Source organism: Antrostomus carolinensis, unplaced genomic scaffold, assembly GCF_000700745.2.
Source record: "Antrostomus carolinensis isolate BGI_N321 unplaced genomic scaffold, ASM70074v2 scaffold29933, whole genome shotgun sequence".
NCBI lineage: Eukaryota > Metazoa > Chordata > Aves > Caprimulgiformes > Caprimulgidae > Antrostomus > Antrostomus carolinensis.
In genome coordinates, this window is record NW_010304942.1 from 1 (window position 1) to 57,195 (window position 57,195).

General features: G+C 38.4%; 1 protein-coding gene across 1 annotated transcript; it reads left to right on the top strand.

Annotated features, from left to right (window-relative positions):
- The first annotated feature begins 2,501 nt into the window (after positions 1–2,501).
- Positions 2,502–44,583, top strand: UGGT1 (UDP-glucose glycoprotein glucosyltransferase 1). Its single transcript, XM_010164647.1, has 40 exons — positions 2,502–2,630; positions 4,454–4,536; positions 5,095–5,225; positions 6,066–6,178; positions 7,369–7,543; positions 8,855–8,951; positions 10,607–10,685; positions 10,894–10,994; positions 11,861–11,960; positions 13,061–13,121; positions 16,157–16,248; positions 16,913–17,063; positions 17,336–17,455; positions 18,573–18,658; positions 19,104–19,239; positions 20,143–20,274; positions 21,963–22,127; positions 22,334–22,454; positions 23,228–23,326; positions 24,722–24,745; positions 25,244–25,338; positions 26,001–26,207; positions 26,822–26,953; positions 27,912–28,042; positions 30,446–30,541; positions 30,981–31,083; positions 31,550–31,629; positions 32,125–32,314; positions 34,167–34,325; positions 36,082–36,167; positions 36,508–36,592; positions 37,578–37,666; positions 38,109–38,213; positions 38,841–38,925; positions 40,267–40,449; positions 41,648–41,808; positions 42,291–42,405; positions 43,026–43,142; positions 43,478–43,637; positions 44,092–44,583. The coding sequence occupies exons 1-40, from the start codon at positions 2,506–2,508 to the stop codon at positions 44,115–44,117; spliced, it is 4,596 nt and encodes a 1,531-aa protein (XP_010162949.1). The 5' UTR covers positions 2,502–2,505; the 3' UTR covers positions 44,118–44,583.
- The last annotated feature ends 12,612 nt before the right edge of the window (positions 44,584–57,195 follow it).

The following is a 57,195-nucleotide window of genomic DNA, read 5'->3' on the forward strand; positions in this document are numbered from 1 at the left end:
TGCGGCCCGCTGGGGTCGGTCAGTCAGCGGCCGTGTGAGCGGAGACGGACAGGAGCGCTGCAGAGACCGCGCTCAAGCTTCCTCCGGCGTTGGCGGGCAGACAGCCCAGTGCATTTCGATTTATTTCTCTGAGCCATCGGCGTGGTCGGCGTTACCGCCGTTCAGTTACAGGCACCGGCAGCGTGGCGCGGCGGGAGAGGCTTTTAGGAAAGCAGCTAAAACTAATTCCAGGCAAGGCTCTTCAGACGTGTGATTTAGAACTAACTAGTTAAACGCCATGTTTCAGTTTCAGTATCTCTAGTGCTTTAAAAGCCACGCTTACAGAAGCTCTCCAGGCATTGGCAGGGATCTTTGCCGTTCCCAGTCCTCGGTTCAGACAGAGCAGTTACCTTAGCGGTGTGGCCTTGGCGTGGCAGTTGTTGTCTCTGCCCACGCAGTAGGTCTTTTTTTTCTTTTGCCCTTTCCTGAAGTGGAGCATTTTACCCACTTGCTACCAGGCAGACTTCACAGTACATGGCAGAGGTCTGTGCTCCCGGTTTGTCAGGACCTATGGCTACAGGATGATTTATTCCTTCCTCTCTCTAAGGCAGGATGTGCAAGCTTCTAGAAGTCAACTGTATTTTAAACTAAGTAACTGGAGGAAAAATATTTACAAAACAAATAAGGCTTGAAAAATCCACTTTACAGTGCTGTAATTCAGATTGATTTTTGCTTTGTTACCTTGTGCAGGACACAGCTGGATCTCCTCATATCATTTATCTTCATTCCTGTGCCTCTTATCTCTTCTGTTCTCCACGGTGTATTTGTATTTTTATTTAAGATACTGCTCTTTCCTTTGTTTTATGGCTGTTATTATTCAGGGAGTGTAGATATTTCTAATCTGCAGGCTTTCAGTTGGCTACTGGTGTCAGGTGAGAGATGCATCATTTAACCCCCTCCCATTTTATACAGAAAAAGGCTTTTATTGCAGTCTTTCACAGAATGGGAAAACAGGCATGAGAGAGCAGCATGGGAGTTTTAATCGTTGGAATGCAGTACAGTATATTCATTTACATGTTCCAAACTACTGTGTACAATTTGCAGTGAATAAGAAGGACCCGATTCTGGGAGGAACTGCAAACCTCGTTTTTTTGTTGCACTTTGTGGGAGCCAGGGTTTCACTCTACAAATATCGACCGAGCTTCCTCCTCTGCTCCGTGTCATGCGATGCCATCTGTCTGCTTCCCAGGTGCAGCATAAAACAGCTGTGTGCAGCTGAGCAGGTTGCTCTTCATATGTTATTGCAGGGCAATTCTGGTTTTATTCTGGAAAAAAAGCACATTGAGATAGAGAAGGAGCAATGGGTGAGTGAGTGCTGGTGAATGTTTAGCTGGAGTAGTGTAAATTTTTAACGGGAGTAGGATGAGGTTGTTTTGTCTCTCTCTCTCTATACAGGTAGAGCTATAGGTACAGATATATAACACATATACAAAGACTATTTTTTTACATCAAGATCATAATGAAAAAGAGACACGAGTTAGATCCTGACAGGTTGTTGGGTGTGATATACCTGGAATTTGTGTGGGCTGCTTTTCCAATTGGGAGGTGAATGGAAAATGAGTTATCCAGAAAGATAAGGATTAAGAAGTGAGAGAGTGCCTGGGTGTATTGTACACTCTAGTCAGAGATGGGGGGAAAAGCTTGAATTTTTGGAGACTAATGGAAAGCTAACAGGAGAGTTCAGGTCTTCTGTAAGCTTAAGAGTTGTGACCGAGGAAATTCCACTCAGCTGTGTTATGGTGAATAGGTCAGAGAATGTATAGGCATGAAAGTACACATGGAAGACAATAAAGCAATGCCTTTTTTTTACTTCCCCAGCTCATTTCTTGCAGTAAGTTGTATCATTTGAGTCTGTCTTCATTATTTTATTCATTTTTTCAGCTTCTAAAGTTGGTGGTACTTAGTGCATCCAGGAAATGCTTGTTTCTTCATTCCCCAGAGAAGAAGTCCGCTGTACTCAGCAGAACCTAAAGGGCTGACTAGGAAACCTTAACCTTGCCTGGCTCTTCTGACGTTGGTTAGTACACGAGCTGATGTATCTGCAAATACAAAATATGATTTTACCTCCCATAAAATGAACAGTGGATTGCTTTTCCACCTAATTTGAAACATGTGCTCTTTGTAATACCTCTTCTTAAGCCAAGTAGTATATGATATGGGTGTTTCAGAACAGAAGCAAGTTTATTTGAAAGCATAAACATAGAGGAAGCTGGAATTGATTTAGGTTTAATTGCAGCTCAGGAGTCCAGTCTTAAAATCCTTGTCTCTTTTCATGTCTTCATAGTATTTTTGATTTTGTAAGCCGAGGTGAGACTATGATTATCTCAGTGATGCACTGTGTTAAATGGGCCACTGAATCTTAAAATACACCTGGATATATTTACTTATGTGAGATTCTGTATTTATAAAAAGAGACGATGCAAAACTAACTTCTTTTTTTCTTAATCTTCTTTAGGCTTCTATAAAATGGGAATACTTATTGCAGTTCTTGGAATCTGGTTCAGCTCTTCACTTGTAAAAGGAGATTCTAAGGCTGTGACAACATCTCTAACTACAAAGTGGTCTTCGACTCCTTTATTACTTGAAACAAGGTAAGTGCATTGTGATTTTTTTGTTGACAAATCAGAATATGCTTAGAGGATGGAGTAATGTGTTCTCTTTTTCATTTGTTTTGTGGTGCATTGGATTCCAGTCATTATTAACTCGCTGGCAGTAATAATACTTAGTTCAACATGATCATTAGTGTGTTTGGGGAGATGGGATGAATATTTTAAAGGAGATAGTAGTATTTTTTTGCATGGTAAATTCCTTCTTTATGCATTAGAACAAACATTAACTGACTAATTCCCTACTAAGTATTTTTTGCCTTAAAATATTTTACTCAAAGCACTCGATAGAGAGGTTTAGCATGGTCTTGTAAGATTACATAGTAATGACTTCATTGATGACTGTAGGTTTTGGTACATATCTATTGTTTGCATATGTTCAGCTCAGTTGAGCTCAAGTGTAACTTTGTTCAGGTGAGTTGTGAATTGATTCAAAAGTCAACTGCTTTGTTAAGTGTTGTGCAAGTCTGCCTGTGGAGACTTTGATGGTATTAAAGACTTTTTTTTTTTTTTTTAAGACACTACTTAAAAAGAAAAAAGCAAGCAAAATGCCGTCTTTTCACTGCCAGTCTGCTTAGCTCTTTAGAAGTTCCCATCATGTAATTTTGCAGTATTCTAATTTGGAGATGTCTGTGCAAAATAGGACACTTAGATTTTTATGTAAGAGTGTGTGTGTGTGTTTAATTTTATATCATTTAAGGGTGTTGCAGTATCTGGAATTCTGCCTGTGTTATTGCAGATTGGTTCACATGAAAATAGTTGAGTGTTGATGGATTTCATTCAGATGGGCATGGCTTTGGGTGACAGGACAGGTGTGTCCTACGTTAAACTTTTCTGTAACCTTCTCTATAGAAGCTGAAGTTTGAAGACTGAAATATCCTTGAGCAGTAAAATGCAAAGCTCAGGTGTTAATGCCAAGATTTAAATACCCTGACAAAGCCAGACATTTGCTAGGGAAAAGCTCAGCCTAAGAAACTGAAATAGTAAGCAAGTAATAAAAATAATGCCAAAGGCTTGATATGTAACCTAACCGTTATGTTCAAAGAGTTTGGGTAGGTAGGATTGTTCATCTGGGATGAATTGCAGCATGATACAGCACTGCAGCATAAAATCCTTCCTGCTGTTCAATTTCCTCAGCCCAGCGCTGCAATTCATTACCCAGTTGTTCAAGAAGTACTGACCACCTCAGGTCAGAACAACTGACACAAACACACAAGCTACTGTGGCAGCTGGTGGCTCCCAGGCTTCTGCTGCAGCATCCTTTAGCATATGGAGCATATTACAAGTTTAGACATGATACAGTATTTGTTGTTAGCAATGTTTAGAGAATGATTTTACTATCTAACGTTGTGTACCTACGTAATCATACGCTTAATATATGGCAAGTTACAAGATTATGATTTGAAGCTGTGACTTCTCCTTTTGCTCATTTAAAACCAAACAAAAACCCCCACCAAAGGTAGTAGTTCCAACAAAGTAGAGTTTGTTACAGCAAAGTACACAAGAATGGATGTTTCTCATAAAAGACAGCTAACAAAGGAATGTGTTAAGGAGGAATTTTTGAGAAATTAATAGGTGCTTTACAAGCTGCTTTCATGTATTATGTGTTTGTCCTGGCCTGCAACTATTATTTGTTTGGGTTGGTTTGTTTTCTAGCTTTCCTGGTCTTCATTTTCTGGTAACATATGGCTTTCTGATATAAGTAAACATATGGTAGGAGCCAACTTTCTGTAAAGCTTTACCAAGTATTAGAATTGTAACTCGAGGCAAAAATGTCAGATCTAGCTAACTCTTCTCTTCTGACTTAGTGAATTTTTATCAGAAGAAGGCCAAGAAAAATTCTGGAATTTTGTTGAAGCTAGTCAAAATATTAAGACAACTGAACATGATGGTAAGTTTTCATAATATTTTTCTTGATGACAACTGATAATTGACATGGTTGAAAAATACACCACAATGTTTTGTCTTCCGTTGTGTTAGTATTGTAAAAGTCAAATGAGGACTGACTTCAGTAATGTTTTTACTGCAAAGTGCTCAAGGCTTTTGGATATCCGTTGGACAAAAGCTGTAGTGGATGAGTCTGAAGCATGTTTTTTTTGCCAGTTTCTGTTTCAACATGAAGTATAAAATGGTATAAATGCTTTTTCTTTGTGTTTCTTCTATCTCTCAACTGAAATTAAATGGGAGGTCTTAACTGCTTCCCTCCTCCCCAAGCTTATGTTTGCATCCTCAGGAATGTATTTAAGTGTTCTGTTACAGATCTCTTTTGAAGTTCACTCTCATCCGTCTGTACAACTGGCTGTATTGAAAATTGAGGAGGAATGGTCACGTGCATATTTACAGTTAATGTCATGGGCTTCTGTTCGTATAAATCGCAATGAAGATGAAAAGCCTCTCTTCAATGAGAATATAGTACAGTAAGATAACTGCTTGTACTTTGTCTTTACAGGTAGCGATTATTCTTCTTACCATGAAATGCTGAAAGTAGCCTGCCAGAGTCTGTCACCTTTGCAGCAGAATTTATTGAAATTTTCCTTGTCTTTACGCTCTTATTCTGCAACAGTTCAAGCTTTTCAACAGGTTAGTACAGGAAATCCTCAAATGATTTGCAGAGCATTACCTAAGGCCCAGGAAGGAGCAAGCTGTGTAAGGAGACATTTGAGAGTATAAAAAATCCTGAACGGATTAAGTGCTCCATACATCTAAGATGAAGAACATATGGATATACTGATTTCACTGAGTGCCAAATTTGAGTTCATCTGTCTAGAGTAGATTAAAGAACTGTGATTTTGACATGTCTGCATATCTTTGATACCTACGGCACTGGTAATTTTGGAAAGATTTTAATGAGGAAAATCCCTATGGCTCTGTTGGTACATGTGATGCTGCTGCTGTTCCTGTTATTCAGTTGTACTTTCTTGAAGCTAGTAATCCATGAATATATAGCTCTAATGATTACAGCTTAATTCCATAAATGGAATTTTATTGTACTCTCTGTTCTTTTTCAAACTCGGGGTATCATATAGTTAATTGCAAATTGTCTCACACTATAATATGCTTTATTTAAGTAATACTAGAAAACATCTTCCTTTTTCATCTGGAATCATTTTATCATTTGATGTTTGACAAATACAGAGGTTTCAGATGTGTAATGCAAAAAAGACTCAACCCAAAACACTACAGTTCCAAGCCTCACTTTTTGTACCTGGAACTATTACAGTTAATAGACTGTAAAAAAATATTTGAGACTTAACTGTCAAGTTTGCATTTTTTACTTTGCACTTAAATTATGTAATAAACACAGAAAAAGTACTAGTTTAGGAAACTGAAGACGACCAATTGCTACAGAGCTATGCTCTTATTTTCACTTGTTCTAAGGGAAAACATTCAACCTACTTCATTACAAATCCTTTAATACAGATAGCAGTAGATGAACCTCCACCAAAGGGCTGTACCCTGTTTTTTGCTGTGCATGGGGAGAAGACGTGTGAATTTGACTCTCTCGGAAACCTTTTACAGGCAGCTTCAGAAAGGTATTTGCTTAATTTCCTGTCATTGGATTAGCTCTTAAAATTTGACCTAGTTAGATTTACTGCTGTAATAAACCAGTAGTTTCTTGATTTATACTATCCATTGCTTGCACAGAAGTGCCAGTCTCTTATTTCTTCTTAAACCAGATTGGAATGTTTCTTTTCTTATTCCTTGCTCTTTGATATTCTGCTAGGAGGAGGAATGTGCACAAGAAAAGTTGGAAACAATTTGTTGAAGGACAGTAGGAATTCCCACGAGTTATGTAAAGACTTTCATATGTAGAGAGAATAGAAAGAGCTGGTCCGCATATTAAAATGATAGGTAATATAACAGAGATTGTTTCATGAATGGCTTGAAGCATGCAGAGTATTTTTTCCCTATATAATTTTCTTAGCTTTAACAAAACAAACTTATTACCACATAGTATATTTAAAATTCAAAGTTCTTTAGAAGAACAGAAGTTGTTTGTAACTTTCAGTAAGAAAAAGAAACTAGGAAATATAATACCTCTTTAGAGGAAAAAAACCAAAAAAACCCCCAAACAAACCCACAAAACCCCAAAACTTTAAATTTCAGTTTGTCTTTGTGCTGGTTTTGGCTGGGATAGCAATCTTAGTAGTTTTGGTTTTTGTAAAAGCATAAAGGGTTTTTTGTCAGTGTGCAGACATATGGCATCTGTAGCTCACATGCTATTCTTCTGACTCACTGGGAATTTTTTAAATAATTAATTGTATTTTAGACAAAATTTTAAAACAGAAGTTGAAAGTAGTCTTGTCATTCACTTTCTTGTTTGTATACTAAGCCAAGGACAGGGTTCCCTTGAATTTGAGTTCGTGGAACATTTGTTCTTTTACCCTTTTGTTTTTTTTAATACAGAATTTATGAATCACTATCAGAAGGAAAAAAGTTAATTGAAAATTTAAGGGAAGTGATTAATGTTTAAAATAAGGAACATATTAAAATTCAAAATAACACCCAGCTACTTGTTTCCTTTTCATATGTCCATTTTTAACAAAGCTTTATAAACATGCACCAAGTGCTGCTGACCTTAATAATATGTGAGAACAGCTTGAGATATGTATTCGGTGAAGACGGGAAGAGTGATTAAACATGAGCAAAAGAAATTCTGTGTCGCATTGAGTGAGGAAATTGTATGAATCACAGTGTGATATTCTTCAACGTTTACTCTTAGGCCGAAGCCGTTTTTGTTCAAAGGGGACCACAAGTACCCAGTGTCAAACCCTGACAGTCCTGTTGTCATACTTTATGCTGAGATTGGCTCAGAGGAGTTCTACAGATACCATAAGAGGCTTGTTTTAAAAGCCGAGGCAGGAGAAATCACTTATATCCTCAGACACTATATTGCTGTAAGTAAATTTGTGCATTGTAACAAAGGTATTTGACGTGGAAAGAGTAACTGGCCTGGGTTTTAAAAAAGAAAAATGGCCTAAGTTTTGGTCCCTTTACATTGATATTTGCCTAACATGTTGCTGCTTGATATTTATTTGGGATACTCAAAGTTTGTATTTTATTGTGTGTAGCTAAGGAATTAAGAATATTTAAAATCTCACAATTGTTTAAATAAGAGGATCACTTGATGTTACGAATACAGAGTTAAACTCCAGATAAATTACAGAGTTTAATGTAAAAAAAAGTTGTCCTACCTCTATTAGATTATAGGAAATATAGCCAGATCTTTCCATGAACAAGCCACTTAGTTACTTCATATAAAAAGCAAGGATTAGCCTTAAGGTTCTATTTTCCAGTGAAAGACATTGTTCCTGTAGCAATTTAATTACAGAACCACTTACTAGTCCTAGTGCAGTTTATCCTGGTTTCCATCTCCCTCCCCTAAATTGCCCATAACCACTGGGTTAGTGTTTAACTCTACATTTCAAAAGCTGTGAGAAATTTGAGTTGACTTTTTTCCTGAATGTTGCCTAATGTTGCTAAAACCTGCAGTGTAGCAGGTAGTAGCCAGACTTGAATGCAATAAAAGCATCAGCTGGTTCAATTCTAGTGATATTTGCACTTTTTTATAAAATTAAGTCATACGTTTCACACACTGCATATGCCACTTCCCTCTTAAAAAGTAATTTATCAGTGTTGGGAAGAGTATTTACATTCAGAATATATCTTGATACAGTTGCTTGAGTCCTGTATGCTTCAGAGTACTTTAAACAAGTGATCGTGTTTCTTTCCCATTAAAGTCAACTAATTATACATCTATCGAGTCACTGATTTATCATTTTTTTTGTATTTCTCTGTTGTAACTCTTCAGTGAATGTTTCATTTTTGAACATCACCGTTGAAGTTCCTTTCCCTCTTTTCTGTGATTTGATGACATGAGTCTATCCTGCTCTACTTGGCTTACATACTGAATCCTGAGAACACTGTTTAGTGTTCCTCTTTACTTCGTGCTTTTCAGTGTTTTTTTGGTTCAGAGAGTATCTCTGCTTGCAGAACTTCAAAAAGTTTTCTAGAAATACAATAGGAAGTACAATTATTACAGCATGTGACTGCAGAATCGCTCATGGTTTTTTTTCTCACTTGGACATTACCAGTTATGTCTGAAATGTATACCAGCTTGAGATTTCTTAGCTTTGGGAAATGTCAGCTTTTACTTTGTACATCAAAACAAAGACTTGCAATATCGTACTGTTTGCTTTTCCTTACAGAATCCCAGTAAAGAGAAAGTCTACCTCTCTGGCTATGGTGTGGAACTGGCTATTAAAAGTACAGAATATAAAGCCAAGGATGATACTCAGGTGAAAGGTGAAATATTATTTTAACTATTTTAATATTAACATTTTAATTTTGCAAATATAATTGGATATTTATTTTATATGAATGACTGCTTCTCTGAATTACAGATATTCTTCTTTCTTCAGCTCTGAAATAATTTGTCTTCCTCTTTCTTTTTGTGATTAAGTTCTTTATGAAGCATATCTTCACCGTGGCACTAGTCTTCTGTCTTTGTGAAATGCTGGGCACAATGGAGTCATGACTCTGCACTAGATCTTAGTAATGGCACTACTAATTAAACTAATTTTTTACTAGATAACCAGATCTCTGCAGATGTAAAGCAGTTCCTCTACCTTAATTTGCCTTAGCTTATCCATCCTCAGGGCAGAATGTGTTTCCTGTTACTGTTCTTTGGGAAAATAGAACTTATTTGCTTTTGCTGCTTTCTTTAGAGCACTCATCTCCGTTTTGCAAACTCATGCACCTTCCAAAATTATTTAGTTAGAGTAATCTAAGTGCGTATACTTTTTAAGTAGGTGTTCATACACATATATAAAACCCTAGAATTGCCTGCTTTTATCTTGGACTTAAGTAAAATTATTTATTTATTTATTTTTAGTTCAAGTTAACAGTTGTGGAGAACCAAACTCAGATTTTGAGAGTTCTTCAGGATTTTGTGGTTTTATCAGCTTCTAGATACAGATCTAAACTCTGACTCAGAATATTTTTCCACCATTTAGAGTACAGACACATAAAACCTTTGGTCTTTATTTGTTGAAGTATTTTAAGATAAACTCACAAACTCAAGATTTTTCTTACTGCGTGAGAATTTCCATTAATTTGTCATCAGAAAGTCATGCAAAAGGCTGGATACTGTTTGTAGAACAGGATATTGGAGGCCTTCATCCCTTCAGGTAGGGACAAAAAGAGTAATTTTGGGGAAGATTTGTTATTTGTAAACTTGTGAAGTTTTATACCAGTATTGATGCAGTAATCTAAAATGTTTTACAAAGTGGACAAACCGCACTTACATTGCTATGGGCTGCTCATAGATAGTAAGCTGCACATCAGAGGCATATGGTTCTCATCAGCTCCTGCCTGATTCTGTGAGTGTTCTGACTGGGCAGTCTTTTATTCATGTCTGTGCTGTTTTGGCTTGTCCAGAAGCAAACAGTCATCTAAAAGTGCAGGACTTTTGGTTAGACTTGAGCATAAAACATCTAGTTTGGAGCTGGCTTGTGTCCAGCTAGTTAGGAGATTCTTTTGCACAGATTTCTTTTTGATGATTAAGCCTAGAATTTGACTTTGCTCAGATACTACTTTTTATAATTTATTTTGGGGCTAAAATTATGTTTGTGTTCACAACTGAAGTTTAGCACTTACTCTTCAAAGCTGGCATGTCCTGAAAGCTCCTAGGTCCTAGTGAATTCCTCCTAGATCTCCGATATCTCCATTCCTCTTCAGCTTTTCCTTCTCAGTAATCCAACCTGGTTTTATTTCGGGTGTTACTGTGTTCATTTGTAAAGGTAGCGTCTCTTGGGTGCAGGTTTAAAAGTAAACCTGAAACTTATTCTTTCTTTCTTCTTTTTGGTTACTGCAGTGTGGTTTTGTTAAACTCATCAAAATGAGTGTGAGAACTGTTTCTGAACAGCTTGGTAATAATGGTGTTCTCTGGGTGTTTATAGGCACAGATGTGAATGCTACAGTAATAGATGAAAATGACCCTATTGATGAAGTGCAGGGATTTCTGTTTGGAAAACTAAGGTAAAACTCAGTTGTAAGTTGTTGTTTTTTGTCATATGAAAAAACTTGATGCAGAGATCTTGATCTTTTGTTTTGTTATTATTTTTTAAATGTCTGAGTTATCCATACGTGTTAGCAGCATACATTTTCATATGTTAGTTTCTTTCAGTTAGCAGCAGACTTGCTTACAGGAAACCACAGATGTTGTTTTACCCTCATACCCTTTTAGGCAGTTGTATCCTGACTTGACAGAAGAGCTGAAAGAGCTTAGAAAACACCTCGTGGAAAGTACCAATGAAATGGCACCTTTGAAAGTATGGCAGTTACAAGGTACTCTGTATGAAGTCTTTCAGTGTTGTACTGCAAAAACTTAATGTAAATGTATCTTCCTGTGTTCTACACAATTGAGGTTGTTAGTGGCTGTTTACAGTTGAGAGAGTCTGACTGTAAATTCCTGCACTGGAAACTACTGGATTTTCTAAAGCTTCTTTGCAGAGTCCTGTTGAAATAGATTTTAGAAAGACTGTTTCACAGAATTTCTGAAGTGAGGTTTCCTTTCTGTATTGTGAAGTACAGTGAGCCACTCGCTCTTAAACTGACTACTTGTATGATCTGCTAAATGCAGAAAAGCAAAGGAAATGGAAAGTTTCTTTCCATGGTCACTGTCTTGTTGTGGAAAGCTGAGATTTCTCAAGACCAAAGGAAAACTGTATTTCAAAAGCATCTGCATGCAACTCTGGCTTGTTTCCTTGGAAATCACCTGTACAGGCCTGTGGAAAGGCTTTTCATCCTCTGGAAAAAAAAAAAAAAAAAAGACTAATTTGAAATGCTGAACATATGTTGTAGCCACTAAGAATGTAGGTGTATCCAACAGATGGCTGTTTATATTTCTAGCTTGTGAAACAAGTACCCAGATCCTCCCACCTCAGCCAAAAAAACTGGTGATGGTTGGGCTCATTGAAACAACCTGTAGACAGGATACATCGGTTCATTTTGAAAGAGTTACTTACTTCAAGGCAATGAATAGAAGTTGAATACAGGGAGGAAGATTAAAAAAAAACTATCCAAAGCTGCATATAGAAAATGAATTTTCATAGGTAACAAATAAGCAAAAAAGTTGAAAGCTAAAGTTAAGTTGACTCTGCATTGGCTTGTTTTCAGTTTAGAGTTCTTGATGTCTATTTTTTCACTTCTAGATTTAAGTTTTCAAACTGCTGCTCGCATTTTGACTGCTCCCCCTGTGGATGCTTTGATGGTCATGAAAGATCTCAGTCAGAACTTTCCTACAAAGGCCAGGTAACTTTAATTATGAGTTCTAGGAAGTTTTCTTACTATCTTTTGAGCAGAACCTGAAACAGGTAGCACTGGTTGGGTTAATATCTGAGTTTCCATTTAGCTGGAAGCAAACACTGGGGAATGTTTATACAGAGAAGTTCTTCAGCATATGGCTACAAAGAGGATCTTCCAGTGTTTCTCTTGGATGACAGCTGATGTGGACTGGGAAAATCTGACAGAATTACCTGTGCTATTTTGTTGTGAAATACTTTTGAACCTTTTGCATCAAGGCTTCAAGAATTTATTGGATAGGTTTTCTGTTTAGTGGCTTTAAGGTTTATCTATTCAGTGGATCCCACTACTCTTGCCAAACAGCCCAGTCAATCTCATGTCAGAGACTGATATGGAATGCCACTGTTTTTTTGCACTTTGTCAATGATTGTCTTGAGCATATTCAAATTAATTCCAAGAAATTCAGTCATAATCTGGCCCGCCCAAACAGTCTAGAAATGTATTTCTTTTGCTAAATCCTATTACCTGGGTTGTGAAGATGGTATTATAGGAACTCCTCCTTTTTGAGTAGGTGAGATATACCTGAGAGTACAAAGAACTGAATTCAAGTCTTATTTCCCACTAACTGATGTTAAGACTGTGCTATATATACCTTCTTAAGATAGGCATTGTCCTCTCATTGCGTCTTTGGTCTGATCTGTGAGCTGTACTCGCACATTCTGTGATGATGCAATCACTAGATCCAGTGTAAGGAAAGGAATGGGAACCCGCAATAAGGAGCAAAATCTCCCTATTTTCTGCTGCCAGCCTCCACTTCTACCTTTCTGGCAGCTGCCCAATTTTATTATGGTTAATGTGAAATGAAACACTGAGAGTTGGCATGTGGTTAACGTTTCTATGTTCTGTTGAATTATACAGTATAAGAAAAAATAGTGCATTCTGCTATTTAATGGTACCACAAAATGCAGGTGCTCTTGACTGCAGCTCTTTATACTAGGACACTAAATATATTTATGTGTAAAGTACAAAAAATCAGATAAGTAGGTACGTAATCTATACGTTAGATAAACAGAAAGATGTTTCACAGCATCATGTTTTTATTTCTGTAGAGCCATAACTAAAACAGTTGTTTCTTCGGAACTCAGAGCAGAAATTGAAGAGAACCAAAAGGTAATGCTTCCAGAAAGTAATGTAGTGTTTTTGCACTTATGTTTTAATATAAATTCAAGCTTTGAAAATAATGATTCTATTTAAAAGTTTACATTTTGCTAAAAAATAATGACCCGGTATTTTCCTAAATAAAACTTTGTCTTAGTATACATCTGGGAAGTAAAGACGTGGTGGATTTTTGAACATGGATTAGGAATATAGTTTAGTTTATCTGCTCAAATATGAAAATATTATTTGGAAATCCTTTGAGTGAGATCACTGTGTTGGGGAACGACTATATCGATATGGGATTTTGTTCACAGAGCTGCCCCTACAATGGTTGTTCACAGTAGTCAAGTGTTCTGATAGTTCTTTGGCAAGCACTTGTTAATGTGCATGAAAGTGACCTCCTGCTTGGCATCTGAACTCAGAATCTGGTAACTGTATTTATTTATCTTTATAAAACTAACTTTAAATACAATGAAAGTACTATGTTGTTAACCCTTGGGGAAAAATGTTTACAAAAAGCAAACAGTGTACGTGTTTGTAGGATTTCCATGCAGACTATCTTAATCTGATGAACAGGACTGTATCAAAAATGAAGCAGTAGAAATTTTGATGTCTAGGTCACATCAGTCGTTACTTAAGTTTCTGAGTTATCCATTTGTAGTGATGACTTGCCAGCTAAAGTTGTGTAGAGATGTTTAGTATGTTCCTTGTAGGACTCTGCCTGCATGGTGGCCTTTCAGTCTCTGACCTAGTTCTCATTTGAGTGGTATAGTAGATGTGTGAAATCTGAATGCCATAGCACTACTTGTCCTAGGTAACAGATAAAAAGAGACTGACTTCAAGTTACTGACTTCAGGTTTTGATTATGTTCTGAACGTCTCAAAAGCAACTAGATATTAAAAGTGTGGGTGCTTTTTAGGGGAAGTTATTAGAGTCAAAATGTATTTACCTTTTTAGATTATTTAAACAATGTCTGACCTGGATGGAACATAGCTTGTTAGAAAGCTATTGCTTGAAAAGCAGATATATTAAGCATCTTCTTGTTTTAAGGATGCTGAAGATTTTAGTTCTCATTACCCAATTTGAGATGGTGCTTAGGTATCTCCATTCATCAGTGTTTACAAGGAAGTGGCAGAATAAACTCAAAACCTTCTGCCGTGGCTTAGAATGATTCATACTATTTGGAGGAAATGGTTCCAGTGTTGGTGTTTTGAGAGTGAAACTAGTGAAGGAATAAAAAATTAACAGCTATTCAGGTAAGTCTACGTATGCTTTGAAACAGAGGAATAGGAAAAAAGCAGGTGGTTAGGGATCTCTGGAGGTCACTGAGTAGGCTCTAGTGTTTGCAGAAAAATGTTTCAACAGCTCTGTTGTGTACTTGGCATTAGCAAAGCCTGGAAAAAACAACAGCCACCTGGGAATTTTATACAGGCTTTTGTACGGAATTTTGTACAATTAAAATATACCTGGTAGTGCAGTCTGGATAGAGTACAAAACAAAAATTTAAGATGGTAATAAAACCAAAGCCAAACAACAGCTTTTTCTATGTGACCTATGCTGATCTATTCGTACATTTCAGTCTTACTTGGTATTAACAGGAATAATACAAAGTACATTAAGTACACAGACATTTTTGTTTAAAATCCAATCAGTGGTACTTGGTTAGTCTAGTACTAAGTACAAAGTCACCTGACATCTACTTACAAGTCCCCTGAGATTCCTGTTCTGAAAGAGAAATCCCTTGTTGTTCAATAGCGATAAAATCAGGGAAGAAGGGATGCGGTTTGACACTGTCGTCCGGTGTGGTTCTGGAAGGGACAAAGTATAAGTGCAAGCTAAAGCTACCTGGTGGCTTTCCTGTTATGTGTTAGATCAGACTGGTCCACAGGTAAACCCATGATTTTGTGGATTCATTTTTATTCAAAGTATGTGTAGATACATCTACTAGATCCAGATCTGGCTAGATCTAACCCTGCCCTTTAAAGCTATTCTTTGCATGACTCAGTTTGTGTGGATATTATTTAATAGTGAAGTTCACTGCTATTTGTAAGTTATAATTTACGATGTAATTATCCACAAAAAAATACAATTTAACACTGTATGTGCTCAGCTAATTTCTGAGAGTTTTTTTATTTAATAAAATACATACATTCTTCCTGATTAGATGCTGCTTTCCTGTTCTTGGTACTTCACATGGTACTTTGCTATTCCCCTGTTTGCTTTGCTCACATTCTTCATGATATTAGTGTTTTTAAACATCCAAATAGTATGTTTCTCCTTTAGTGTTCATCATACCTCTTAACAGAATTTTGTAACTGATATTGCAAGACGAGATATTGGAAGAAAGCAATGTAATTTTTCAGTTTTTAAACAGAATTTTTCATGCTAGAGTTGGGAAATCTGCTTCAGGAGGACTGTTATTCACCTCTCCTGATTAAAAATTGTCCTCTGTGATGGAGCCTCAAATCAGGGGCACGTACCCATTCAAATGGGCTACTGTTGAGAGGTACTTGGAAGAAATTAAAAAATATTGCTAAGACTTTTTCCATTTGTGTGCTGCCTGATTTTGGGGAGATCAGACTACACTGGCAGCTCATCTACTTTTCATTTATGAGATATCCACTAGGTCAGGACTCAACTGGTATTTTAAACACAGTAGTTAGTTCCGCTAGTGAGCACCATGCAATATCCAGCAGTTTAAGTCTGTTCTGCCCCAAAACTGTGTGTTAAAGAGCGGAGGCAGGTAACTGGATGCTATTTGTCTATCTGCTTTGTGGGCTGTCAGCTAAAAAAAATTACTTCTTTCAAGCATTTTGAATTACTTAATCTGAGTATATTTTAAAAATCTACTCAGGGACTTTCCAATGCACAACTGAATCATGTAGAAAAAAAATAGAAGTCCCATTTATGTATCTATGCACTAAACAGCTTCAGCGGTTTTTTCCTCTGGTATGAATGTGCACACAAAGTCAGCAATGACTCTAGTTAACTCTAGTAATTTTTTTCCGTGCAGAGCATTCTTCTAATGGCTGCCTACTTTCTTTCAGTATTTCAAAGGAACATTAGGATTGCAACCGGGAGATTCTGCCCTGTTCATCAATGGACTACTTATCGATTTAGACACTCAAGACATATTTAGGTAGGAATGTTTTATTTTTTCAGAATAATTGCATCCTGTTTAGGAGCTTGCATCCAGCTTGTGCATGCATGATAATGTCATTTAGACAGTTTTGAACCTTCTTCACAAAGTCTATATAGCTAGACTAGGTTTAATTGTCAAGTGCTGAAAAAGGCAAGTCATGGTTCCTTGTCTTATGCAAGTGTATTTCTAACAAAAAAGCTGATGTGAAAACCCTTGAAGACTGGAGCAGGAAGTCACCTTTGCAACTGTTCTTTGTATCTGTGCTATGAATAGCAAGATTTTGGTCTCTAAGATTGTCAATGTACAGATTATATTCTGAAGATAGTAGACTGATGCTCAAAGGATAAACCACTGTAAAGTTTTAATCTGAAAACCACCCTATATCTTTGTCAAGATCTGTTTCAATAACGTGGAATTTAAATTACATCTGTATATCATGCTTTAGTTATCTTGATTTAATGTAGGTTTTCCTAGAAATACACTATAATTGAATAGGTTTAAGTTGAATCTCAAGTTTCTTAGGACAGTTAGAAATAGGTGATGAAGAAGTAATGCACAAACATGGCAGACTTGTTTATACCTTTCATCTGTTATCCCTTAGGGTAAGAGCAAGTTATTTGCTGTGTCTTTAAAATTCAACAGTTTTTTCTTTTTCTTCCAGTTTGATTGATGTGCTACGCAATGAAGCCCGTGTTATGGAAGGGCTGCACAGCTTAGGAATTGAGGGTCTTGCCTTGCACAATGTTCTGAAGTTGAACATCCAGCCATCAGATTCTGATTATGCTGTGGACATCAGAAGCCCTGCTATTTCAGTGTGTATAGTTTTATATAAGAAATACCTTATTTGCCATTGCACAGTGCATTCTTAAGCTGTCAGGGGAACTTTTGTTCTTATCTCACCATCAGCTCTGAAACTCCGTTGAAGAAAAAAAGGAAAGTAAGGTTATAAATATAACTAGCTCTTTTTAAAAAGCTTAATTTTTTATTCATACAGTTCTTGATGTAGTGTCTGAATTCAAAATATTTTACAGTCTCAGACTCGAGCAGGAGGACTGTCAATCTAAATGCCTTTATTTTTTCTCAGTGGATCAACAATCTTGAAGTTGACAGTCGGTATAATTCCTGGCCTTCCAATGTGCAAGAACTGCTGCGTCCCACGTTTCCAGGTGTGATCAGACAAATTAGAAAAAACTTCCATAATTTTGTAAGTACTAATCTGACTAGAAATGCAATGTGCATTTTGTTTTTTCAACAGCAGGGACATTAGCTTTTGCAACTTACCTACATATATGCTGGATTCCCTGTACCTTAAATATCTTGAAATAGGATGCTTTACTAAAAGGTTTTGTTCTACTCATACTAGTAAGTTATGGCTGAGGTTCAGAGATTACTGAGCATGATTCTCTGGCATTTATTAGATGCTACATATTGGTTTATCAGCGGAGAAAACTACTGTCTGATGAGTGCAAATTTGGTGCATTTCAACTTTGTCATAATATCTGAAGTTGGTATGAAAACCATCAAATTTGTTAACTAGTATCTTCTTAACAGGTTTAAGACCAACTTCAATTGTTTGAGCTAGAAAGAATTCTTGCACCAGCACTTCAAAAGATAATCAACAGCCCTGATCTCAATCCTGAGTGTCTTTTTAGTCTCTAAGTAAACTACTTAGATCTAATAAGGAGTTTGTAAATTCTGTACTGTAACTCTTGTCATGTGGCAGAGTGGCCCTGTAGAAAAACAGACTCCTCTGATTAGTGGCAAACAGGGACTGAACCACCTCAAGCGGTGCGAGCATTAATGTGTAATCTTTTTCTCTGGAGTTCAGTAATTTTAAGATTGAACTTATTAAATGAAAAGGCAACGCTTGGCATGAATTCATTCTGAATGGCCCAGTTCTTTCTGGGTTTGGGCTTGCTCTGAGAATGTCTTAGCGGCATTGGCTCTCCGGGGGGTTGAGCCGAGCAATGCTGTTGCTCCTCAGCTCTGACAAATGCCTGTCTCCAATGTGCATCTTAATGGGTGGATCTGTGTACACGTGGAGGCAGAAGCCTAGATGCTAGGGGATACTGAGGTAAAGATAAGGAACGTAAAGAATCTCGTCTCTTCTGGTTAAAGGATTGGTTTAGACAGGATATTTTAGACAATGGACTTAAAGACTTTTCAAGAAACTGTTATTTAGTGGGCCTCAACTCCATGGCAGTGTATAAAATACGACTGATAATTCTGCACTGAGACATGAATGAAGCTATCTCTAATCAAAAACCTGTATCTTGACTTCTCAACGGAACAGAAACTTTTCACTTGCAATTTATACGCAGGTGTTAATAGTAGATCCTACTCACGAGACCACAGCAGAATTACTGAATGTGGCAGAGATGTTCTTCAGTAACCACATCCCCCTGAGGTAATCACTATGGGATTTTAATGGGATTTTTTTCAGATCAGTTTGATTTTTGTGACTTTTCCAATTGTAAAATTCTTGTTGCTAGGACACTGTAGAGATGTTAGATACCTTGTATTGGTGGTTGGGAAGGACATTTACTAAATGCGATTTCTTATTTAAAATTTTTTAATATAACTTTTGCTGCTAGCAAAACAGAGTTCAGTTTCTTTAACAGTCCAAAAGAAACTTAAAAGCAAGTACTTTGGATGAGAGATGAAAAGCAAGATTCTGATGAACTCACTATTAGAGACTGTATGTCCTAAGTTTGATTCCTGCCCATTCTGCTCAAAATCTTACTAGTACCTTATGGAAAAGTTTGTCTAAGATGATGATCATAGCTGACAGTTGTATGAGCTGATTCTTTATTGGTGTAATAGATTAAAGCTGGGTATTTGTTGGGTTGCAGGATAGGACTAGTCTTTGTGGTTAATGACTCGGAGGATGTTGATGGACGTCAGGATCCTGGTGTTGCCCTCCTTAGGGCATACAATTATGTGGCACAAGAAATGGACAATAATTATGCTTTCCAGACTGTCATGTCTGTAAGTATTCATTTAAAAGGGTAATTAGTGTTTTAATATTTTCCATGTATATAAGATTATGTTCATATGTAGTTAACCTAAGAAATTCTTCCTTGACTCAGTGAGTATTCAGTGTAAATCCAGATACCAGTACCACACAATACATGTTTCTTTGTAAAGTGCTTCTTGTCTAACTTTAACAAGTGAGAGTAGATTTAAATGTGATATTTAACACTTTTGCACACTTTTCTGATCCTGCCTCTGCTCATTATGACAAGGAGTTCTAAACTGCCATATCCCTACACTATTATAATTTGTTTTGAACAGTTTCTGCTGCGTAATTTTGCCACATCAAAGGATAATGTAATTGCTAGGAAATGTATTTTCACTTGTGGTTTGACATTGTTGTATAAATCTACAAGCTGGGGCATACTGTAACAATTAAACTGCTGGTGGCTTTTTTATCTTTTTTTTATGTATAAGTCAAAATAAAATCTTGTGCCTTCAAGAGGGAAACAGTTATCTACTTTGCATGTGAGGTCTGTTGTATTGTTTATAAACATGTTGAATTCTGAAGAGAACAGCAGCTCTTTGGATATGCTTTACTTGAGCCTTTTTTCCCCTAAGCACTACGTTTCCCCCCTCAAATACTTCTTCTAATTAAAGATGCAAGTTACTATTTAAAGAAATAAATGACACCTCTTTCCAATCTCACTGGAATGACAAGGTAACACAAGATAATTGCAAGAGCTACAAGTGCTTAGGAGCTGTTACTGCAGTTAATAAATATGAAAATATGTTTTGCAATCTGGCTGTTAATGCCTTATAATTACTGGAATACAGGTGACAGGTCAACTTAACCTTTGATAAGGACAGAAGCATTACAGTTGCAGCTGTAAACTTGCATTTGTATCCCCCTTTCAGATATATAACAAAGTAAAAACAGGAGATCAACTGAAAGTGCAGCATGTGGTTAGTGTTCTTGAGAAACAGTATCCTTATGTGGAAGTCAACAGCATTCTGGGAATTGATTCTGCCTATGATCAGAACAGAAAGGTAAGAATTCATTAAATAGAGCTTTTTTCACTTTTTTTGTTTCAACACCGTTTTGAAAATACAGTTATGTACAATTTCTTGATCCAATTCTCTTTCTAACCAGGCAACTATTCTGTTATTACATTGGGTGACTTTTAGTAATATTTCAATAGGTATTTATATTCAACACAAAGCTTTATATAATATACGTAATATATTGTAATATTTTTTAAAAAATCTGTATGTACAGTACCAGAATCAAGATAACTTTCTTGTGATTTATAAGTTATGCTTTTGTTCTGGTATGCAGACTTTAGTGGAGTTTAAAATTGCTTGAAAAAAAGAAGGTGATACAATAGTTCATAATAAAACCAAGGGGCTTAATTAATGTCTGGGAGGGATTGGCATGGATTTTCTTTATCAGTATTTGAAGACTGTGTGATATAAAGTAATGATGATGAATTCAACATGCCTTTCCTTTAGCAAGGCATTCAACAGCCTTCCTCAGGTAATTCCTTAAAAGTTGTTTTTGGGGTTGATACTTTTCTGTATGGAGAAAATTGGGAGAGCAAATCACTATTGGATGTAATGAAGCAGATTTTATTTGGGGTTCTATAGGGGGATGGTTATGTATTTTTGTTGAATATACTAAAAGAAAGAATGGAAATACTGTCTACAATAGCTCTGTAACACAGATGATATTGCCCACCTCTGTACGTGTAAGGAATGCAGTCAGGGATATATAAATAGGCTTGTATGCACACATCTTCCGATGTAGGAAAGTGAAGGGAAAAGCACTTTGAGGAAATCGAAACCAATAAAAGTAAGGCAGACATTTTTCTGTGACAGGAGATGCCTTTTCAGTTCACATACTACACTCCAAATGAAACCCAAACAAAAGCAACAGCCACCTGCCAAGAAACTTGTAACACATGCAGCGCTCTCCTCTGAAGGCCACTCTGGAGGCCTTGCTGCTACTGCAGTGCCTGACACCATTCAGCAGAACCACGTCTTAAAACATTGCAAAGCCTTTGGATAAGGAAGGAAGCCTTTAGAAAGAGCTTAATCTCCATATAAAGGACACAAGTTAAAACAACAGTGAGCACTCTTTCATGTGGTCAAAGCTTTGTGATATTTGTGTCCTTTGAAAGCCCTCAACAAGAACCTCTGAACAGTAGAACCTGATTAACTTCTGTCTGTAACAAGGTATCAGTAATGATGGTGCATTTTGCAGTGGTTACATGAAATGGGGAAATTTGTCTTGATATAATAACCCCTTCCCCTACAAGGAAATGATTTTTCTCAAGTCTAAGAAACATGTTCTTAAAAAATAAAAAGTTACAACCATCAATGCTTGCATTGCATTTGCTTCTGTATGCAAAGTCAAGACTTCCTGTGGTGCATTTTAGCTATTACCAAAAAGTGCTCATTTGAATTAATTAATTTACAGTACAAACTTAATGGAGTATTTTGCACCTCTGTATTATGAAGTAACTTTTTTTGCTTTGAAACTCTGAAAGACAATGTGCATGTAAGATACAGAAAGTGTCTTATGCACTGCGTAAAATTAATATTCTCTGTATCATATAAAACCTGGAAGGATGCCTTGGTGTGTTGAGAATAGATTTGTGTGGGTATTGCATGGAAACGTTATGAAGCCTTGTGGTGCTGGGCTGACGTGATAAAGCTACTTCTTTCCCTGTATTTAGGCAGCGAGAGGTTACTATGAGCAAACGGGTATAGGTCCCCTCCCTGTCGTGCTGTTCAATGGAATGCCTTTTCAAAAAGATCAGCTGGATCCTGATGACCTAGAAACCGTGACAATGCACAAAATCCTGGAAACCACAAGCATCTTCCAGCGAGCTGTGTACCTGGTAGGTGCTGAGTTCAACTGTGACTTTATAGAGAAAGAAGATCTGGAAAAACTGATTCAACTCCCTGAATATGTAATACACAATACAGCTTAACTTGCATAATTTCTTGCTTTGTTTTTGGGGGGTTGTTTGTTTTTTTTTTTTAATAATCTAAGGCAAACACACATGTGAAATAATGAATATTTATTCTTTCTTCTTCCCTTCAGGGTGAATTATCTAATGACCAAGATGTGGTTGAGTATATCATGAACCAGCCTAATGTTGTTCCAAGAATTAACTCAAGGATCTTAATGTCTGATAGAGAGTACCTAGATCTGACAGGAATGAGTAAGGGATGCTTTTAATTGCATTAAACCTCAAGTATCTGAGTCAGACTTTTGCTGTCCCAACAGAAAACTCTAGTGGCAAAGTATTAACAGCACCCCAAGTGATGTTCTAGCCCTGGTGCTGAGGGAGATGTTATGTACAAGAACAACATGAATGTCTACAGATTTTTCAAAACAGGAACTTGTTTTGATTTTATACAAACCTTTAGGGGAATATGACTCATGAAGTTGAGAGATCAGCAATGCTAGCAAAAGCCAAGAACAGTCATATAACGTATAAAGCAACAGCTTGTTTCTTATTTCTAGCCTTCTTTTGAGCAGAGATTGACAGTCATCTCTGGAATTACTTAGGATTTCCTTTGCCATATATTCCAGCAGAACTTTTCATGGCTAAATGTATTAACACCCAGGATAATGACAGTATTGCAGAAACTACCTTTTTTGAGTTGCTTGAAAAACAGTAACACAGTGGATTTTAAAATATATATTATTTATGTAAGTTAACTTCAACTAAGTGAGACTTGAACAGTTCATTCAACTGACTTCTGCATATCAAATATGCAATGTAGTTATTACTGTAACTTATGAGACGACAATGTAACTCATGAAACAACAAAAATATATTCCTCAGCTTATTATATATTAACATCAAAAGCAGTATCATGAGGAACAAAATGGGATGTGTTCTTAATGTTCTGGTAATACTAGTCATTTTTTTTTTCATTTTACATGGAATAGTTTGCTTTGGCATCTAATACTTTTTTCCTTCCTCAGATAACTTTTACGTGGATGACTTTGCTCGGTTTACCACGCTGGATTCCAAAGATAAGACAGCTGCTGTCGCAAACAGCATGACCTACTTAACAAAGAAAGGTAACATCTGCAGTGGATTATGAACCCAAATCTAATCTTACTTGTGTTTCCAAGTGTATATATGGTACTCAACACACGCATTAAGCCTTTTTCGGGCCTGTGGTTAATGGCACAATCTAAGTGTTAAAAAGAAAGATATTTTTTTATTTTTTTTTATTTTTTTTTTTAAATAAGGCATTGCATCTATGTGGAACAAGAATGTTCCCCTCTTTAAACCCAGCCTCGGATGAATAATTAAGTCCCAGCCAACCTGATCTTGCTGTATTGCAAATCACCACCAGAAATGCAGCACTGTAAACTCTGACCCTGCAGTGACACTGACTAGAAAAATACAAAAGGCATTTTAGCTCTCTGTCTCATAATTCAACATTACTAAAATTTACATGGATTCAGAAGAAAATTGTTATTGCCCATTATATAACACCTAACGTGGTCTGTGCTGGTTTTATTCTCCAGTGCATGCTTTCTCAATTATAGGCCTGTTTTACTACAGTTATACATGAAGTCTCCCATTAGTGTTAACACTCAGTTGTACTTCTCAATCTAAGAAATGCAGGCACAGACATAATACAGAGCTTAACCAGGCTCTTCCTATATCCATTTCAATTAAGAATCACAAATAAGCTGCTGTCACTTGAACCAATTCCTCTTGTTCCTGTCTGTCTTCTGTACTAGACTCACAAGTTTCCCCAGTGCTATCTCTAGCCACTGCCACCTGCATGCACTGCCTTAAATGTTCCTCCCATTGCTCCTTCTGTCTCATATTTGCCCTTGGGTCATGTTCAGTCACTTAGATCTGAACAAATTTCTTGTTTTCCCTTTGTAGCATATTAATTAAACCTACACCTCTGCACACTCATTTGAAAGTGTGCATTAATTCGCAATCCCATGGCTTGACAGTTTTGTCCCACTGTCCCTTCTGTCACTTGAGATATTTAATAACTGGTATCTGATTACAGTAATGCTGTAGCACATTTATTTTCTAAAATAATAGGAAAGTTGCATGTATTGCTGGCTCAGCAACAGTACCAAACAGCACTGTCATGCTAGTTTTTAAAGAGGGAAGATAACAGAAACAGTTGACATCCCAATCACAATGGCATGGCAGTTTTTGCCAAGTGTCTTCAGAATGATGCCTTCGTGGTATGGTAGGAAACTGGTAATACAGTATAATTAGTGCTGTAGCATGAAAATAAAGCATCAGTCTATTTGAGGGGAAGAAAAAGCCAAAGCTTATTCTAATAAACTTACCACAAACTTGTTGCTTGTTGACTTGAACTGTAGTTGTTCAGTTATGCCCAGAACAGTGCTGCTGCTTCTTGATACACATCGGGATTACTATAAAATTATTAATGTCTCTCTCCTTTCTCCCCCGCCTTTCTGCTTTTTGACCAGGAATGTCTTCCAAGGAGATCTATGGTAACTCATGCTTTAGCATTTCATATGTTGTGAATTTTCTGGTTCCTTCATAACATGGCTTTAGAACCAGCAGGAAATGAAGATAGATGTTTAAATGCACGCTTGCTTCAGCACTTTTTTTCTCTATACAACACTGATTTTGTGAACTAACAGCAGTATGTCTGTACCCTAGTTGGAATCTGTAAGGTATTTACAGATTCCTTTATAATTTCTAAATTAAAAAAGTAGGAAAAAAAAAAAATTCCAGCTTAGAAACAGTGATGCATGCTGTCCTATGTGGGTTTTCTGAATGAGTTAAATGAAACCTAGTACAATACCAATACTATTGTTTGTGTATTGCCAGACTTCGTAGCTTAGCTTCATCCATATCTTCCCTATGTAATTTTACTTTTTTTGAAAGCTTTGCATGTGCATCATATTTCTCCTCCAAATTAAGGAAAACTGAAGCTTTCCTTCCCTTCACCCTCAAATTTCTCCCACTCTTTTTTTTAATTGCAGATGATTCCTTTGTTAGACCAGTTACTTTTTGGATTGTTGGTGATTTTGATAAACCTTCAGGGAGGCAATTGTTGTATGATGCAATTAAACATCAGGTAGGTAATGTTTTCATTTGAAGGGGTTAGCAGTGCTAACAAACCAGTAGGTTGAGGCTTGAAAACCAGGTTGTGCTTCTTCCTTGATGTATGAGCTGGGGAGATTGGTTCTCCCTGCAGGGTCTCTAATATCCAGCCTCATCTTGTTTGTAGGGCTGAAACATCACTGACCTTCTTGTACTGGGACAGAATACCCTCTGGGCACTATGCTAATACAATAAGTAAAAGGTGTTATTTTAAGCCCATGGTTCTAAATTGAAGATGTCTGTGTTTTGGTTTGGAGTCAACATGAGTGTTGCTCTCTGCTCTCTTTCATTTGTTCCAGGAAGACAAAAATATCATAAAAATAGATAGCTTACTCTTAAATCACAGTTTTGCCAGACCTCTGAGTGGTGGCCCTTGTCCTGTATTTCTTATATAGCACAGTATTATCTAGAAGATTCCTGTCACAGTGGTGCCTACAAATAAATTAAATACTAGATGCTAAATTATTTCATTTATCTTTTTAACATCGTGCTGTTATTTGCCTGATTTGGAATCTGTTTTTCTGATTAAGAAATACAAAGCTTTTTATATAGAGTTTATTAAAAAATACTTATTCTTTGTAGTTAAAATATACCTGAAATCTAAAACTTTCCTAATGCATGTTTTATTAAATACAGAAATCCAGCAATAATGTTCGAATTAGCATGATTAATAATCCTAGTGAAGATCCAAATAGCCAGAATACACTTGTCGCTAAAGCCATATGGGCAGCTCTACAGACACAAACGTCAAATAATGCCAAGAACTTCATCACCAAAATGGCAAAAGAAGAAATTGCAAAGGCACTAGAGGCAGGAGCAGACATCTTAGAATTTGCTGTTGGGGTAAGCATGTTTGCTGGTATTTACAAAGGTAGGGTACTTCGCTTGTTCTTCTAATGAATTTTTTTAGTGTAGCATGTTCATATGCCAAAGATGTAGTAACAACGGAGAGTAACACTGTTGGTTATGATGGTGTTGTTTTACCAAAATATAACAATCTGTCTAAAAAGAAAGTAAATCTTCTTACACATCAAAGCTATATAACTTTTAAATCAAAAAGAATGCAGATTCAGGGATCTATTTAAGTGAGTCATTTGTTTCTTGGGGAGTTAAGGGAGAACTATAATATTTTTTAAAAAACTGAGAAAAATAATTATGATTACATTTCTCAAAGAAGGTTTAAAAAGGGTAGGCAAGAATAATTTAAGAACAGAAGAATCAAACAACTGGTTTATGCAGCAACAATTACTAGGGCTGTGACCCTTCACACTGTAAGCTGGGATAATGTTTGAAGTTACAGGCAAGAACTAGGTTTAAGACCTTGAGGATAAATTCCTGAGTATAAATTTTAGCAAGATATAAAGATGTTCTTGAATGGAAACAAAAAAGGTGCATTTAAAAAAAGTGTTCAGAGGTTTACTTTTCTTCCCATTTCAACATCAAGTGTTTTCTTTCAGGGTATGGATATCAATATTTTCAAAGAAGCCTTTGAATCGCCCAAGGTTGATTTTATTCTGTCCCATGCTATATATTGCAGAGACGTTCTAAAGCTGAAGAAGGGGCAGAGGGCTGTGATCAGCAACGGAAGGGTGAGATCAATCAGCAGACAGTAAGAGAGATGTTCCACATGTGGGAAGGAAGCAGACCCTGAGCAGCAGTGTCTAGGGATCAGACACAGAGTCTCGGCCTTCTTTGTCTCAGCAGCCTTAGGGCCGCTTCCAGTTTGATTTATTCAGACCTGCAGTGACCTTTTCTTTGTACTGTGTGCAGTTAGTTATTGGTGTTTTGTACAAATTCAGTTCTCTCAATAACAAGATTTGCTTTCATGTTGGCAGTGAATTGAGTCCAGGGGCGGAAAGGGATGATAAATTTGAAAGACTGTGCTGCTTCAGTTCATTGGGCAAAATGCTGCTGTATCTGTCCCTCATCAAGGTGCCCTGGTCTCTTCCAGCAGCTCTTGTTATGATAACCACCTAGATTAGGCAAATGATATTACAAGAGTGTCTCACTGCAAATAATGAAACCCAGCTGTGTACAGCAGTCACTTTTCTTTTTTCATCTGCTTGCTAGTTAAGAAAAAAACCGGCAAGTTCCAGTGGTTACTGTATACTTGAATGGCTTAAAAATTTCAGGCAATGAGTTGCGGTATTCCGTTTCTCTCATTAGCAAAATAGCAAGAACTGTCTAGGTAGCTTTTAGACTTCTGAAGGCTGGAGGAGTGAGATTTGATAGAGTTTTGCTGGACTGCTGGAACTGGCCTGGTATTCTTTTGCCCTTTCAAGACACAGTATTGAATGTATAATTTAATATGCCCAACTTTTGCAAACCAAACACTCAGTGAAAATTTTAAGCATGTGTTTTTATGCTCTAGTCTGGGACTCTTGGCTCTAAATAGCTAGACTTACCTGTTAAACTCTGCTGCCATTGACATTAGTATCAGCCTAAACAGTTGATACCACCTGAAACTGGGCTGGAGTATTTAATACATCCTTGAATTTTGTTTCAGTGTAGCCTTTACCTAATAATGCTGATCTTGCTTTTTTGTAGATTATTGGCCCATTAGAGGATGGCGAGATGTTCAATCAGGATGACTTTCATCTCCTTGAGAATATCATACTAAAGACATCAGGACAGAAAATCAAATCTCAGATTCAGCAGCTGGGATTTGAGGAAGATCTGTAAGTAAATCTGAAGAGGCTTATAAAGAAGTGGTGGTACTCTGATAATGTGACTTTCTGCAGCCTGGAGAAAGCTTTATTAAGTACAGTCTGGATAGGTGCTGTAAACAAACATGCATATGTTTGTATGGTCCAGGCTCAGCTGTTCAGAGGAACAAGTGAGAAAGGAAAAAGATGTACATTATCTTTATTTGGTTTAAAGTGCTTTAGTGATTTTTTTTTTGTAGTTTACAGTCTCCTGGAGGTATGGAGCTGTAACTGTATCCCCCAGATTCAGGAAGCAGTTCTGAGAGTACTGGCAAGAGTTCATTGTCACTGATTAGTTATCTATATCTAGTAGCAACCTGCCATGCCTGGTCTGTTACCTCATAACGAAGTTGGAGGAGTTGTGTTGGCTGGAGCCTCGCTGCCAAGCGACAAGAAACTAGGGAAGTGCCCAAGTCTGTAGGAATTTACTATAGAACTGTTCAAGTGAATATGCAACAGATCTATTGGTACTCACTGAGATAGTCCCCGGATCAGGGCAGCATGGGTGGCAACAGCTTGCTGTGTTATCTGAGGAGTTCAGGAAGTGGCTTCTTGGATTCGTGGGGGCAGGATACAGGTGGACTTAAAAAAAAGTAAAGAATGAGGGTGGCGATGCCTTCTACAGGGGCTGGTTAAATTCTTTGCTGTGTTCAGCTATTTCATGCAAGGTTTAGTTGTCTCTGGTTGGTGACAGCTTTACCAACAGAGAAGATGTCTGTATGCAGAGAAAAGTTGTTTGCTGCTGTGGGATGTGTTAGGAAGTGGTATAAATTACTGCACATCATTTATTCTTGAAAATGCTTTTTGCACTGGATTACCTTTCTGCTCCCCTAAATGGAACAGAAGCCTAACTGTTCATTAATGTTAAGGCCTTCAGACTTCTTGTGGGTCTTCCCCCAGCTAAATCTTAACTGACACACTGTTTTAAACCACTTACCTCAAATCTGTCAGGGTGTCATAACTTAAACTTAGGATTACTATGATACTGATTTGAAAGCCGAAAGAGGGGAAGAAAATAAAGCACTGGAGTATGTTTCTGAATCTCTTTGTAATTCAGCTGAGTGCTGCTTGGCCTGACAATGTAAAAAATATTTCAGTAATATATTTGACTGTCAGTACTGCAGAACCATGTAAACTGCTTTTAAATTTTAAAGAGAAACAATAGGAAAAGAGGTGGAGGTAAGAAAATAAAGATCATAGTTCTAGATAATGACTGCAAAAAGCATAGAGGTGAGATAATCAAAAGAAAGTAATCTTCAAGTTCAAAAGAACTTGAAGCCAGTGTCTTCAAAACTGAAATCTGTAGGTGTGCCTTTGTGTGTTGAAGCTCATAGCTAACATGACAGTTTCTCTCATATTTAGCATTACATTTTTCCATGATGCTGTTTGACTGTTAAAAGGCTGGTCAAGCAAGTTAAGCATGAGGTCTTTTGTGCAGAAATCTTGTGTGATTCTCAATCTTAGAAGGACAGGTTTAAACATTCCAAACACTTCTGCATCCATTGCTGTGTTTGGAATCAAAAGAGAAATCAGCATGATTGTGTAGAGGAAGGGGGCATGGTGGTAACACAGGCTAGTTTTGGACAGAGCAGTGGTTTCTTGGTTTGAATGCTGCCAAAGTTTTCAAAAGTTTTTGAAACTGATCTGCTGCATTAGAAAACACTGTACAACTTGGCAGACTTCACCAGGCTTGTGGTTTTGGTATGAACAATGTAAACAGCTGTCACTATAAATCTGTAAGACTTACTTAATTCAGGAAAAGCTGACAGACCTTTAAGTTACAGTATTGCTTCTTGGCAAAGCTCTGATGTACAAATCAATTTGCACTGCACTTCAGGAGGTTTTACATTTTCAAGATTGAATATATTCTTAAAATACTAGACTGGAAATTTATGGGAATAAAAAGGAAGTAGTTATCAAAAGTAATTATCTTTTAATTATAGGGTTGCTCTCTCTCAAAAGTTTCTCCACATACAGGATTGCTTCTTAGTTCTTAGAGTTGCAGTGTAAAATGGGAAGAACACTGTGAAACAAGGCTTTGATCTGAATCGCTTACAGGTCTAAGAGCTTGGTGAAGTTCAGGAATGCAGTGCCTGTAGCATGGTTGACTCCTAAAATACCAGCTGTTCTGTACTTGTTACAGAGTTAAATGCTTTAGTACCTTCAGTTATAAGGCTGCAACCTGTTTAAAATGAATGGCAGATTAACCCTTAAATATTCTTGAGAGCTTGTGTAGAGAGGTAGTAAGAGTGTTAGTTTGCGTATCTGAATTCAGTCTGTCTTCTCTTTTGCTGCTAAGTGGCAGACGTGATAAGTACACATATTTTCTGAGTATCTGTAAACTGTTCCCCCCGCCCCCGCCTTTTTTCTTTTCAGTGCAAGTGACTTGGTAATGAAAGTGGATGCTCTTCTTTCTGCTCAACCAAAAGGAGAAGCAAGGATTGAATATCACTTTTTTGAAGAACGATACAGGTATAGGATGGCTGTGATCTGCTGAGCAATATGCTTTTCCTTGTCTGTTAATGTTTCCCTGGTTTTAAGTTGCATTTTACTTAACCAAAAAAAAAAAACCAAAAAAACCCAAAAACCCAAACCAAAACCAAACCCAAAAAACCCACCACCACCACCAACAACAAAAAAACAAACCAAAAAACCAAAACAATCAAACAAAACCCAAGGAAGCAATAGGAAGTCCCCAACAGTTTTCAGGACACAGTGAGATTCCAGAAATTAATTTTGTCTGTCTACCTATCTCTATACATGTATATATATATATTTTTTTTTCTTCTATCTAGTTTCAGAAGGTGCATAGCATTGAGGAAGTAATTCGACCTTAGACTGAGATGGACAGTGTTTTTCCTATGTTTATCCATACATTTGATACTTTAAAATTGTTTTTTCTTCTGTTTAGTGCAGTTAAACTGAGACCAAAAGAGGGGGAGACATACTTTGATGTTGTGGCTATTGTTGATCCTGTGACCAGAGATGCTCAAAGACTTGCTCCCTTACTCCTGGTATGCATGCAATGTTGTAATGCGTTTTGTGGCAATTTTAAAAGGTTGTCTCTGTTCTGTAATTTTGGAATGTCAGTCTTCCTCTCTGACTGGGTGGTGACCAATGGCCTGAGTTACACAATACATTTATTAGTGGAAAAATTAATTACACTATAGTACGCACTAACAAGATCACACTTAGGTATTGTCTAGATAGCTTTTTGTTTCGCCATTTTAATGGTCTAATTTGCAATGACTCTGTTCTTGAGGAAGAAAGTCTCTGCATCCCAAAAGGAATGCCTGCAATGTGAGGGAGTAGGTTACTGTTCTTAAAACCACCAATGAAAAGGTGGGTGTGCTAAAGCAAATTATGATAAGGGAAGACTGAGAATGAGCAGGTAACATGCCTCTTTGAGGTCTTGTATAAAACCAGTCGTCAGTTTTCCTAGTTAGCATTTTAAGGGATGTCTTTTTCTTCTCATTTTAGGTTTTGAACCAATTGATAAATATGAACCTAAGAGTGTTTATGAACTGCCAGTCCAAGCTTTCTGACATGCCACTGAAAAGGTAAGCAGTACTGTGCCAGGGTTAAAAAGAGAGAGAGAAAGAAAAACCTGTTGAAATGTGCAAGCACAGAAACATGGTCAGATGTCCTACAGGAAGTCTCAATAACTGCTCTGAGCTCATTATATTATATAATAGCATGACTTCCCATGGAGAATCTGGGAATTTGTGGATAGCATATATATATATATATATGCTATCCTTTATATATATATATATATATAAAAAGGTTAAATGATTTATTAATCTTAACGGTTGAGTCTTGCACATTCTGGTTGGTCCTTCAAGATGAAAATTCTGACCTGTCCTAAGGTCAACACAACCAATGTTGCTTTGGACAAAGCCTCCTATATGCAAGAGGGAATAAAAATTTCGTATCAGACTCCTTAGAGATGCTGGAGGTCTGGGAATGCTGATGCTGTCAGCAAGTTCTACAAGAGTGAAATATTTGCAGAGTTTGGCAGAAATACATTCTACATTTTCTTTCTGAAATTTCAGCTTTTATCGCTATGTTTTGGAGCCAGAAATTTCGTTCACAGCAGATAACAACTTTGCTCCTGGACCAATTGCCAAGTTTTTGGATATGCCTCAGTCTCCGCTGTTCACTTTGAACCTCAATACTCCTGAGAGCTGGATGGTGGAATCTGTCAGAACCCCATATGACCTTGACAATATTTACTTAGAGGAGGTAAGAGAAATCAGTGTGTTCCTATTACTGCATTTAAATGCTGTGGTTTTTCCAGGGCTTGTTTTTGTAATGGGAAAGAAATGCAGAATTTAAAAATGCTATTAAACATAGAACTGTGGATATTAACACCTTTTATGTTTGCAGACCCTTAGAAGTTTTCTAGGAGGGATGCGGGTACACTGAAGCCCACTGATAGCAGGACTGCCATTCTCAATTACTCATAGATGCCTGAACCACAGGTCGAAAAATACTGTATGCTTGAAGCAGATCCTACGGATGCTTTGAGTGTGTATATGTAACATTTCAGAGCGTCCTGAGCTAGAAACAAATGAACTCTTTGGTCATTAAATAACTTCTTCAACTTATTACTTAAAAAATTCTTTCAGATTAGAGCTCCCTACAGCTAATGTCACAATTGAAAATAAGATTGATATTTTTTAAACCTGTTTAGAAATTTTCAAGTAAGATCTGAGTTCTGTTCCAGTCAGTAAATTCTACTTACTTTCCCTTGCTCTCAGAAGCCACCGAGCCAGTTCATTTTCACAGCTTTTGTTACTGGCAAACACTCTTGTGGCCCACAAAAGGATATGTAATATCAATAAAACAGTAAAACCAGTGCAGCAGAAATCCACTTAATTGCAGCAGGTTTGGGAGCTGACTGCTGGTAGAACAGGCCTTGAGTTAGGCTATTAGAATACTGATCTGGGCAGTGCTGCCCCACATATGCAGGGATAAAGTAAGGAGGAAAGGAAAATCCAAGGAGCTTGAGCTTAGTAGAAAAAGAACATTAGAAATGAAAGAAGAATAGCTGTATATATAAGTTGATGATTCTCATTAATCTTTAATGGAATGGCTAATTCGATGCTAATTATTAACCTCTTGCTGTTAGATGATCTTTCGAGGTCCCTTCCAATCCCTAACATTCTGTGATCTCTTAACCTAACAGTAAAGCCATGAATGAACCACCAAATCCTACTACACACTTCAAGCCTCCAGTGCCCACACCCCCCCTTAGATGAACTGAAAGCCTGAGAGGGAGGAGGATTAAATGCTTCAGGCATTTGAAGTACCGTCCTGAGCCTCCAAATAAGTAATAGCTTTTACTTCTAATAGCTTTTACTTTTAATTTAATTACTCCAAATAAGTAATAGCTTTACTTCTGCAGGTGCACAATTTCTAATTTCTAACATGCAGCCTGTTGGTGCTACAGCAATTAAACTGTCATTTTGGACGTGCAATGAGAGAAGATGCTTTGAGATTAGACTAATATTTGGCTTATGTAGCGTCCTCAGGCTACATCTAAATTTAGCCTGGTAGGGACCCAAGGTTGGTTCTTTCCTTCCTTTTCCTTCTGTTTGGTCTAGAAAAAAGGTCTTGGACTTTCTGAGAGTACCCTACCACACTGTAACAGTAATACAGAGCAAAACAAAATTTTTATTTTAGGTGATAAATACTAGATGAGACTAGCTTTAAACAGATTTACATGCAAAGTCCTGGAGCCCATCATATACTTTTAATGAGATGCCAGCCCAATCACTTCTTTGACTACATTCTCCAGTAAATTAAAAAAAAATAAATTGTAAAATAGAACAGTCCTTCCTTTTTCTTATCCTAACATTTTACCAGTTGAGATTCAAATCTTTTTGGTCAGGGACACTTAACAATGTGTGTGTGAAGTTTGTCACTCAAAGGTACTGAGCTGTTTGAGGCTTTCTAGGTATTTGTTTAATAAAATTACTCTGGTAAAATAAAGTGTTATTTAATCACTACGGCTATTTTAGAGAGTAACTGAATTACTAAAAATTTGCATTGTACAGCTAGTGCTGAATTCAGCAGTATCTTTTCCTTACAGGTGGATAATGTTGTAGCTGCAGAATATGAATTGGAGTATCTGCTTCTGGAAGGACACTGCTATGATATTACTACTGGACAGCCACCTCGGGGACTCCAGTTTACACTGGGAACTTCAACTAGTCCTGTCATCGTTGATACCATTGTTATGGCCAACTTGGTAAGCATTTGATTGAAATTGGCAACAAATAACTGGTCCTCCAGTCAGCTCAATCACTTGCATACACCATTGAGTATTTTCTTGTATGTGGGCTATGGATATGTGGTGTTACCTACACTACACAGTTGCTTGCAGATATATCGGAACCACACCATTTCTAATGTTGCTGTCTAAAACCTTGCAGTGTACTTATTTGTCTCTTACCTTTTTCAAGATGTACTCCTTTCCTGTCAGCTTGCTGAGAAGGGTCTTCTGGAATATCTTAAAATGATGCCAGTATTGTTAAGCAACCTCTTTCCAGGGAAGGTCAGAGAGTTCTGTTTTTCTAGGCAGGGTAATCCTTAGACCATCCACTCTGGCACTGTAAGCCTCAGGTGGACCATTGTCTTGTTTTGGGACCCATTTCTTTAGGAGACCTATGGAACAAATGCAGAGAATCAGCAGAAATAATCAACATTCTAGAGAACAAAGGAAGAGTGAAAGAATGGGAATTGCTTTTGAGAATGGGAATTGGCAGTTGAGAAAAGGTGACAGAAATCAAAGCATATGATTGTTCCCTGTGGCTGCCATTATAAAGTTGCTGCATAAGGGATGAATCTGTTTTCAGTGTCCACGCTGGGTGATGAGGAGGGTAGTGGACTGAAGCTCTGACAAGGGAAGTTAGCCACCGGAATAGTTTCTTGATATGTAATGTTAGTGAAAAACTGGAATAAATTGCGTCCTGTGGATTTTGGAATCTTTAAATGTATTAAAGAAAAAGCAAGGAAAAAAAACGTTCACTGATGCTAAATATTTATTTTAAAATTCTTATACTTATTTTCTATTTCTCTGCACCTTTCCTTAGCCAAAGTATATCCTATAATGATGTAATATTTCTTATTGTAGAAAGGAAGGCGACCCTTATTTTATGTGTGATCACATTGTGAGTGTGTGTTAGGGAGTAAAGCTTAATGGCTTGGAGGTGTCTTTCTTTCTAATTAGTTAAGCCAAAGTGTATGTACCACAGTATACAACGCTGTATCTGGGAATCCTCAATCTCGGCTCAGTGTCTGTACTGTAAAGGGGTTGGAAGAGATCAGGAACATGCTCTGTGCTCTTTTTATTTATTTGTTTATTTTTTTTTAAAGCATATGGAATTGCATGCATTTGGGGTCACTGGACAGAACTGGACAGAACACTGAAGCATCACTACAAATGCCTTTATCTTCTATAGGTGTAATAATCTAAATCACAGAAGAAAACATTCTGATCTGGAACCTGAAACTTCAAGACTTTCATACAATATTTGAATTAGTAACTGTTTTAAATCATAACTATGTTACTATTTCCTGCTGTATCTGAAGTCCCAGTCTGTAGAGCTTCAAAATTGATGTAAATTTTGCTTTGTAGGCAGACCTGTTGTGTCCAAAACACACCAGCTAGTGTTTTGAAATCCACTCATGAAGGACATGAAGGCAAGCCTTTGCAAAAAACCCGTTGGGATTACACTGTTCCCATCAGGACACCCTGAAGTCTTTCTGTCATCTAACAAATAATGCTAGACCTTTTCATACTCATCTCTCTTCTGGAGAAAAAAAACCCCAATGATTTTGAAGGGAAATCTGGAATTTTTTTTAAAGCCTTATGGTTATGTTAATCAGCTGGCTTACAAATAACTGATTTCAGATATAAAACAGTGGGTCAAAATACATGACTTAAAAACTCGTTTTTCTACATTTGCACTTTCTGAAAACTGACAAATATTCTTGCTTTACAGGGTTACTTCCAGTTAAAAGCCAATCCTGGTGCATGGACTCTAAGACTCAGAAAGGGCAGATCTGAGGATATCTACAGAATCTACAGGTAGGGCAGCATAAGAAATACTTTAGTAGTTTTTCATATGAAACTTCTGAAGTAGGTAGACATTGTAATATATGAATCTAACAGTTCCCCTGCCAAACTGTAGTGAGCTGAACAGCAAATTACATTTCGTACTGAACAGAAGTTATGTAAGACGAAATAAATTAATTCATTTTAAAAGCCCAGTAAGTGTGCATTCAAATACATCCATTTGTTACTTTGTCACGTGTCTCAAACCTGTTTTACAGTGCTAAGGCTTAATAGCATGTAGAAAAATGTGCAGAAGAAATAAAGAACCTATTTGTGCTTTGTAGTAAAGGTCAGTATTTTACTTTATTTTCAGCCATGATGGCACAGACTCTCCACCTGAAGCTAGTGAAGTTATTGTTGTTCTCAACAACTTCAAGAGCAAAATTATTAAAGTGAAGGTGAGTTTAAGAACTGGAGTTGCTCTTAAAAAACACTGTTTGACCAGCAGTGGGGAAGAAACTTTAAGGCCTCCTGATCATCCCTTCCTACAAGGATACATTTGAGGCAGTTTGCAAAGGTCAGATCACAGTATCTACAGTGGAGAGAATTCTCTGTAGATTTGTTTTTGCTTTTTTCACCCAGAAGAGAATGCCATGTAACTGCTTTTCCTTTTGTATGCCCATGAGAAACAATTATGCTCACCTTTTACTGACTCAGTAGTGCTTATGACTTAAGGAAAAAAACCAATCAGTATTGTATGTCCTTTATATGTCTAGTAATAAACATTTAGTGTATTCATTGAGTCAATATTTTATCTGTTAGAGACAAATTTGACTCATCTGGTAATAAATTTTCTATCAATCTGATAGAGAGTAGGTGAGAGTACATTAAAAAATTAGTTATCTACTGTCTCGTAGGGTTGCCTGTCAGATAATGGTACAGCTGAAAAGTTTGAGGATAACTGATAGATAAATGATGGTTATCACACATCTGGTTCACACCTCCTCACAGGATTTACTTGGGCTACAGTTAATCCTGGGACATTCTCCTGATTTTGGTGCTTTGTCTGTGTATCTGCTCTGGAGTCTGCTTTAGCCAATAATATCTCTTAGAAACAGAAAGTGGCGTTGAGATGTTGTGTTGGGTTTTGTGGGGGGGTTGGTGGTTTAAGGGTTTTTCTTTGCTAGTCCCCATCATCAAGGATGGTCACTCTTAGCAAACACCTCTTAGCAAAGCATTTTAACCATCCAGACTAACATGCCTTTGTTGCCTGAAAACAGCTTTGGAACATGTTCTGAAAATGTGTAGTCACTACTGAGCTGCTTCTCCAGGCAGTTTAGGCTACCTGAAGTGGATACAAACAGAGCCAGTGTCAAAATAACACTCCAAAGCTGTTTGCCCAGTATGCTGCTCCTCTCACTAAAGCAATGTTATGCTTTACAGGTTCAGAAAAAACTAGATATGATGAATGAAGATCTACTAAGTGATGGTACCAGTGAGAATGAATCTGGATTTTGGGAATCTCTCAAATGGTAAAACTAATTCAGTAATAACCTGCAAGTCTCTTGAAACTGGAAAACTATTTCATGATACAGTTAAGACTCCTTGAATTTAGGTCTTGTTAACTCCATATCATTCATAGGAACCCTTTGTTTCTAGAGAACTGAGCTGCTGCTTTGCACCTGCTTACCTTCCTTTTCCCCCAGTGCTACTTGGGAGCCAGAAAACATTGCTTATTTCCCGGAGCTGCATCTCAGCCAGCAATCTTTCAGTTCAACAGGAGTTCACATATAAGCTATAGGGTCTCCTGTGTCTGCAGCACTCTGCCTTGTGGAGGATACCCAGACCAGCGTGGGGGACGACACCAAACCCCACAGTTGTACTCTATTAAACCAACACTGTAGCAATTTATAATCTGTTGCACTTTCCTATATAGCTGGGCCTTACTAGCTTGTCCTCTATATGTCCTTTCAGGGGATTCACAGGAGGACAAAAGAATGAAGATGTGAAACAGGATAAAGATGATGTACTAAATATATTCTCTGTGGCTTCAGGACACCTATATGAAAGATTCCTACGGTTAGTTCAGAATTTATGATCTGGGGGTCTCAAATGGTAGATGTGCCCTGCTTTCCACAAAGAAAATTATTACAGTTTGCAAGAATATATATATAAAATTTTTCAATATTATACAAACATTATAAATAATATAAATATATAAATTGAAAAAATTTCAATATCTTCTAGATTTTGCATCTACTGTATTACAGGACCCTCTGTCTGCATAATATCCATACATTCAAAATAAGACTTAGTTTAATAGATTGTATATTGCCATCCTAGGACTTTCTCACTACAAAATAACCAAATACAAATCTGTTGTTAAGAAGTTACAGAACAAGTCATAGTTGCTTTGGAGAAGAATCTGAACTTCTCAAAGGACTGTAAAAGCTAACAGGCTGTATATTCTCTTGACTAGTTAAAGTACATAGATTTTTTTTGAGTTTAGTAATTTTCTAGATAAAATCAAGCAATTTGCAATCGTCTGAAGCTACCTGCTTTTTCTTCATGCGTGAAGATCAGTTACCTGACACATAGCTGCAGTTAGTCTAATAATGTAAACCAGCAATCTGCAATCTGTTATGCTGCTGATCTCTAGTGGGTGGCAGTTGTCCCTGTAAATTCTTTATCTTTTTTCTTTTGTAGCATAATGATGTTGTCTGTGCTGAAACATACTAAGACTCCTTTAAAGTTTTGGTTTCTGAAGAACTACTTATCACCTACATTCAAGGTTTGTTACAAATAAGAATTTTATTCTATCATGGGGAAAGTTTTAAAATAAAAAAAAAGTTGCAACTTGGGCACTGTGCTATTGCGTAAATGTATGTAAAGTTACCTGTCTGTATACCTTCTATTTTGACAAAGCATCAAGTTGTATAAGCTGGTGGTTCTGCCTAGGAAGCTTTGAGAAATAGCAGACAGGTTGGCAGTGGACTTATGCTGAAGGTAAATATTTAAGACAACAGCATTAGGAAAATCATACTTGAAAGAATCTGAAGGGGTTTCTTGGTGACTCACATGATAAAAGTATAGATTTTAAGATGAAATTCAGGGCTATAAACTCACATCTAATACATATCAGTTGAAAGATTATAGGAAAAAAAACTACCAGAGAAGCAATGCCTACAACTAGGTATGGATAGAGCTTCGTAAGAGGGGATGCTAAAACCATGTTTCAGACTGACTGGAGTACCTGGGCAGTACCTGGGAAAGAGCGCCACAGGCCCTAACTGAGAGTACCTGGAAATACTTATTGGTTATGTGTGAAACATCATAAATGTGTGCTACATCATAAAACACACAGCAGGATTCAAAACAGAACTCAGAGGTAAATGGCTGTCAAAATGTTCAGGAATTTGCAACTTTTAACATGTAGTATTAGGAAGTACCATTTCTTAGAGAATCTTACCTCTTCAGGCTGAACTTAAGGGGAAATAATTGGCAGTGTCCCCAGTGCTGCAGCCATGGGCTGTGCTGTGACTCTGCTGTTGTCAGCCTCCTCTTGGGGTGGTGCCACAATATGCTCCCCCCCCTCCCTTCTTAATGGCTGTGTTGTACCAGCACCCCTTGGCTACACCTGTACTCTCCCAACATCAGAGGAAACCTCACAGGTGAGAAAGTCAGCTGATTTGACAGTAGACCAAGTTGTTCCAGTAAAAAAATTTCTCCCATTTCTTTTCTCTCATTTTATTATTCTCATTTACACTGCTTTCTACAGCTTTAAAGAGTAATTCTCCCATCTGCAAAATTTTATGATTTGAGTAATGCATTCTTTTAAACTGATCTGTGGATCACTATAAAATGGCTCGTAAGTAATTGTGTGGGGAAAAATGCCAAAATATTTAGTTGTCTTATGATAGTAGGCTTTACAATTTGTACTGATTGTTCAGTTTGGGGTTATGCCTTTGTTTGAAGTAACAATGAAACTGTAGTTGTTCTTTGCATATTTCATTTTCTAATGTTCTATGCTTTATTACAGGACTGAACTCAACCTCTGGTAATGCACTTTCCTTTTTCCTGCAGAGGAACCAAGAACTGAGATAAGCTACTTTTTTTCTCCCTCCCTCTGCAGGAGTTCATCCCATACATGGCAGAGAAGTACAATTTCCAGTATGAGCTTGTCCAGTATAAATGGCCACGCTGGCTTCATCAGCAAACAGAGAAACAGCGTATCATCTGGGGTTACAAGATCCTCTTTCTAGATGTGCTCTTCCCATTAGCTGTTGATAAAATCCTATTTGTGGATGCTGATCAGGTAACACAGAGGTTGAAACTACTTTATCTTTTTTCTTTCTCTGTTTTTCTTTTCTCTAAGAATAGTATGTTCTTGAATACAATTTCTGTATTATTGGAAAGGCTGCAAGTTTGAGCCCTTTGCAGGCATGACTGAAGGCTGATTCTGTAACTGTAGCATGCTTCACTGAGTGCTGTTTTTTCTGCCTGTTCCCACAAAGATTGGTTTTGTTGGCCTGTCTTTTACTTTTGTTTGGGTCCTCATTCACTCACTGTGATTCCAGCTATTTTGCCAAATAGATTCTTGTTTCACCCTTCCATTTTTCCATTTTGTCTGTTCTCCCAGCCTGCAGATCACTTACCACATACAGTATTTTCCTAAGTCGCCAAACACCTTCCCCTCCCACCCCCCTGCTTTTAACTTGGCCAGATCTGAGGCTTTCAGAGGAGCAAGAAGGCAAATCCCTTGTGCATGAAGCCATGTCCTTCTGCAAAGCAAATGATGTCTATAAGGCTTTGTCTGTGCTTACTACCTGAATGGATTGAAAGTACAGGATACATGGGCAGTGAGAACTGCCAAAAATACTCCTTCAAAACCATATATGAATCTGAGAAGTACGATTATCAACACCCAAGTATAAAATGCCTTAGGTGTTTTGGCATATGTACAGTATGATTCCATGTCAGTTAAAACCATACAACTTACGCTCAAGTATCACCTAGGATAAGCTTCCAGCTATGCTGTTCTCATTTTAGACAGTTTTTGCTCTGTTCATAAATGCATTTTTTTTCCCCACCAGAGTCGTACTTTTAGAGTAGTATTACTGCCACATCATCTGTGTTAAAAAGACACTAAAAAGCCTGCATCCCTGAGGGGTTTGCAGACTTTCAAGAGGAAAGGATACCAAAGGATGACAGGAGAGTTCATGTATAATGAGAATTCTTGCTGTTTATTAAGCAACAACTTGGCACTTCAGCTGTCAAACCAACCCCTATCAGATTATTTTAAGTTCTGTTTTAGTTGCTCCAGCTCTAAGGGCAGGGGAGACAACACCTTTTGTGCTGTGTTTTTGTACTACATATACATAATAAAGGCTGCAGAGTGTAACAGGTAATTCTTCCTTTAACTGTTTGCTCAGTTTGAATTAAATCCTGACCAGCATTTCAAAATAACCATGGCAGGCTTCTACAAATAAAAATAAAATGTCCTTTCTCTTCAGATTGTGCGCACAGATCTAAAGGAATTAAGAGATTTCAATCTAGATGGTGCTCCTTATGGATATACTCCGTTCTGTGACAGTCGAAGAGAAATGGATGGCTACAGGTTCTGGAAGTCTGGATACTGGGCAAGTCATTTAGCTGGAAGAAAATACCATATCAGGTACTGAAGAATTCATTTTTTCCAAAATAGAGGGGGAGAGTTTTTGCTACTACTTAGAATTAGCAGAGAACTAGCTGAGGTATACAACGCTGCAGTGAACCACTTTTTGTTACTGTTGCCTCTTTAAGGTTCCATTGCCTATGGTCCATTTGAAGCACTAGGGACACTGAAGTTACTTTCAGTATGCTACAACTTTTACAGATGAAGAACTGAAGTGTTAACTAACCAGACATCTTCATTTGTTAATAACAAATGTTGGAAGAAGGGACTGCATGACAGCAAAGCTAAGATAGACTTGTTGAAATTATTTTTTGTACGTGCCATGACCTTGTTAGAACAGCTTCCCTGCCTTGTGTTAGGTAATTTGATGTACTACCATCAAGAGATTGTTTTAGCATATTATATCTCGGGGTCTACTCTGGGGCTGCAGTTAAGTTACTCATCAGTCAAGTGTCATTACTAATTGTGTCATCTCCATGTAGTGCTCTGTATGTTGTGGATCTGAAGAAGTTCAGGAAGATAGCAGCTGGAGATCGACTCAGAGGACAATATCAGGGTCTTAGTCAGGATCCTAACAGTCTGTCCAACCTTGATCAGGTGTGTTTTTATTGTGTTTGGTTTGTTTTACTGGGGTATGATGGCAGGTTGGGACCTTTCCTTTCCTGGCCAAGCTTCAGTCACAGTCACATGTTGGTAGCAGTCCCATTATGCCCTGCTTTCAAATGAGGCAGGCAAACAACACCTTCCCCTTAAATGTCTTAAGACATTTCCCGTATACTCCAAGACAAATACTTAACACAACTGGGTACTTGTTTCTTGAGCTATCCAGCTCTGAGTGCTTTACTGTGCACTGACTGAATAACATGGAAATAAGGGTTGTACTGTGGCAGATAGAAAAAATAACACAATAGTTTTAGTCAGTTCAGAATACTCTTCCAAACTGGTCCAGGAACAGGTTTGATGCTGTATTAATATTACTGCTTTAAACGTGTTTGCTAAATAACTAATTTTCAACAAAATAAGATCAATGGTTTTAGTATGCAAGTTTTTTTTACAAAGGACTTTTTTTGGAAAGGAATGAAATGTTGATTCATCACTTCTTATTTGCACTGGAAAAAAATACTCTTTACAAAAGTTAAACTCCTCAATATTATCTAGTTGGGGGTTGTTCCTCCCACCCTGTGGCAACTGCTACTAATTCTTACTCCTCACAACAGGATTTGCCTAACAACATGATCCACCAGGTGCCAATTAAATCACTCCCACAGGAGTGGCTGTGGTGTGAAACATGGTGTGATGATGCCTCAAAGAAGAGAGCAAAAACCATTGATCTGGTAAGTGCAGTATGGCTCCCTCATTCTTACAATAAAATACAGCGACCAGTTCGAGAGGCACTTCCCTACCTCAGATCTAGGCACCTCATCCTGTATTGTTACTTAAATGTCAGCACTTCAGTGTTTTCCTTTAGCTTCTATATTTCTCATACCAGGAGCAATGGCATTATTAAGAATTTGGAAACAGACTGTATGCTGCTCTCTGGCTAAAATACAAGCATGGGGTGGTCACCAACAGCAGATCAATTCCACCAGGGGGAAGCAGACCTCTATTCAGTAAACAAACCTTTTTTTATGCATTAAATGTCTGAACAGTTGGTATGTTTTGTTTGCAGTGTAATAACCCAATGACCAAAGAGCCCAAGTTGCAAGCAGCGATGCGTATAGTTCCAGAATGGCAGGACTATGATCAAGAAATCAAACTGCTCCATAGTCTTTTCCAGAAAGAAAAAGAAATGGTAACACCAACTGAGATGCCAGGCCAACACACACATGGTAATCTTTCTGACTGTTTCCTTACTTCTGTCATGTTCTTCCTACCTACTTGGACTGGGGTTTAGTTGCATATTCATTCACTGTAAGCTTGCCCTGTGCAGAGGGTGCATGGAGCATCTGGTAAATAATCTATATATTTGAATGGGACAGAAAGGCCTTGCTGAGCGAGGCTGATGCAACTTAACCCCATTCTGAAACTTAGAGAACAGAGAGCGATACTGCAGACTTGTTCCAGTTCTGTTAAAGACCCTCACTATTCCTGCAATTTTAGGAGCTTGGCCTTATCTTAACCCTTAATTAAAGTGCCACTATACATAATGGGTTCGAATTGTTCTTCAGTCATTGGTAACCTTGCAAAGAACAAGTCTTTGGGGTCTAGATATTAATTTTCAAATCAATCTGCCAAATGAGGCAGCTGGAAATGGAGTACTCATTTTTCTCTCCTCTTCTACAGATCCAGCAGCACATGTGGAGTTATGATCCATGGAGAAAAATTCAAGCTAGACTGTTTCATAGACAATTTTTATATTGAAAGCTAGTTTTTTTTCCAGTATGTCTGCAAAACTGCTGAATAATTGAATGGGATGATGTATGCATTTTTATTACTTGCCTTTGGGTTAATTTCTGCGTATGAAATAGGAGCTGGATTGCTGGAATTAGCATTACTGGTTGTTTGCACCTGTGGTGGAGATGAAAGAGCCCATGATGGAATTTAGCATTTCAGAAACAAAACTTCAAAATCCACTGGAAAAGCCACAGCCTGTTCCTTCAGCTGTTGCTACCTCCACCACTGATGAAGATCCTGTTAGCCTCAGATCTAATGTGAGAGCCTGGAAATCGCAGACCCATTGAGCCACTGGCTAGAACAAAGTCCTAACTTCAACTGATGGAGATAATTTTTCCAGGTAACATTAAAAGGCTCAGAATAACGCCTTCAATTTGGGATACTGTTTTATCTGCAGGTTTTCAAACAGTTGGAAATGCTTCTCAGATTTTTTCACTATGCCCTTGATTTTGTAACAAATCCAGCATTAATTAGATTTTTTTTATATTTCCTGTTTTCATTTATTGCCCAACTTTTGAAGGTTTGGCTTAATGTAAAGTTACCACAGTCTGTTTAAATGCCCATCAATACAAATGCCTAGGCTTACAACGTGAGCAGAACATTGAATTTGACAGCTCAGTTTATCCTAGCCCTTCTGATTTGAATCAAAATGTCCTCCTTCCTTCCTGCTCAAAGTTTAAATCAGTCTGCAAAAGTGGCAGGGCCTTACTATTGCTGTGGTTCACTGTTTCATGAATGTTTTTTGTTTATTAAAAATCTGTGGAAGCTTAGAAGTTTACCATCATGTAAATTTCATTAACTTTATTTTTATTAAACAGAGATGTTGTCACATCAATAAAAACTTTGGAGTTCTTAGGTCTCACGATTCAGTTCACACTCAGTCCTTTGATCACCCTTTTTGCTTGCACACATTACAGTCCTAATTTGATTTTGGTGTTCCTGAATATTTTACCCGCATTTGTTTTCATTCTGTGCACAGACAAGAAAACACGTTCCTGCAACGATCGGTTACCCGGGGCTAGTTCTATCATTCATATTCATGTCTTAATTTTTAAAGATGATTCTGCCACAGTTGTATGTTATGAACATACTAATTAAAAAAAATCCTCAAACCCTGTTTCCCTATTTCTGTCAGATTATTGTCTGCTTCCTAGAACACTTAGAAGTTGAAGAGTTAAAATATAAGAACTAAAGTAGTATTTCTAGTAGTAAAATATAGTTCCCTATGCACTGCTTCTTTAGAAATCTAAACTGGGATAACTTCTGCCTCCTGTGTTTTTATACAGGTAAATGTTCTGTGCTGTTAAAATCTTCACACTAAAGATAATCCTGACTTGAGATATTCTTCTAGAATTACTGTATTATACATTCTTTAAATGTTTTGGAGGAACCCTAAAAGCAGCAGTTGTAGTATTTAAACTGTTCAAAAGGGCAACAGAACAGAAAAGCAGCTCTTCTCGAGCCAGCTCAAGGGCCCAAACTCTTAAAAAAAGACACTTTAAAAGAAATAGCTGGGGTTCTTTAAACACACGCTGTTGACAAGGTCAGTAAACTACCCAGTGATACTACACCTCCACTTCTGGTGGGTATCAAAAGTGAGTAATTCTAGAAAGGACAGTTTATATTGCCCCTCTCCAGAGGGAGAGCTATGCAAACGTGGGAGGCTGGATATCAAACCATGAGAAAGAGTTACCAGCTTAGGTATTCTTAAATTCAGATAGTCTCCCTGATGCTCTGTAAATTATAAGTGGCTTACGTTTCCCATCAAAACTGTTCCAGTTAAGGATAAGCAGACTTAAATCACTAGAAGAATTTTTTTTTCCTAGTGTAAAAAAAAAATAACATGCCTGCCAACAAATGAAAATAATTGCATGCTGTATTAATTAGCCTATTTTAAACAGATAATACAGCACATGTAAGATTACCCCTTCTGTGTTCAGCTACTAATCACTTATGCCTCTTTGGAGCACAGGGAATGGCACAGGATCACATGGGCAGCAGCTGTACAGCTCAGCTTCATCCAGGGATGGATGGGGCAGTAGTGGACGATCACTTAGGATGGACAATGTGGAGGGGGGAGAAAGAGTCTGCCCAAGCCCTCAGAACTAGAAAGGTGCAAATTTTCTGTGAAACAAGACCCTCTCCTATCTAGAACCATATCTGGCTTCATTTTTTTTCCCCCGAATATTATTAGAAGCCAGAAGATGGAGAATAAAGTAACCTCTTAAATTCAGCACAATATTTTCTAGGCCTTGTTTGGAGTTGAATAAAGAGAAAATACTTTTAAATTAAATGTCAGTTACATAATTTTTTTTTTAAATTATGCTCCTCCATTCTAACACTTAATGTATGCACCTGAACACACACACTGCATACTTTTTTTTTTTATTATAAGATCCACCAAACCATGGAGAATATTTTTGTTCCCTCTGGTTAACAGAGGCCATACTCTTCTGTTCAGCTCTTATTAAGAAAAAAAAAAATAAAAATCTAACTCACAATTGGTATAGAAAGACACCAGGAACAGGTATGGCGAGATTTTTGTACATTTTGCAGTACTCTTAGAAGTCCCGTACCTGTTCTCAAATACCATATAAAATGCACATGGTACTGATTATGCTGAATGTGAACTACTCCAGTTTCTCCTGGGAAGCCACCACCATTTATTTTCACACAAGAATAACAATCGTAGAGGACGTGTCACTTATTTTGGATCTGTGCATGTACTTGTTCATAGTGCTCAACTGGACCTTAAAAGAAAAATCTTTGACAGCTCCATCTAGAAAGAATCTCAGAGTAAGATGATTACTGAAACAGAGCTGCTTCTGATCATGCCACTGATGGCCTGTTCCTGTAAACCAGTAAGAAAAAAACAGAACATGGGGATTAGAGAGGTCAAACATAATTTTGGATCCCTTGGACTAGAAAGGCCACTTCTGTGGCTGTGATGACACTGTTCCCAATCTCTGGCTGTACGCAGCTTGTCCTCTTGGTGAAAAGTTCACACTGAAAAATACCCAGTACTTTATTTTAAAAGGAAGAGGTCACTGCCTTACTTGAAAACAAATAGCAGAGAAATATGTTTCTAAGATTTCTTTTTCATTTAGCTATTGGGGATGGGATGTAAAGGAAATGCAAGGGGTGGGACATGTACAAAGCAGTAAATACCCAGTCACAATCTTAGGAACCAAAACATATATATATCTATATCTATCTGTTCAAGAATATACCATAACTCAGTGTGGCACTGATACCCACTGACCCAAGATACTGAGAGTTATTCTTTACTGAATGTTACCTGAACTGAGATTACAGTGAGTTTCCCAGTACAGTGACAGCAATAAGATCTAACACAATAAAGCCTCTCCTGTTCTTTACCCATGTGTCCTATGTCAGTTACTGGGGATCTGATAACTAATGTTTGAATGGAGTTTACTTAGAGTACATTTTTCACTTATTCTTGTATTCAAGCTTCTAGAATGGAAAAGTAAAGAGTTCTTTCTTCAAAACAATCTTTTTTATCATGGTATTAAAGTGACCCCTAAACCAGGATACCTCTGTTAGAGAAACAACAGGAACCTCCCCCCTCCCCCAACTCTACCTACTAATAATTTTTTTTTAAAAGTGCTTCTATGTCAGTTTTCATAATTTAATTAAATTTTACACTGATATGTTCACAATAAGTACTCAGAAAAGTTAATGTTTCTCAAATAATGCCTGCAACTACAAAGCTGTGTCTGGGTCTCCTTAAGAGTTGGGAATGAATTCCAAACTCTTATGGGACTCTGAGAAAAGCCTCTCAACCACAGCATCTTGATTATTCAAATGAAATGAATGGTTTCATTTGAAATACACAGTTTTACACAGAATGCTCAGGTGAATGCCATAGAAATACGTATTTGGTTTCCTACAGTTGGCTGTTTGAACTTGCTCAGGTTTGGAAAATGAGAACAAATCTTAGGAGACAACTAAAAGAGGAAAAGGAAGCAGCCAGAAAGAATACATGCCATATGCCTCTTGCCTCCTCAACCAGTAAGGGGTTTTGCACCACCCCCCTTTTTCATTTTTGAAGGACATAGTTAAGCATGTGACTGTATGCAATAGATGCTTTTCCGTCCAAGACTGATTTTCCTCCACCCCCAAAAAACCTAGCTTAAATCAGAAAAACTCTGATGGCTGGGAGAGGAAATAGGAAAAGCAGTTTTGAATCTTTTTCTACAAACCCCAATTTTTAAAAATTGTATTAGCCTAAATACAACAGTTTACAACAGATAGAGAAACTGTCTCATCCCCTCCACCCCCATACGTGCCTGTAACTTCAGCTCAGTGTAAATGTGTCAGGAAGCAAATGCCCCCAGCTGGGACTCTCACACCACATGGTGTGGGATGTCTCCTTCAGTGCTGTACCATGCCAAGGGCAGCTGCTGTAGAAGCCCACCAAGTTCTGGCTTGTCTCTGCACTTCTTGACACATGCCCAAGGCATCACTCACCAGCATCGAACCTGCCCATTCACTTTCTCAATAGCAACCTTAAAAGTAATCCCCAGCACCCACGCCTAGCTCCCATCAAGTAGCAGAGCCAGCTTTTCCAGTGCAAGACTTGCTCCCCTGCTCTGAATTCATGGCCTGGGGAGACTCGGTCATCACAGTGGGGCTCACCTGGGGACTGCCCAGCCCACCCTGTGCTGAGCCTGCAGCTGAAGTCTATGCTACAGGCAGACACCAGCATGTCCACAATGCAGCCCCACAGCAATGGGCACCACCACCTGCTGGATACCACCTGTGGATGTGCTCTTACAGCAGGAGAACAAGTTCTGCCACTCAGCCTTTCTTAAGCCTGGGATGTCTTTCACTGCAAAGAAGTTGCACCTCAATTTCTTCTACATCCTATGTACAGTTACTGGAATTCAGAAGATCGTGGCGGGGGGGAACAATAGGAGTGGGGGTCTGATACAGGGAAATTACAACAGGGGACAGAATAATTGCAATTGTGGAAAATTTAGTTTGCTTCTAGCTTGTTTCAATTAGGAGGAGGCAAGCACTGCAGGATGCTCGTTTTCTCTCACAGTCCTATTTAAAGGAAAGCAGGCAGCTGAAAAGCAGAGGTCCAAGGTTACCAGAGAGCACTAGGAGGTGCAAGGGTACCTGCAGAACCAGAAATACACACCAGGGGCAGCCCTTTGCCTCTGGTGTATCAGAGAACTGTACGAACCTGCGACCACAGCTCCACTAGCTAAACTCCCTGTAGTACAGTACAGCAAAGCTCACCTCACCTCCATGAGTAGCGTTTGATTTTTGTTATCAAGAGCTATCCTTCAGTAAGGAAGCATGGTGCCTGTACCGAAGAGTTGGCCACAAAATTACAGCGGCACTTTACCCAAAGCTCTTTAGTGCCACTGCTGGTGTATTCAGCACAGCAGCTCAAATCCAGCTCCTATCTACACAGGAGAGATGAAAGAGAGGAGAATCCTCTACACACATCACAGGCACTCAATTAACTTCTCGTTTGTCTTGTACCATGTAGGCTCTAACTGGAGAACAGATATACAGCCATATGATGGTAAGCAGTGCTGTGTCTCCAGGTAAACAAGCCACTTTTTTCAGATGCTGTTCTTGCTGCCTCTTTCCATCTACTGATCAAATAATCACACCAACATAACAAGATTAAAATCCAGTCACTAAAATGCACTTCAAATTTAGACTAATTACAATAGTTAGGGCATCCTTGTCATCAGGGATCAGAGTAGTGGCAGAGATACCCCATGCCTGTCTTTCACGCACCCTTCTCCAAGCCTGATGAGATCCTCTCTAGATTACTGGTTTTGGCTGGGTCCCCATCCAAGACACACACGGCAGTGCCTGTGCACACACAGACATCCCTGCGATTTAGAAAGACACAGCACACAGGCTGCAGCAGGTTTTCCTATCCTATCACCAATGACTCCTTGCCTGCACACAGCTCCATGTCATTCTAACAACCATTAAAAAGGCCACAGGATTTAATCCTCTCCCTAGCACACACCTGCAGTCTGCATCACAACAGAACACCCCGTATGTCAGTAAAGGCAATCACAGGGACTTCTGGGTGAAAATTTTTGCTGGACTTTGACAAGCTTCTCAGGTCAGTCCTACCACTTTGCGCTGAGCGGAGACACTGGGAGCCGAACTGCAAACCTCACAACTGGGAACCAGAAAGAACACTGAGTTCCCACCAGTATCGTAACTCCATCCAGCAGCTGTATGATACCTCAGTCACACATCTCACCAGCTTGTAGCTGTCCAGAAAATGTCTTCAATTACTTTGTCCAACAAGTCCAGCCTGATTTGCAGTCACTGCAGAAACGCCTGAAGTAGTCCCTAGGAATGGAATTAAACCTGTGCCCTCTGGAACCAAGAGACTCCCAAGCCATCTGTGTAACACAGCCACTGTCAGCGGAACACAGAGCGCAAGGTTCCTCAAGGAACTGACTTTCCCAAACCCTGCCGCTTCCCCAGAGCAGCCTTGCAAGTGACCACAGAACGGTTCCTTCTGATGCTGTATGGACACTTCACACTTCCCCCTTGGCTAGCATTGCCAGTGTAAATGTGCCAACATTCAAAGCCTACCTGCAAGGAAATTCCTCTCCAGTTGCTTTGCCTTCCTCCTCTTTGCCATATTAACTATATTTACCCAGTTACAAGTATTGCTGGTGGATTATACTCTCCATCTGTTTTGATTCAACACACTGATCTTTGCTGACTTGAAGATAATTAAAGACCTCTCCCCCACTCTCCCTTTCTCTCTGCAGCATGTATGCCAGCTGCTCGTTGGAATCCAGCTAATTGAACAGTATTCCCTAATCAGGAAACTCAAGGAAAATCAAGGAAAATCACTTCTGACTACCAGGGTTTGTTGCTGACTAGACTTTATTAAGATCATTGCTAAGACAGATTGCCTTGTGCTTGGAATGCATTGAATTTGTTCCTTATTAGCCAGCTTGGGTCTTGATGAGGAATGAGAACGGTGTTTCTCCTGAGTGAAGATCTGGCATAAAGAACTCTGAAATATACTTGATTATGGCACAGCAGGGTCCTCTTCTGCTCCTAGGTAGCTCAGGAAACACACAATGAGCAATCAAGCCTTCTGCTTCTTTAGCTAATGTTGTTACTACACCTGAGCACAAACACGGCTGGAGATGCAGGACTGCCTGATCACAGCACAGCGACAGGGGCTATCGACCTGTGGAGGAGCTGCTGAGCCTGCAGGTGTGTGGGAAGCACCCTAGCACCCACTGACAGTCCCACTCAGAAAGCCAAAATCCTCATCACTGACCTTTTCCAACTCATAGAGGTGGGAAGGGAAGGACTAAGACAGGCACCCACCTTTCAGAGAGGGCAGCTGGCAACTTAGCTAAAGGGGGTGGGGGGAGTGCTGCATGTCACACGCTACATTACCAGTGCCAGAGCGCACTGCTCTCACCCGCTGCGCATCAGAGGCTTTTGTACTGCTCACCATTCCCCCTCTACTACGCACAGTCACCTTGTGTACAACACACCCTCCTGGCTTCCACCTAAAAGATACCACAGAACAGAAAACCAACTGCTTTGTTTGCTGAAAATTAATTCCCAACACTAAAGCAATGCTTAAAAAAAAATAAATTCTTCTTTTCTGGGGAAAGTTTCTGCCACTCATACTTACTATACATTCCTGTCTCTGCTGAAAAGAACAGGTCTCAGATCTTCGACTTTTAATCTCCAACCTTTTCTCTACCTGTAGATGTTTATTTACTACAGCACATACACAGTAAGGACTTCCAGAGCTCAAAGTATTTCCTTCAGCCTTTAAACTGTTTTCTTGATATTTTATGATTTGCTTGCTTGCTTATTTATTTTGAAATAAAGAAGAGGAAATCTTGGAACCAAAACTGTATACATTATTCCAGTACTCCAGGATCAATTTAATCAACCTTGCATAAAGAAAAAACCTTTTTGTGCATGTGTATTTCTGTGCATCCACACTCTGAGTATACATGTACACTACTGAGTATTTGCCTTTTATACCATCGAGCACTGCAGGAGGCCTTCTACCCATCCCACTGAGAATTTCTTTTGAACTGCTTCTCCACTACAATCACTAAAACCCTTTTTTGACTCAAGAATACAATCCCCTATTTGTTGGAAGTCCCTGTGTTTCTTATTCCTAGATGTGTAATCTCAAATGTGCCTTAATGAAATGCTTTTGTTGTTCCCCTCCAGAAAGAGGCCCCAAGAAATCTGCGTTGCTGTGTATGATTCACTGCTGCTCAACAGCTGTCCCCACAATTGCTTCCAGACCTTTACAAAAAGCACTGAATACCACAGGTCACTGCAGAGGAAAAGAATCTCAAATGCCTATTTGATAAGGATTCCCACTAACTATGACTACTAAAACTTTTCTAACTGGTTCTTAATCCTTTTAACATATGCTCTAAGGGTATGCTGTATAGTAACATCATTTTGGAGCAACAAGGTAGGCTTTTGTGAAGCATTTATGTACGCTCTCACTGTTGCTATTAAGCCCAAACCTACAGTTCCTCAAAGTCACACTTGTTTGACAAGAATTATGTCCCATAAAACTCTCTCAAGAGTAATTTCAGCTCTCAAGGCCCCCCTGATGCCCCAGGAGCTTCCCCACTGTTTTGTTTCAGACAGATGTCTGGACAAGTAACACTTTGCTGCACTTTTCTGGAACAGCTCCTTATCTCCCACCATCTATCGAAAACCAATGTCATTGGGTCAGTGATTTCCCCAGTCATCTCTTCAGACTCCTCCTAAATACCAGTTATTGAGTTACCCCTTTAGAAAAAACACCTTCAAATATCATCTGCTTAACATGTATTGCACCAGACTGATGAAGATATCCCAGTACTATCAATAAACAAGAGCACATAATTCTGATTCTTTCTACACCCAGCACACACATACTTAGTAAGTATCCTGCTTTTTACTAAACAGTTTTGCCATCTTCGCCTAGGAACAAAGCTAAACAAGCTAAGGACATTTTTCCTAATGTTCTACTTCTTGTCCCTGAATTGAACTGTATTTAAGATGTGTTCAAGATTGTGCTTCTCTTTCTCTCTCTTGGGTAAATAAGGCCTTATCTGCTGCTACACTAGCAGCCACGAGGCCAGAGAGCAGACATGCTGACTGAATTCTGCTCCTACCCCAGGAATGTGTTTCTAATGCTGAATGGAGGGACATTGGCAGGCTTATATGGGAAAACTCCTCACTGCTGTTGATCTGTCCAGATCTCTGTAAAAACACATTTTTCTGTTTTCACAAGTCATTCGACTCAGGTCTTTCAAAAAACCCCTCAAAAATAAGTAAGAGACTTACTTATTGGTAAGTCTTACACATAAGAGACTTTTGCCCTCTTGAAGGTTTTGTTTGTCCCAACAACACAGCTGACTGCTGGCTTGAGAGCTGCCACCTGAGTCACCAAACCACAGCTACTATTGCATAATCCCATTCCCAAATTTATCCAGATCACTTTAAATGAGGGTCTCTTACTCCTCCGTCCCACTGCTGAGAAGCTGATCAAACTTCACCACACTGACAGTGAATGCAAACCATCTTCCTGTTGTCCACCTTTACACACGGCAACTCCACACTCATTTTTCCCCTAATGCCAACAGAACAAACACACCAAGGTTGTCGTCTTGGTTTTTTTAAAAAAAAAACAACCCCAACAAACCCCTACCCTTTGCGAGGTGACTTTATGGAAGACGAGACTATTTTCTGTCGGATGCTGGTTACCCAGAATCACACTGGTGGACTCTGTGAGGCTGTGAAGTAGTTTTTTAGCTACACTGTCATTTTACTAACATAATTGAAGGAAAGCACTCTGAACATGCCGCCGACACAATGATCTCCTCGGCAGATGCTGTGCCCTGCAGATGGAGCACTTGCACTGTTGAAAGGATCCACAAGTGCGTGCCAACCCCTTCCCAGCGATTTCCAGCAATTTTTAAATTGGGAAATATTTGTCCCATGTGGTCTCTTGTGGCATTCCGTTAAGTATATATATTTATACAAAAATAAATAAATAAAGCAAGCCAGCCAAAGTCCAAAGACAGAAAACTGGAGCTTGGCAAGCTCTACTCAACTCAGCACAGATTCCCATGCCCTGCAGCTGCACGCTGGCTGTGCTGCGTGCATGTCAAGATGTGCAATGAATACCACCTCTGTGAAGTACTGATACGTTTGCTAGACTTGCTGCTATTAAGTTCTAATGCTTTCACTTAAGTTCAAATATAGTTACCTTGGAAAGGCCTAACTGCTTCTGGGAAAAGAGGCTGTCAAACAGATCCACTTCTGGATCTATTGTGGTTGGATTTTTTTTTGTTTTGGCTAGTTTGTTGGTTGGTTGGAGGTTTTTTACTCTTTATTATTAATAAAATCCCATGGAACTGCTTCTATTTCACTTACCATCAACTTCCTAGAGCAAATCAAAATCCAATTTATTAATTCAAAGGAAGACTATCATCCCCTTTTAGTACTACACTAGAATTAGGACACCTCTTAAAAAAATGGATTGGTTCTAGGAGAAATGGGCTGGAAACACAGAAATCTTTACACTGCATTGAACCATGTTTCTTTGGTCCACTGTCCTCTATCTGACCATGACTCTCATGAGCTCTTTGGTGAGAGTGGGCAAAAAAACTTTATAGAAACCCCTGCATAGTTTGAGAATCAACTTCCTATCTCCCACTATGGCAGAAAGGACTCAGACAGAAGGGCAGAACTCTGTACTTCTTACAGGAAGATCATACTTCTGAGAGAAGCTGTTGTCTCACGTCCCACTTGGGGAAACACTTTTACCTGGGTAACGTTAACACCTAAAGACTCATATAAGACTAAATAAAATATATATATTTATAAGGCTGTCATTCTGTTCACTGATAAAACTGAAATTTTATTTTTGAAGGGGTTTGTGAGCACCAGACATACAGTGTGTATTGTTAATGCCCCCTCCCCCCCTTTTTTTGGTAAAGCAACTAAAAGTGCACGGCAATTGAGCTCTGTCATAAAAGTACATGCCATCTGAGTGGTACAGAAGAGCTAAAGCTATGCTCTGTCTACACTTTGAAGCAAATAATTTTATCTAAGTTTCCAAGTGCCTTTCTGCTTACTTCTTTTGGACAAACCCACTGGGGAACAAGATGCAATCCTCCTCTTAGTGTTCCTGCCTTACCTGCTCTCCCTCTGTCAGAAAGCCGATGCATGAGAAACCTATTGCCAGCTCGTATCTGTGCAATTAAAAATGTACCCGATCACTTGGTGTTGCTGATCAAAGCAAGAACTACATTCTAAAAGCAGAAATGGGATCTGAAGACAGTGTCAGCACTGTCAAGCATAAGCTGAATATTTTAACAACTGGAAGCTGATTTTTAAAGCTCTTCAGCAAAGCCCAGGTATTTTAGGAATAAAAGTGTCAAGGAATTAAATATTAGAAAGCTCTCATTGTTTGGACACAACCTTGCAACCACCTAAAAGCTGTCCAACTTGTTTGCTCATTCATTCATTTATTTCAGGCTGTAAAGGTTAATGCCTAGGTAGGAGAGAACAAGAGAAAAGCTGCTCTTACAACTCAGTAGCTGCTCAACATATTACCCAAAACACTGACCAGGGCACATGGAACACCGAGATGCTCCTGGAAATGCATCTACTGCCAGCAAACTGCACAGAATTTGAGGAAGAAATTAAGCAATTGCTTTAGTCTGGGATACCAAAAATTATCTATCACTAACTGATTTTAAAATCCTCAAAATAGGCATATTTTTTCTTTATTATTACTTTCTTATCCCACATTACACTGGGGAATGACAGAGTGGGAGTCTCCTTCTCCACACACCAGCCCTACTACAGGCAAGGCTCATCAGCTTCTCTTATTTAAACAGCTGATAGGACAGAGAAAAGGGCGTTTCTAGGCAGGAAAAAATTTTCTAACACCTTTGACATTAAAAGGTATTGCTCAGACGGACAACTCTACCAAAGTAACTCATCATATCTGGTTTGCTACATTGGGCAAACCTGAACAGGGAGAGCTCAACCAGTGCAGGTCTACATGCAGTAGTAGTACTGCCCTGCAGCCAGGACCGAGATGAGAACACATACAGAAGATGGAAGTCACAAAAGCTAGAGAGAATCCATGCCATCTACTGACACTGCAGATGTCCAGGCTCTGGCTCTCCAGCATGTTCTTTTTACACATCCAGAGGAGCAACATGCACACCTTCCCTCACCTCTTCTCACAAGCCCAGTATCTGCACACTTCCCCACCTTTGTCCAGCCCTACCCAGGGAAGGGGAAGACAGGTGTGGTGTTAGAGAAGTTGCCTTCCTGGGGTTTAGGAGGGAGGGTCTCTAAACAGAGCCCTGTGAGCAGTAGAGGGAGTGAAGGACTTACCCCTCTGAAGTGTCCAACCCCAGAGGATGCAGAAGTCTGCAGAACCAAAAGAGCAACAGGAGACAATACCTGGCTGCAGGGACTGCAGAATTGCTGCTTATGTGCATCGTCAAATACAGCAATGTGATGGATTCAGCTGAAGTCTGGAATTGTGGCTGTGAATCTACAGGCACCTGGGGATGGGAAAGGGGAGGGGCATCTTCTAAAAAAATTGCACCCAGGACTGCTAATTAATGTAGTTATTATGAGCACCTATTTTTCTCTTAAAAGGAGACATAATTTTCCACAAAAATTAAAGAGTGAGAAACAGTTCCTACCCTAGAGCAGAGCAGCCACAAAAAGCCAGGTCCTAAAAATAAATGTTTTTCCAACTTCCTTTTTATTTCCTTTTATTTTATTACTTTCTTTATATTTGAGAATGATACAGAGCTGAATCTGAGCTACATCTTCGTAACGTAATCTCAGCATGACCATCACATTGAAACCCAGACCCAAACTCTCTTCTGTTTGGATCTACAGCTTCCTGAGATTTGGTGGGAGGGGGCAAAGAGTCATATGCCTAGAACA

Excerpts from the sequence above, each read along its gene's own strand:
- UGGT1 (XM_010164647.1), top strand. The coding sequence starts at position 2,506 with ATGGGAATACTTATTGCAGTTCTTGGAATCTGGTTCAGCTCTTCACTT. Across the intron at positions 36,593-37,577 it reads GCAAAATTATTAAAGTGAAG|GTTCAGAAAAAACTAGATAT; the intron begins GTGAGTTTAAGA and ends TATGCTTTACAG. Across the intron at positions 38,926-40,266 it reads ACTTATCACCTACATTCAAG|GAGTTCATCCCATACATGGC; the intron begins GTTTGTTACAAA and ends CTCCCTCTGCAG.